Source organism: Nelumbo lutea, chromosome 4, assembly GCF_056320005.1.
Source record: "Nelumbo lutea isolate HS-2025 chromosome 4, American lotus-T2T, whole genome shotgun sequence".
Taxonomy (NCBI): domain Eukaryota; kingdom Viridiplantae; phylum Streptophyta; class Magnoliopsida; order Proteales; family Nelumbonaceae; genus Nelumbo; species Nelumbo lutea.
Window position 1 is genome coordinate 19,014,939 of NC_142687.1, and position 67,090 is coordinate 19,082,028.

General features: G+C 40.7%; 2 protein-coding genes across 3 annotated transcripts in view; one reads left to right on the forward strand and one right to left on the reverse strand.

The window, feature by feature from the left end:
• Nucleotides 1-13,650: 13,650 nt before the first annotated feature.
• Nucleotides 13,651-48,331, reverse strand: LOC148854361 (actin binding protein). Of its 2 annotated transcripts, XM_088985815.1 has the most exons (19): nt 47,782-48,331; nt 46,248-46,948; nt 45,947-46,168; nt 44,740-45,868; nt 43,518-44,652; nt 43,109-43,241; nt 36,829-36,900; nt 36,126-36,224; nt 35,919-35,960; nt 23,407-23,487; nt 23,253-23,303; nt 23,063-23,144; nt 18,957-19,051; nt 17,311-17,382; nt 17,113-17,229; nt 16,558-16,626; nt 16,405-16,471; nt 15,118-15,415; nt 13,651-13,954 (listed from the first exon to the last, which is right to left on the reverse strand). In XM_088985815.1, exons 1-18 carry the CDS (start codon nt 47,852-47,854, stop codon nt 15,264-15,266), a joined length of 4,392 nt encoding a protein of 1,463 aa, XP_088841941.1. In that variant the 5' UTR covers nt 47,855-48,331; the 3' UTR covers nt 13,651-13,954; nt 15,118-15,263. The 2 variants fall into 2 exon arrangements, with proteins under 2 accessions (XP_088841941.1, XP_088841940.1); XM_088985814.1 differs by having other exon boundaries at nt 43,518-45,868.
• An 18,078-nt stretch (nt 48,332-66,409) lies between these two features.
• The window catches only part of LOC148854362 (splicing factor), a 4,573-nt gene continuing 3,892 nt past the window's right edge, over nt 66,410-67,090 (forward strand). Inside the window, exons 1-2 of the mRNA XM_088985199.1 lie at nt 66,410-66,547; nt 66,806-67,090. The exon at nt 66,806-67,090 is cut by the window's right edge and continues 3,892 nt beyond it. Coding sequence (XP_088841325.1) covers nt 66,878-67,090 — 213 coding nt within the window. The 5' untranslated portion in view covers nt 66,410-66,547; nt 66,806-66,877. The remainder of the gene's footprint in view (nt 66,548-66,805) is intronic.

Genomic DNA, 67,090 nt, shown 5'->3' on the forward strand with positions numbered 1-67,090 from the left:
AAATATTGCCATTGATCCAGGGAAGGAATCAAATCCCCAGAACAGGTTGGACTCAACCTCAAATGTCAATGGTTAACTACCAAGGAGAAGAAAGTTGTAACAAATAAAAGAAAGGAACAAAGTCCAAACATTACTATTCATAGTTGAATATTTATAAGTCTTTTTGGGTTTCAATAAGTAAACGCTGATTTGAAGTTTGATAAGCAGTACGACTCTCATTTGTATGACTTGATTTCATGAAATACAGCAAATGCATGGTGAAGCAATCAATTTAACTCTGTGACAGCTGATATTGCACCTGCCATGTGCCTTAAGAATGTTGGTTGGTGTTGAATTGCTTCCGTTCAAATGGATAATGGACAGACTGGTGAGGCTGATGCAAGAAGTATGAATATTCATAACAAGACCTTCACACATCAATGACTATTTTTGGGTGTTTGGAAAGAGAGTTTCCTTTCTAAACAGTTGTATCCATTTTCCTTTATTCAGGAGAATAAACTAGATTTGTTAGAGTACCTAATTAACCCTAGATTGCTCTCTTGTCATATTGAGTTGAAGTGACTAGTGAAGATCAAATCAGATTAAACAGAGTAAAAAGGGCACATGCATTAATTTCAACTGTTAAATTAGCAAATCTAAATTTGTGAATTGTTTAGAACCTTTTATAGATCACAACCTTTCCAATAAAGCTAGATAATTTTCTAAGAAAAAGGGAAAACATAACAAAGATTTCATATTTTACTTGGTTCTTTAGGTTTATTAGTGGTGCAAAGAAGCACACTGATTGTTTATAAAGCACTTCTAATTTTTCTGACATTTGATATCGTTGTTAAACACTAACAGAAAGAAAACGAAATATCAAATTTGCCCTCTATTATTTCTTAAAATTTCAAAACAAAACTGAACTTACGAAAATTTTAAAAAACTATAAGATAGTTGATGGAGCGCAATCCGGCCGGTCTTAGCTATCAACGAATTCGCCTCTAAGCTGGAGCGTCGAGGAGCCTGAAACGGGAAAGATGAGAGAACTCCGGGGGGAACCCGGTATGACAACTCTGAAACTCAAGTCAGTAATCTCTCAAAGGCAAAGTGTAGACCAGATAACGCAAAGTTCACATACCTTGTTTGCTGGGGGCAGGGGGCCTTTTATAACCACTTCGCGCACTCGCTCCAAGGCCCTTGTCAGGTCGGGTATGATTACCCTTGCGTCTGTCAATTCGGCCATCGTCCTTTCTGCTGGGACAGAACCGCCACTGCCTAACCATCTCTCTAACGGGAGATGGCGGTGTCCGGAGGCGGTGGCAGGTGGCCGCTTAGAGTGCGGCCGTCAAGCGTCAGATCCTAAGTCAGTCAGGGGCGGCGCCCTCAGGTACAGACTTCCTCAGTGTCAGGCATAGTACGGTTTGTTTGGTTTTGGTGCCCTAAAGGTGTAGTGGAGTGGTGAGCGAGGCGAAGTCTTGAGTTCGGAGGTATTATAGGGCTGGTTCAGTTCGGCGAGGGGTGTCCCGAGCTGTTACAAGGCAGGCCAGTCTGGCGAAGTGTATTCCGAACTGTTACAAGGCAGGCCAGTTCGGCGAGGTGTATCCCGAACTGTCGCAAGGCGGGCCAGTTCAGCGAAGTATGTCCCGAACTGTTGCAAGGCGGGCCAGTTCGGATTACTTTCTGGTTTGGGGCCAAGGGTGAGTTCGGGCCCCTAGTGGGGAGTTCGGACCACTGGTTTCTCGCCTTGGTCCTCACGCCTTAGGCTTGCTTTTGTGTCGAGCTGTTGCTTTTGCCACGTGTCGCATAACCGTGAGGTCGGTCCAAATCTTCCTTCATCAATTGCCCTCCACTCCTCGCGCCAAGGGTCTTGCCCTGGTGCGGGGAGTTTTGCGAGGTGGTAGGTGGATTTGTCCCGTTCTTTGAATCTTGACTGCACGAGTTGCTTTCGCTAGGGTTCCCCGGTTCCGAGAAGGTGGGAAACGTGCCTACTACTCAACTGTTGACGGTCGTGACAGCGCGCGTTTAAATTTCAAAAATTTGCGCCGCTAGGATGTGACAGCGGGTCATTTAAATTTGAAAAAAGCGCGCCACTGTCGTTCTGAAGGGACGTGCTCTGGCGGTTTTTTCAATTGCAGGGAGACGTGCGGCGTGGTCAGTTTCAGAAAGACGTGCACCGACGCGACATTGGTTTCCAAAAGACGTGCGCTAACGTTTCGTTCTTTTTGGAAAGACGTGCGCCAATCACGTCTCGACCTCAGGGGACGTGCGGTCAGCGCGAATGTGGGTCGTCGGATCGCCTTTGATCTGCGCAGTCGGTTCTTGGTTACTATAGCTATAAATAGTGGGGGACCCCAGTTGATTTGTCACTTCTGTGGTTTGCCTCTTGAGCTCGCGTCCAGGTTTTTCAGCTCGCGTCTAGGCTGGTTACTTAGCCTTCAAAGTTTTTTTTTGGCTTGTTCCCGTCTCCTGAGCCTTCAAAACTTTCCGGTGAGTACCTTCCTGAATCCACCTCTTTTCCTCGATGTCTAGCTTTGATAACTCAGACGACTCTTCAAGTAGGACTGGTGTAGGTTCTACAAACCAAGCCGTATCCCCCGACTGCCTTAGTGATCCCGAGGTGGAACTTGAGGATGACTATGAACCCGTAGGCCGAGCTACTTCGGGCAGTTTGGCGTCTACCTCTCGCCGAGGTCGGATGCTAGACAGGTTTGGTCCCTCGACCATGACGCCCGAGGGGCTCCAATCTATACTCATGTCTTACAATCTGCCTAAGGGGTATACATATTTCATTCCCTCGGGTAGTTTTCCTTGGGAACACGGTCCTGACGAGATCGTGATTTTTCGAGAGCAGCTCGCCACAGGGCTAAGACTGCCTTTCCACCCCCTTTTAGTCGAAGTCATAAACCACTTTGGTGTTACCATTGGCCAGCTTCATCCGAACTCTATTCGGAACCTAGTGGGGACAGTCTCCCTTTTTTGCGAGCAGAATTTCCCTTTAGACTTGGAGATATTCTCCTCCATCTTGATGCTCAAGAGACAAGCGGGTTCTCTTCCTGGGGGAAGACGGGCGTATTACCTTTCTCCTCGCCCGGGCTTTACGCTTCTGCATGATCTTCCTAACAAGGTCCCGGCGTGGAAGCGGGACTACTTCGGCGTGCGAAGTGCGCAAGGATGGGTCCTTTCAGACCGGGTGGGATGAGGTCGCTCCTGATTCTGGTGTCACTCTCGACAAAGAGACGGTGAAGGGCCTCCGGCAATGGGCACGGCAAGGTTTAAAGTGCCATGAGTACTTGACGGAGGCCAAGCTTATTGCGGCCGGCCTGAGTTCGGGTAGGTTTCTAGTTCAGCGGTTTCTTGCTTGCTTTGTTCCTTCATTTTTTCTGATGTCGAACTCGTTTCTACAGTTGTGATGGATGCGGAGAGAACTCGTTGGGGGCGCCTGTTCCAGGGCATGAAGAGGAGGAAGAGGGTCGCCAAGCGAACTCGTACCGAGCTGCCCCCGGATGAGGAGCCTCAAGTTCCAGGCCACACGCCGGAGGATCTGCCCAGGGAGCCCGAGGTGACTCCGCCGATGTATGAAACTACCAGGGCGCCTTACGCTGAGACCACTCATACGGGTGCTCCTGCATACTCCAGTGCTCCTGCTCACTCTGGGTCCGCTCATACGTGAGCTGGGCCCTCGGGCTCGGGAGCTCAAGGGGAGTTCAGGAGCGTGTTGACGCCGAACTACGCTCTTTAGAAGAGTAGGGAGGCTACTTTCCCCGAGGAGATCGCGGCGTGGATCGATCTCCCTTTGAATCAGGTCGCCTGCCGCGCCGTAACACAATCTATGGTGGTAATTCAGGTTTCGTCTGCCTTCATTTTCTATCTCTTTTGTTGTTGTTGCTCACTTGTTTCTTTTGGTATGTGAGTTCTTCAATTCACGCCTTAGCAGCCCAAGTGGAGAGGAGCTCGCGACAGGCGCGAGCTGCTGAGGCTGCCGCCCATGCTACTGAAGAGGCTTTCCGTGCCGCCGAAGCGAATACCCGAGCTGCTGAGGCGGCCGCTTATGCTGTCGAAGAAGCTGCTCGCGTCGCCATGGCCAGGCAGGCGATGTCTCAGCGTGATGCCGAGGCCATTGGGGTAGTCGTCAAACACATGGCGGACTTGAAGTTGGACTTGCAGCATCAAGTCAAATATCTTCAGGAGGACATCAGGGAGAAAACGCAGATTTTTCCAAGGCATTGAAGACGCCAAGAAGAAGGTCGTTGAAGACTAGTTGAGCCGGTGGATGATCCGAAACACGTACCCCGACCTCAATGTTAGTGCCATATCCACTTCGCGTATAACTCAGGAGATGGCCAATGCTGTCGATGGCAAGCCGGATTCTGAAGGAGAGGCAGGGCCTTCGGGTGTTGTTGAAGTGCCTTCTGATGGCGAAGAAGTAGCTCCGGGCATGTAAAGATTTTTTTTTTTTTTGAAGTGCCTTCTGATGGCCAATGTACTCATGTTTCTTGCAACGTAATAAACAATCTTTTTGCCTGTGTTCTTTTTCTTGAACTGATTCTTTGTCGATTTGATAATATGCCTCTCGTCCGGGTTATTGTACTTACGCGACCTATTTCGGCGCTAAGGATTTTGTAGCGAACTGATAATATGCCCGACTTTTCTTTGCTTGCCTACGCCAAGCGGTTTATAGGTAGTATCGCCTTAAGTTCACAATGTTCCACGTTTGAGGTACTTGTTTGCCTTCTAAGGTTTCGAGCTCGTATGCCCCCCCGAGCGCTCTCTTTACTTTATAGGGCCCTTCCCAGTTTGGTCCAAGTTTGCCTACACCGGGTTCGGGCACCATAATCTTACGAAGGACCAGGTCGCCGACCTGGAAGCTTCGCTGCTTTACTCTGCCATTGTAGTAGCGAGCTACCTGCTGTTGATAGGCCGCTGTCCGGATGTGCGCGAGGTCCCTTACCTCGTCCAGTAAGTCAAGGTTGGTCCATAACTCATCCCCGTTTGTCCGATCGTCGTATGTTTGTAGTCGCAATGTTGGTATTTCGATTTCCGCTGGGATCACTGCTTTAGTGCCGTAGGTGAGGTTGAAGGGGGTTTCTCCCGTGGTGGTTTTTTCTGTAGTTCGGTGGGTCCATAAAGCGCTTGGTAGCTCTTTGGCCCACAATCCCTTAGCTCGATCTAGACGTGCTTTTAGTCCGCACAGGATGGCTCTATTCATAACTTCCGTCTGACCGTTTGCTTGCGGGTGCGCGATTGATGTGAAGTTCTTCCGAATTCCCATGTTCTGGCACCACTCTTGGAACTTTATATCCTCGAACTGCTTGCCGTTGTCGGAAATTAGTAGCCGATGTAACCCGAAACGACATACTATGTTCTTCCAAAAGAAGTTTTGTATGTTTCGGGACGTAACTGTTGCTAGAGGTTCGGCTTCTATCCACTTCGTGAAGTAATCCACTACCACAACTATGAATTTTCTCCCTCCTGTTGCTAGCGGGAATGGCCCCAGGAGGTCGAAGCCCCATTGTGCAAAGGGCCACGGGCTGGCGAGGTATTTGAGGTCGGAAGCAGGCTTATGGTGGATATTGGCGTGCTTCTGCCATTTGTTGCATTTTCTTGCGAGCTCGACTGCTTCTGCCTTCATCGTTGGCCAGTAGTATCCTTGTTGAAGTGCTTTTTGGGCAAGTGCTCTGCCACCCAGGTGCCCGCCGCATAGGCCTTCATGTGTGTCGCGGAGTACGAACTCGGCTTTGGCAGGTCACAGGCAACGCAAGTAGGGGAGCGTGTAGGACCGTCGGTACAACCGTTCGTCAATTATGACATATTTGGCTGCCTGGCGCTGCACCCTCTTGGCCGCATTGCATTCTGTAGAGAGGGTTCCATCTATCAAGAAGCTCGCGAGTGGGTCGATCCAGCTCGGATATACTTTGAGGACGGGAGCGACCTCCTCTGCCCCCCCGAGAATACTAGGCCGAGGTAAATTATCTACGTACACGGTTCTCATGTTGTTGTGACTTGTGCTGGCTAGCCGGGATAGAGCGTCGGCCTCAGTGTTCTCTGACCTCGGGATTTGCTTGATGAAGTGTGACTGGAAGTTGAGCAGGGCCTCTTTTACTTTTGCCAAGTATGCGATCATAGAGAGCTCGCGTGCTTCATACTCGCCCGTGACTTGGTTGACCACGAGCTGGGAATCGTTGCAGATAACCAAGTGCTTTGCTCTTACTTTTTGCGCTAAGTTCAGCCCGGCTATCAGTGCTTCGTACTCGGCCTCGTTGTTAGATGTCGCGAACTCAAAGCGTAGTGTGTATTCCAATTTTGTGTCGTCCGGGCCGCATAAGATTATTCCAGCCCCGCTGCCTTGCTGGTTCGAGGAACCATCTACGTGAAGGATCCAGGGCTCCTCATCCCAGTTTGCATTTCGCCTGACCAAGAGAGATGCCACACTAGCTGCTACTTCACGGGGTTCAGACTCTATTGGCTCGGGAGTTCCGAGTTCGCCCAAATTGGGGACCTCGGACTTGACCTGTTGGGCTTCATGGCTGAAAGTGCACTCGGCGATAAAATCTGCCAAAGCTTGGGGTAGTGAACACCTCGCGCATCCTCTTCTGTAAAAAAGGGTGGTTCTTCCTTCTTCGGCCTCTTGGGAGGGTTCTGCTCCTCTTGGGCTGCTTCGCAAACTGACGTCCTTGCCGCCGCCGAAGTGCATCCTGCCACCACCGAACCGCCCACTATCACGTGGATGGTTCCTCAGACTGGCCTTTCTTCTAGGGGAGGTTGCTGCAAGGCTTCGGCCGGTCTATTGCTCGGCTCGGGGACATCCTTCCTGTGTTCCCCTTGCCGGCCTGCTTTATTATTATTGTCACAATGTACAAAATTTCTTAAGTACCCGCGACAGATGAGTCCTTCTATCTCGTCACAGAGATTATTACATTGCTTGGTGCTATGACCGCGATCTTTATGAAAACTACAATATAAATTTTTGTTCCTCTCGTTGGGGTTGCTCTTCAGGAGAGGTGGCCACTTTACGTAAAGGGCGTCCTTGATCGTCATCAGAATCTCGGTCCGCCTTGTGTTCAATGGCGTGTAATCCGTTCGAACTGCTAAGGGAGCTCGGGACGGCTGGCTTGGCTTCGCCTCTCGGTTCTGGCCTCTTCTGTCGCTAGGGTTGGAGGGCTCGCCTTCTCTTTTTCTTTTTTCAACCCCGCCCTCGTTTCTCTGGTTGATCTCTTCCTCTGTTCTCATAAACTTGTCTGCGAGCTTGAGGAAGTCGGCCACAGTTGCTGGCTGGCTGGGCACCATGTGCCACTTGAACTCTTTGTGCGTCACCCCTCTTTTGGCCACGGTGAGCTGTACCGCGGGGTCTAACCGAGGGATCTGCAAACATGCTTCATTGAACCATTTGATGTAGCTCCGGATGGGTTTTCCCTCTCTTTGGATTACCCCGAAAATACATTCATCGGTTCTGGGACACCTTTTGCTGGTAACAAAGTGCACAGTGAAGATCTACACGAACTGGGGCCAACTCCTTATTGACCCGGAAGCTAGGTTCCGGTACCAGGTGCGGACCACCCCTCTGAAGGTGGTGGTGAAGGCCACACACATGCACGACTCGCTTGCCCTAGCGATGTGCATTTGCGACTAGAACGCGTCGATGTGGTCGTTGGGGTCAAAGGACCCATCATACTTGTCCAAAGAAGGGAGTTTGAAATCTTTAGGCAAGGGGACTGCCAAAAGTTCTGCTGAAAGGGGGGAAGGAACTGAGAGAATGGGGATGATTTTTACCTCGCCCGAGCTCGTTTCTTCCTTGCCTCTGAGCTTGGGTAGCACACGGGTAGCAGTTCGGAGACTTCGTCGACGCCTTCTTTGAGTGGGCCTGGTGCTGGCGCTGCTGGCCTCCGTGTTGCCGAGCTCGACGGGCCCAGAATGTTGGCCTACTGCTAAGGCGCTGAAGCGGTTCTCCGTGAGTAGGAACTCGGGCTTGGAGCGCCGGGGTGACTTCGTGGGTGAGGTTCCTGACCCACCCGTGAGCTGCGAGGCGGGGGTGATATTTCTTTGCTTACAGCCCGGGGATGAGGCCTGACTATTAGGGGGGTTCTATGGTCGGGAAGCCTCTCCTTGGTGAGGTCGTCCACTTTGAGGGGAGGCCTTGACCGGCTTTGAAACGGGGCGTCGGGGTGGAAGCAGTGGTTGGTTCAAGGGTAGCTGAGGGAACTGTTGTTGATAATGGTGTTGGGAGAGGTGGTGCAACACCTGGTGTTGCTGGAGTTGGTGCTGCTGAAATTGCTGCATTTGGGCTTGCATTGCCCACATGCATTGCATGAGGTCATCTAGCTGGTTTTGGTGGGCTGCTAGTGGGACAGCAGTTGGTTCCGCGAAGTTCGTTTCGATGGGGAGTGGAAGGGGAATGTTCAGCGAGGGAGTGTTCAGAGGTGCCACCGCCTGTGGCACATCCAGACTTGGGATCCCATCCACTGAAAGGGGGATGGTGAACTGCCCAATGCACACCGCCAGAACATGAAGTTGTTCTCCGATAGTGGCTGTTTCGGTTCCACGTCCGGCACTGCTGGAGGAGGCCATTTCGGTCTGGGTGTTGGAGTTTTTGAAAGAAGGGTAGGTAAAAGAGATTTAGAGGGAGGCTTTTAGAAGCTTTCCCACAGACGGCGCCAATTGATGGAGTGCAATCCGGCCAGTCTTAGCTGTCAACGAATTCGCCTCTGAGCTAGAGCATCGGGGAGCCTGAAACGGGAAAGATGAGAGAACTCCGGGGGGAACCTGGTATGATAACTCCGAAGCTCAAGTCAGTAATCTCTCAAAGGCAAAGTGTAGACCAGATAACGCAAAGTTCACATACCTTGTTTGTTGGGGGCAGGGGGCCTTTTATAACCACTTCGCGCATTCGCTCCGTGGCCCTTGTTAGGTCGGGTATGATTACCCTTGCGTTTGTCAATTCAGCCATCGTCCTTTCCGCTGGGACAGAACCGCCACTGCCTAACCATCTCTCTAATGGGAGATGGCGGTGTCCGGAGGCGGTGGCAGGTGGCCGTTTAGAGTGCAGCCGTCAAGCGTCAGATCTTAAGTCAGTCAGGGGTGGCACCCTCGGGTACGGACTTCCTTAGTGTCAGGCATAGTATGGTTTGTTTGGTTTTGGTGCCCTAAAGGTGTAGTGGAGTGGTGAGCGAGGCAAAGTCTTGAGTTCGGAGGTATGTATAGGGCCGGTTCAGTTCGGCGAGGGGTGTCCCGAGCTGTTACAAGGCAGGCCAGTTCGGCGAAGTGTATTCCGAATTGTTACAAGGCAGGCCAGTTCGGCGAGGTGTATCCCGAACTATCGCAAGGCGGGCCAGTTCGGCGAAGTATGTCCCGAACTGTTGCAAGGCGGGCCAGTTCGGATTACTTTCTGGTTTGGAGCCAAGGGTGAGTTCGGACCGCTGGTTTCTCCCCTTGATACTCACACCTTAGGCTTGCTTTTGTGCCGAGCTGTTGCTTTTACCATGTGTCGCATAACCGTGAGGTAGAGCCAAATCTTCCTTCATCAATATTCAACATAGTCCGAATCCATACAGAGGGTGAAGAGTAACTACTGAAAATGGATTACAGCTGAAACACTTCTCTAGAGTTTTTTATTTTTTTCTTTTTGATAGACCCTGCAAAAGATACCTATAAAGACTGTTGCCCTGCAAACAATACTGTATTCTGATATAGTGGCTAATACACTTGGCCTGTTCCTAGTACAAGACTAGAGAACTGTGGTTGACCCAAGTTGGCACAAGTCCAAGTGATAATATCTTAGCTGGCTCTCGCATATCGCACTATGCCATTCTGAGGAGGGGCTTATATATACCCATTTAGGTTTTTTAGTTAAAGAGTTCCCTCAGATTATGGAGAGCAGTAAGTAAACTTCACTTGGACCTATTGAGCCCGTTGGATCAATGGACAAGTGTCCAACTAGATAGGATTTTAAACCAGAATTTCTCAACTACCTAGCCAAACCTTTGACCATGCCAAGAAGGTTCTCTACTGACATTGCTCAAGCTTGTTTCCAATCGAGGGCCTCTGGCCGCTTACCAACACTTTTCATTTTCTTGCATTTTCATTGTTATTATTGCTAGCCTAGAGAATTGCCTCTCATTAGTCATTTGAACTGTTAAATGACTATCAATTTGTGATCTAGGTCTTGTTTTCGCTCTTGGTTCTTCAATCTAGAGATGGGTAATTTAACTGGGGTTGACTTCGAGCCGGGTGGGTGGAATTTTAGTTTTCCATTCTCTAGGTTCTTGGGAATTCCTGGCTATGCAGATGGAGACGAGAACAGCAAGAGGATTGGCCTGGTGAGGTTCTTGCAAGGAAGAATGGAAGAAATCCATTTCTTGCCGAGGTCTGCGCAAACGATGCAATGCGGAGTTTCGAGGATTGCATAGAGAGAGGGAAAGGAGGAATTTTACCTGTAGAAATATCTGGAGTGAGCTTCATTTGTATCGAGAAGGGGGTCTCGAAGTTTATCATGGAGAATGGGAATGAAAGGTTGTTCGGTTTGAGGTTTGAGGAGGTAGGTCGATTAGCAGAGAGTTTTTGATGACTCGATTCTTGCTGTGAGTTATATAGTTTTCCCAACTGACAAAATTGTTGGAACGTCATCATAGTCAGAAACTATGGTTGATGGGGGCAGTCGCCAATTATGAAACTTAACTGAAGTTACTAACAAAGTTTCCTTCCATAGAGAAGGATTAGGAGCTGTAGCTCCTGCCCATCACTTCTCTTAGACCCTCGTTTGGAGGATTTTACTCACGACTCTAGGTGGATTGGCTATCTATGGGTTTTATCATTCAGGTAGTTTACCTTCACAAATACCAAGTCAGCGACAAGGTGCCGGTGAAGCTGAATTTTCACTTCCGGTTATGTTTGTTGAATAAACGCTGTCACATAGGCACTCTATCAACAAAGGCTTCATTAATTGCATCCATTCTTATTGATGTTTATGCCTCTGTCTCTCTAGTAAGTTTCATTTTGGAGCTTCGTGGAATGGATAAACATTTATAGGTACTTTGTTGATGTGGTGCCTGATGGCGCCTGTGTCATAAATACCCACATTAAATGCCCATAAAACATTTACTCAATAAACATAAATGGAACCAAACACCCTCATGATTTTCCCCTCATATGGTGTTAAGGGCAATGTCAAAAACTTGGGTGAGCTCCAATCGAGAACTCTTCTTATAGGTTTATGATGTACATTAACAAAACTAACATCTCCCTTTGCCTGGAAGGGAAGGAGTTGTAAGATTCTAGGATTATGGCATTTTAGCATTTAGCCTTTCAACTCTCTCTCTCTCCCCCTTGCAATGATGGTTATGATGAAAGGTATTTTAGAAATTTTTAAAAAATAATATCAATGGCATGATGTTACATATGAACACAGTGTGACAGAAAATAAAAATAGAGGTTTTAGACAATTGTCAAAAAATTTAAAGATATTTTAAGACAATATGTAACCAGCAGAAATAGAATTAATCAATTTACTAAACCTCAGGAATACTTTAAGAAATTTGCCTTATTTTTAAATTTCGCTTTTGTCTAAATCTGCTTTATCTAATAGTTGCAAAGAGCTAAAAGTTGATCATGACCATTCATCTAATTCACAACACCCGGCCGCTAATCTTGTCTTTCTCTACTGCATCTCTCTCTAAATAATCAATGACACACGTGTATTAAATACTGGTGTGTTTACTTGTGACTCATTATGGAAACGGCTACATACACAGCGGTTCGAGCAGCAGATCCCAAGTAATTTGAGACAGCTATGCAAAAATTGGGCCCAAACTGCAAAACAAATGGGATCTGCTGGGAACACAATTATGCAAAGCTGTCCCATCTGAAAAGTGTTTCTTTCTATTAAGATAAAGAGGGTGGGGCACCAACCGTCCAACATCACCTAAAATTAGGGTGGCAAACATATTGAAAATCTAATCGGATATAGGTAGATCCAAATTTGATCCATTTACTTTTGGATTGAATCAGATTATCTAGCGGATTCAAATCAAATCCAGATTATAGTCAGATAGTATAAATAAATTAAACTAAAAATGATTACAATATTATATATTGTTTATAAAATAAACTAAAACAACTTTAATATTATATTTTATGAACAAAATGAATTGAAAATTATTTGTATAAAACTTGAACCTATCACAATTTATTGAAAATACAACATTCAGGCCAATTTTAGTGATAAATAAAACATGAATTTTAAGTACATAAGAGCATATATTTAAATGGAATCAAATCAGAATATTGGATCCGATTGAGGTGGATTTGTATTCGATCTAATTATAAATGGATAGAATTCAAATCGGTCTTAATGGGATCGAATTTGAATTTATATTTGGACAATTGGATACCATTTACAGCCTTACCTAAATTTTGGTTGGAGTTGTGTCAAGTCTGGTGGTCTGGTCACCTCTCTCTCTCTCTCCATTGTGTCTACCCGATCTGAAATGATCTATGATGCATGTGTGCCTCCCCCCACCCCACACAAATTGAAGATGAAGTGTAGGAAAAAATCTATGATGTCAGAAAAATATGATTGCAGAAGGGCTTTTACAGTTTGACCAATCAAAAGCTCCCATAAATTTGATAAAACTCTAAAATAACCACCTCATTGGTTACAACTCCTGTGGTGCCGATTAATAGCTCACAAGTTTTTCCGGTATCAAAGTCGAACCTTGAGTTTAAGCTTGAAATTAGTAATAGGGATCAATGAACTTCTATAACAGCTCAGCGAGTCAGCTTGATACTGTCTTAACTCACCCGATTCAGCAAGTGCAATCAAATTAAACAAGATGGGTAGCTTTTGGGGCTTGGATCTGCTACCCACTAGTTCCCACAGGACATAACAGCTGCACATTAGGAATATCTTCATAAGGAGATGTTTCTAATACACGGCAGTGGTGTTCAGTGGGTATAGATATGAGAGCATTTTGTGGGTAGCAGATCTGGAGTGAAGCTTTTGCTGTGCGTGGTCCCACTGACCAACACTAGTGAGTCAGGTTCAGGCTCCATATGGAGATAGGCAGTGACCGCCCGGTCCATCATCTTGGTAAAACCTACTCCTTTTTTGCCCTTTTCAACTTCTGAAACGAAATAACTTCACATTGGCAAAACCTACTCTCGTATTACCACGGTTGTAGTTGTACCAGGGATGATGTGCATTTAAATGGAAAATTATTCTTCTAAGATGAAATGATTTATAAGACGCATCTAACAAGGGATTATACGCAGTATCGTTGAATGAATTAAAGAACAATTTTCAAGGAACAAAAATCAATGTTATCACTACGAGTTTTCATTGACACAAACATGAAGCCTTGCATATCAAATTTCCTTTTTTCAGTTTTTCTTAGGAGTGGAGAAAATTTGAGAAGGGAAACGTAATAATTATACATATTGTTGACGATAAGACAAGGGAATTTTCTTTACCCAAAAAATATAAAAAAAAAAACAAAAAGAAAAACGCAAATTAGACAACAGATGATCAAAATATGATGTTATTAACAACAAATTGACCACCGCTTAAACCTTTATTTTCATTTTTCATTATGTACGAATGAAGTTATCTGGTGATTGTGCATTTCTCCTTATCCAATGTTCAACTCAAAGGACATTCTATAATGGAAACAATGAGGGGGATTCCATGAAAACTCAAATACATTACCTTCGATGAAGTGAGCATATTCTAACTATTGGACAAACCTGGTTATATTACAATTACAGTATAATTGCCTTCCTTTTCTCCTTACATTTCTCAACTTCTATACAACAACTTGATTCTATCCTGCCAAAAATCTCAATAAAAAACAGAAGAACCACCTTCTATGTTACATGAGAAAGAATCAAGTGTGAGTAGGGTCAGAACTCTGTACATGCTTTAAGGATACATTCCCGGATTGTGCTTTACAGTCTCAAAGGAATCTGCACTGGTTGCCAAAAATACCTGCCAAAAGGAATGAGAAACCCACTTAACACTGTTTACACAATCCTAAAACACTGAAAACCTGACTATAAAAGCATGATTTTGTATAAATTGAATAGCAGCAGCAAACCATCACTTTGGACGATCCCATTAGGAAACCATTCCTAGGGACAAAAATACCAACAATGGAGAAACTCTTGTATACCATTCTAACAGCCTGCAGTTGAGAGATACAGGTGTTGATCTCCTTCAATTCTCTCACAGAGCTGGCGGTGATCATTATTGCCACTGAAGGCTATAGTTGCAGCCGCCATAGCTTCATGACCACCAGCATAGGTAAAAAATTGCTGGTTCTTCCAATTTTTTGACAATTTCTATAGATTGTTCCAACGAACTATAGAAAATTATAAAAAATATAAATGATTTTTTTATATATTTTAAATAATTTTATTTGCAAGAAAGAACTATAAATGGATCTATCAATGATATTTTAAACTCATTGATCTAACAATAATTTATGCCAAAAATGTTTTTTTTTCTTAAATTTTAGGAAAATTACAAATAAAAAAATTAATTCATTTTACTTTCAAGGTAAGGAAGAACTATAAGATGGACTTTACATTATCAAAAAAAAAAAATGAACTATAAGATGGACCTACCATTGATCTATCAAACTTGTTGATCCAACAACAATTTTAATGTCTTGTCAAATTTTAGTAGATTTTTTGATGTATTATTAGTGACATTATTGTCTGATATTGTATATGTTCTAGACTCCCAGTATTGTTAATTGTAATGTATCTTTTTATATAAACAATGAAAGTTTGAAATTCTTATGTATTTATAACTCATTGATAGTAATTTCAACCTTAGATTTATTGATATTGATGTATTTGTGAGATTTGTAAGAGTTTCCCCAATGTATCCAAGTGTATCCATTTTTTTTACTGTATCCATGCATATCCAAAGCATATCATGATATACATCCATATCCAAGATAACCGATACGATACATGACACTGACACTTTGAACCTTGGCTGCATGTGGATCTCTTAAGAGGGACTCTGTTTTTTTCCTTATGTGCACAAATAAGTCTTACCAATATCTAGACAGTTTTAATAGCCTATAGACCACCAAACTAGTTCATCTGCTTCATTATCAAACATCATTTTAGAAATCTTACCATTGCAGGATTCATGGGAAGGTAGTCTTTCACCCTGCGCTTGAAGCAGGCTCTAATTTTTTGTCCTCCAACCACAGATGGATTTGCCAGTTGCTGTATGATAGGAGCTTGGGTTCCTGTCTGGGATATGAAGGGAGGAATCCCAGCTACTTCACAGATTTCTTTGTTAGATTAATACCCTTTGCCTTATCCATTTCAGCCTCCTTCTGAGCTTTCTTCCTCTCCAGCTCAGCCTGCTTACAGTTTTCATCATGTGCTTTCCGAAACATCCTCACAAAATTTAAGAGAGTTGTGATAACTGCAGTTTCAGTTCAATATTAGATGTGCCAAAAGAAGTAAACTCCAGTTTTATCACATAAAAAGGAAAGATGATTGAAGATCATATGAACCTGATCCCCCCCCCCTCTCTCTCTCTCTCAGGTGCAAATTAGTGCATAGACTATAGAAATGTATCCAGATGCAAAGACAACCGAACATTAAAAAAAGCTAAATCAATGACCTTGTGCAGTGTCACAGGTGAAATAATGTGATAGCAACATTAAGACTGAGGAGTTGCTTCAGAAGGGGCGGGGGGGATTGTTGATAGGTGGTCATAATATTGACAGTGTGCATCAATAACAGATAAAAATTCTAATGGCTGCCACTTCCTTCAAGGAAAAATCATTCATGTAATACTAATCACTAACAACCATCCATCCTCTACAAATATATTAGAATTAACCATATGGTCTCCCATATTCCATCTTGAGGTGAAAAATGGAAGAACAATCTAAAAAGTTAACAGCTTTGAAGGAAGAGCACCATCTAGTTGATTTACATGATATCCTAGGTTAACCATACTTTGCATTCAATGACCTTTACTGATTGTTACATTAACCATCTATTCCCCTCATTTATAAGCCTTCTTGCTCTTCACCTATGAAAAAAAATCAAATCTGATGTATCTTTTTCTTCTTATCTCATATTTCTTCCTAGATATTACAGAAAAATAATCTCTCATTCAGGTCTCAGCAAATCATAATTAATTTAATTCACAATCCCTCCAATTCTCTTAATTTTAATTTCAACATGCTTCTTACAACTTTATGGTAGTTTCGATATTTATTTTCCTCCCTGATATCCTCTTTTGCCCCAACCTGTTGTTACAAAGTTGAATGGTGACTAGGTTCTTTTGAAATATAAAACTGCGCCATAGCACAAATTCAACATATTCTTTGAGAACTTGTTGGAACTATACATATACTAATATACAAAAGAAAAATAGTAGGAAACTTTGGTGCAAATTACCTTGTTCAAATGGGCAACGAGCAGGGTCTTCTCCAAAATAAAGGGCAAGAGCATCTGCATTTCTTCCCTGTCCATAAAACACATGATACCATGAGAGGAACTAGAAACCATGGATAATAAGCCAAGATGACAGTTAAATGCCTAGTGGCATACCACCGCAGAATACAATGTCGTTAAGGACAATACTTCTGTTTCCGCAACACCAATGAATTCCTTCAAGGTCTAAACAACAAAACTTTGTTAGGATGGTATACAAAATATGTACCTACAAACCACATATCCAAAATCCATCTCAACAAGTGCAAGTAGTTAATCACTTCCAATGAAAAAAAAAAACAAAGAAAAAGCCATAAATGGATGTCTTTTCATCCCTATCAACATTTTGAATTTTGTTGTGAAAAAATTCTAAGGATTATTTTAGCTATGAAGTAAATTAGGACCTTGGAGATTTATCCATCTGACAAAGGACCACTAATGTAACATGACACCTTACTGGGATTGTATTAGATTAACATGAATAAGATTCGCCATAATGTTTTAACAAACAGGTCTACACACGGCATTAAAGATCATTGGACAATCATGAATGGCTAAGCCTAAAATACAAAATAGTAATGTCAATAACTAACCAACAGAAAGCACACCCATAATATAAGCATCTGAGTTTCAGTAACAAAACAAAAACTTCAATATGAAAAGTCACAACACCTTACGAAAAACATCAGATACAGGGCCATCATTTTCAGAAGCAACCAGCTCTTGCTTGACTTTTTCCAGTCCTTTGGTTATGGCCTGCATCTCTTCTGCCAAGGATTTCAATTGTATCTGCATTCAATATAGCTCAAATATTACAACATAACAATTAAAGAATTTTGAAATTAATAATAGAAAAAGAAAGATTGAAACCTTTGATGCAGCATCAAGGCTAACAAGGTCCTGGTGGAAATCCAGAAGTTGGGGTGACCTTGAAGCAAGAACCTGTGAATCATGAAACCCAAGACTCAAGTTCAATGAAAGTTTTAGCACACATAAGCATTTGGTGTCAAGAAATCAGGATATTTAATGACTAATTTGCATAAAACAATTTATGCATGGAGAGACAATAAACATTTTTCAAGGCCAATATCCATTTGATTCATTGTTCTACAATACAAAGAATTGATGCTTATTACTTTTATCCAGAAAACCCCTTGCTGTAAAATTAAAACATAGAAACATCTAACTATAGTTCTTCTGCCTATCACCATGTAGATCTGTGAGCTCTTCATTTCTCATAATCATCTAATTTTTAACTGTAACCCTATTGTATAAAAGTCTTGAAAAGTCTCATAATTCAGTTAATAAATTAGTGGCCAAGGGTAACTTAGGACAATATAAAAAGGTCATTGCCCAATGTTAGTCCCAGCCATCTGGGTCTTGGGAGGGGTAGATTGGATACAGTCCTAACCTTGGCAGTTTTTGCACAAGTGGCCACCCTCAAACACAAACCCACATCCTCATGCTTACCAGCCCAAGATTTTACCATTACACCAAGTAATGGTAAAGAGTAGCCTCAGCTTGCAGTGTTAACACTGCAATATAGCCTTACTTTTTATCATTACCAAAAGAAAACAAGAAAGGTTGATTCCCAAGAGGGACAAATGACCAAGGCCTGAATATTGAATAGCTATAGTATGAGAATATAAATAGAACATAAGGTGAATTATAAAAAGAATGATGTGACAAAAGGAAGAGTCAGCTCCAAATAGCTATAGTATGAGAATCTGTATGGCCTCAAACTGATACTTTTATATAAGTGGAATTATAAAATCCCCAACCTACTAGCTGGTAGCCATGTCTCTATCACCCTTGATAAAATAGTTTTATAGCACCTCAATTTGATAGAGAATGGGGAATCCTCTAAATAATGATTGGGAAACTCATATTCTCACTTCTTTGTTCAGACCACATTTTCCACATTAGTACATCCATCCTTGGGACTCCTTTCTTCATTACTTTTAAGCATACTATCCAAGACTCAGACAGTTTCATGCAGCCTAAAGAGGTCATAGCTTTCATGTCCTTGTCATAGTGGCCTAATGGCAATGTAAAAAAGCATTCTTGTAATATCTTCAGGTTATAACATAATTATTTTTAATTGTCCGTAATAGGTCACTAAAGAGTTTAGAATGGGAACTGAGAGAGAGACTGTATTTAAGAGTTCTACTTAAATATAGATATGGATTCATATGTAGTTTTTCGTGCAATTGATTAAAAAAAAAAAAAAGGTCCCCAAATGGCTACTGCACTTCACTATCCGGCAATGAATGCTAAGAAAACCTGAGCATTAAGAAAGTTTAACAGTTTATCTTCTGTTAACAACTCGTTGAATTCAAAATTGAGAACTTGCTATTTATTCAATAAATAGAAAACATAAAATTATATTTTTACTGCTAGAAAATAGAGAATCTGTTATTGCAACAACATAATACCCATTCAGTTGTCCTCCCTGGCAAAACAAGAAAAGAAAGAGGAAAAAAGAAAAAAACTAACTAAAAAAATGTGTGACATACCTTACAAAGATAGTGCATAAGTGTCATCTTATTGTTAGAAGCACGTGTGTCAGCAAGCTTCAAAAGGCTGTCCAACTTAAATCCAATAGCAGAACCTGCATATACAATATCTAATTAAGTGCATAACAAAAAGAAAGAAGAGTAGGAAGAAATATCTAGTAAAAATGTTAAATTTTAGATGGGCATGTTACAAGTTTTTTTTTTTTTTTTTGCAAAACCACTTTTAAGAGCTAAATCTGGTTATCTCTATCACTAAATACCACATGAAGTTTATAAGAGGTTATCAGATACCAGAAGAACTCAACCCCACCTTCCTTCTAAGTTCTAACAAGGGGAAAATTAGGAAAAAAAAACTGGTGTGCTGATATTTCTGTCTGAGTTCTAAATACAATCCATTAGACAACATTGTTCTTCCTTCAGGCAGTTCACAACAGCAAAAAGTTGCCCATTTAGGTGATCAATGTTCCAATACTTTGAGCCATTTGCATTCAATTTAATCATTCATTTAACTTTATTAAGCACATCGTGCCTTTTCAATGTTGGAGGTTATGGCATGAATTCACTCATATCATGATCAACTATGATGTAAACAGAGAGTTTTGAACTCACAATAGGGCCTAAAAGCATGTTTTCTGCATCAAACACTATAAGCTGAAAAGTTGAGATCAGAATCCATGATTCATCCCATCATAATCCATATGCAAGCCTGTTTTCTATAATTTTCCTTTTGACAGTATACAGGCAACCCATGGAAAGGCACGAGGGTGTGACCTTTCCTTTAAAACTAGCTACAGAATTATAAGTTCAAAATTATAAGTTCAAAAAAAATTACACAGAAGCCCAAAACAAAGTAGCTCTAGAAACCCCCTGTTTTGCAAGTGAACCGGCCATTGAGTTTGCTGATCTGCCTACCCACTGAACTCAGATTGTCATATTCCTTGTTAGCCATTTAACCTTTTTGAGATCACAGAGCCCAGATCCTGCAACCAACCCACTATCACCTAGGAGTCCCCTTCAATAATTAGATGCTCTATTCCTAGCTGGTTTGTGAGCTCGATTCCTTGCACAGCAGCAAGTAATTCGGCTCTAATAGAGTCTCCCATACCCGCAGGACCAGAATACAAAGATATAATGTTAATGTCTTTATTTCTCAGCACTCCTCCTATACCTGAAGGTCCAGGGTTACCTCGGCTACTCCCAATCAAAGTTCAGCTTAATAAACTCCTCCCCAGGTGGCATCCATTCAACCACATACTGTCCTTCCTGGTAGAAGTATTAGCCACTGCTAAGCAGCTTCTCCATAGGTCATCGAAAGAGTATGCATTAAAGAGATTTAGAGTTTTCAGCCACTGAATTGCCATTGTCAAAATACATTCTTTAACTTCCGCAAAACTCCTTTCTTTTTCACAAAAAATTCTGGTGTTCCTTTCTTCCGAAGCAGTCCACAACAAAGATGCTTTTATGCACTTCCACATAATTCTCCCTCTCTTTGTATGCCATTACAAAGGTAGACGGACTAAACAGCAAGCTAGTATCAGATGACAGGTTCCACCTACATTCAAACAACATAAAAATCCAATTCCATAAAGCTGCAGTAAAGGAGTAAGAGATCAGTAAGTGGTGACAGTCCTCATTTTGAGTTTTACATAGAACACACCAACTAGGGGATAAGCATCATTTTGGTCTCCTCTTTTGCAAGTTTTTCAAAGTATTAATCTTACCATAAAAAAACTTCCCAACAAACAACAGCAATCTTTGGGAAATGGGTCTAATCCAGAATTCTTTAACTGGGAAGTTCTGGGGTGCAGAAGTGGAGCAGAGGGAATTGAAGAAAGAAGATCAAGTGAAAAAGCCTTTCTGAAACACAAGCACTTTCATCATCACTTAACCCTCTTCGGAAACCAAAATCCCAGTTTAAGGCCAAAGAAGAAGCAACTGGGGAGGAAATAAAACTAGAAACCGGCTCTTTCTTATAAAGGGAAAAAGAGTAAAGAGAGGGAAAGAGAGAGTAAATAAAACTAGAAACCGTGCATAGCCTTCCAGGGTCTTGCAAGAGTCGCCCATTGAGATATCCCGGCATCCCAACCGTTCTGCGAACAGCCATGAATACTCTTCACCACCTTGTGCTACAACCTCTCTCTCTCTCTCCAACGGACATCTCCAAAGCCACTTCCCAAGAAGAGCTCCATTCTTAAAGGATTTAATAAGATTTTTTAGGTTTCTCACTCTCCCTAAGTCTCCCCCTTCACAAAAAATGATAATATCGTCAACAAACTGAAGATGAGTCACCGAGACATTATTCCTGCTCCTGCCTATCCTCCACTCACTTATCAACCCTTCTCTGTCTACTTTGAAATCATTCTACTGAACACATCTACCACAAGTGTGGACAAGAAAGGTGAAAGGGGGGTCTCCTTGCCTGAGCCGTCTACATGGTGGGAAAAAATCCTTGACCCTTCCATTAACTAGAACTAAAAAAATTGACAAAAGGTTATGCATCCACTCACCCACCTGCACCATCTATCCCAAAATCCACATTTTCTTAACACTTCTAATAGAAAATTCCAATCCACCGAGTCATAGGCCTTCTCAATGTCCAACTTAGCCTTGATTGCCTGATCTCCTCATTTCCTCCACACATTCATTTGCTATAAAGATTTGGTCTAAAATCTGCCTATCTTGTACAAAGGCTCCTTGGGCTTGAGTAATGAGAGAGGGAAAGACCTTTTTAATCCTTAAAGAAAGCACTTTTGCCACAATCTTATAGATGTTGGTCACCAAACTAATCGGCCTGAAATCATTAAGGTGTTTGGCATCTAATCTTTTTGGGACGAGAACTAAGAATGTGGCATTAACTCCACGACTAATTACATGGTTGTTTTCAAACTCCTTAAAACCCACAAACAAATCTTCTTTGATAGTGTCCCAACATTCTTGATAGAAAGCCATAGTAAAACCATCTGGTCCAGGAGCCTTTAACCTGTCCATAGAGAAAATAGCTTGTCTTATCTCCTCCTCTTCAAAGTTCCTTTCTAGCCAACCCGCCTCAACGGCTGATAGACTTGGCCAATCCAGATCATCCACTCTCACCCATCTCAGAATAGTTGTCCTAAAAAAACAGATTCAAAATATTTTATTTTATTTTTTATCAGAAACGATAACTTTCATTAGAGATAAATTAACCTGAAATACAGATCATCCACTCTCACCCTTGCAGTCCCTTGTTTTGCTAGGGCGTCAGCAAAACCATTTGCTGATCTCCTTACCCACTTGAACCAAACACCCACCTCCCTTGTTATGCTAAGAATTTCCCTTACCAGCTGTCTAAATTTCCAAATTCCCAGCTGCCCAAGTGATTGCCCTCATTACTAGATCTTTTCTTTTTATACTCCAAAAAAAGACTTAGAACTACCAATACACTCTTGCCCAAGTGATTGTTGTGGCACATTCTCTCAAGAGAGATGTATTGAATTCAAATAGAGCCAAGTACGCTTCTAAGAGTTGCACACTTAATTTGTCCACTGTTTCACAAGGACAACCTAGATCTACAAGCTAGATTTTCTAGTTTCCTCAGTGGGTCCCCCACACTATACATCTTGATTGTACTAGGTCATGCAGGACCTTGGAAACTACCATCATACTGATATTTTAATGTTGATGTTGATGATCTTACTCTCAAGTACCTTCAAAGCCCTCAATCACTGAAATCTAAATTCACAACTTTGCAAAACTGAAATTTAGGGTACATAACCTTAAAGATTGCTAATGACCCCAAAGTTTCTTACATTAAGATGTAATTCCACATCATTTTCCCTTGTTTCATTCCCTCCATTTTTACAAGGATGCAACAGTCATTTTACGAAATTCCTCCTCTTAACTTTCATCTCTTTTAATAGCTTTTACTTTTCACAAATAGTTATTTTCCTTTTCTTTTTCATCATTCAATGAGCAAATACTTATTATAATCACAAAATCTAGACACAAGAAACACACATGCTCCTTCAAACTAAAAGAGAAATTATATAAGAAAGGATAGTATCATCTTCCATTCCTCCATTACAAAATAAAACTTAATTGAATTTCAAATCATTAATGAGGTCACTTACCCCTTGCAGTTCCTTGGTTTAATGTATTCCCCAAATAAAGAATTTTCTTCATAATTTCCTTTAATTTAATGGAATTCCGAACCTGTTTAGTCATTAAAATAAAAGTTGAGTGCTAAGGTAATATATATATATATATATATATATAGATATATCAAACATATCAAGGATCTCAAAACCATTAAACAAATACCTCATCACATGCAGAATTGACAGTATTTAAACTCTTCCTAAAATCCGAAATCTGCAAATGAGGTAAACATTCAGACAGCCAAGGCAAATAGTAAGCTATGTTATTTTATATTACTTTAAAAAAGTCAGAAGAAATAATTAAAATAGACCCAAACCTGAGAACTAAATTGAATCTTGAAAGAGAATACTCTTAGTTTAGATTCCACCCGTGGGACTTTCATTAGCTCTAGAAAGAACTGCAACATCGAAAGTGAAATCCAAATGATTTTTAATCTTTAATATAATTATAACATAAAGAAAATAAGTTTATTAATCAACACATAGCATACTAGCATAAAGGCATGGTAACATGATACTTAAAAAGGAATAGTAGTCCGCTCTTGCTCTTTTGAAAGCTTAAATTCCTCATTGTGAAAAAACACAAAACCATACATAATCTTTTTTGTTTTTCCCCTTTTGGAGAGCCAAATCCATTATCATATATAGACACAATACATCACTTATTTAAAATATTACTGCAGTATATCACTTTGCCATCCTCCTAAAAAGAAAAGAAAAATGAGAGATTATTCATGACATGTAGGTTTATTTACAATTCATAACCCAAGTAAAGCCAAATTGCTCAAGAGCTTTGGCTGAAATTTGACACCATTTATCAAAAATTTTATGAACTAAAAAACTAGAAGGTGTACAGATCTGGTCCTCCATCCAATAGGTTTAAAAGAATCAGGTATTCAAGCGTCAAATAAATGGTAAAAATGATGACCAAATGAAACCTGAAGAAAAGATGAGGATGAAGAATCAAGAATTATGGTTAGATATCAAGATATCAATCAAATATTGAAGCAAGGAATTAAAGAAACCAAGATCCAACAAAGTAATAGAAACAAATAGAATGAAGACAAAAGAAAGAAGCATAACTAGAAGGAGATAAATTAGAGTCACACCTCTCTCTTAAACAACAGGTAGAATAAATATTTTCTTGAACCAAATCCTTGATATAGCCATACAACTAGGAGGAGGAATAAAAGTAGAGCATGTAGGTTTTACACAGTCACACCATAAAAGAAACAGAAGCCAAAGGCAAAACCTTTGCATAAGATTTCAAATGGTCTTTTGCATCCACATAACTTAGGATCAGTTTGGAAAGAGTACAAACACAAATAGGTAGGGTGCAAAACCTTATATTTTGTATTGTTTTGTATGTATTTGCAGGATAAATATTTGTATTTGTACTCTTTCCAAAATAAGCCTTAATAATCTAGACCTCCCTATAATTTAAAGAACCTCAGAGATGGCTAACTTCAAACTTTAAAATCAAGTCAAGCCAACAAAGCATTTTCTTAACTATATATGATCAGCAACATGGATCCTACTTCACCTTTGGTCTTTTTGTTTTGTTATAAGAAACAACAACTTCCGTATGAATTCCAAAAAATATAAACACTAAGAAAACCAAATTCCTACCAAAAACATATTAAGAATAACAAAATTCTAATTTAAAAACTCAAATATTTAGACAATAAGATCTCACTCATAAATCTGTAGACTTTTTGTACTTATCCATAGAGATGCTAACCTCCACATTCCAGAAGGAGGATAGCACTCTCAAATTTTATTTGGACAAAAGATGCTTCTCATTAAAAAACTGAGAGGGTAGTTTTGTAATTGCATTTTCTTTCTTCATATCTCATTTCTTCCTTGTGTTCTCTAATGGCACAAATAATTGACTAACTCCACCAGGATAGCAAGATAAATTCGCAAATCTTTTTTTATCAATATAAATTCACAAATCATTTTTTAAAAATATAAATTCACAAATCTTTGTATGAGGGGATTAATGATGTGGCCTGTGGGACACATAGGAGTCATCAAATTCCAGATCTGGTGGTAAGCCTTGTGAAGTGAAGAAAGGTGATATGGGTGATTAAAGATGAAGAAAAGAGATGGAAAAGCAAGTCAACAACTTGCTGTCCACCAAAAAATGAGCAAGAGATTAGAAAGAATGAAAAGAACTCTTTCTGTTAAGAGTAAATAGCAAACAGATAGATCACTTAGAAGAAGAAATAAGAGAGGGGGCAAAGAGAGGAAAATACCTGGAAGCAATCAGATTTCACCAAACCAAACTTTATTTCATCAATTTAACTCATCTCTTTTCAATTACAGTTACTCTATTTATAGACTCACCATAAGAACTCGGGTCTGCCTTTATAGACTCCAACTTTTGTTCAATTAACCCAAAACAAAATTGCTTTAAAACTAAGACAAACCCATAGGCAAGTAGGCAACCAATGGGGATAGTCAAATAAGTACTCTAACTCCAAAAACAATTCTAATAATCCAGTATTAATCTTAATAAAACTGAACTGAAGTAATGTAAAGAAGCTAAAAATTATTAAAAATAGTAAATTGCAATTACTATAAATAGTAATCGTGGGAAATACTATAAATAGTAAGTCAAAAGTTACCACAACTAGTAATTTCAGTAAATTACTTAAAAGGCTTAAAAACCCTTATTCCAAATTTCTAAAACACATACAAACTAAAAAAATATATTTAAAAAATCAAAATAACAACATCCCTATCACCAAAATTTTGAAATCGGTGTATGAACTGGAAAATTGATTTATTTGTCCTTGAATTCCTTCCTTGATTTCTGTATCTGCACCAACCAATTAATCTTTGGAACTACAGATTTGGTTAATAAATTTATAGGTATAAAAGCAATAAATTTACAGGGCAAGGGTGGTCTAGACAAGAGAACTTTCCTTAATCTCTCTACAACAGTCCCCCCCCCCAACACCACTAAGAAGTTGCATTGATGCCTGCAAGACTGCAACAATAATCCCCCCAAATAAAAATAAAGGTGTTTTTTTATGCCAAAATCCAATCTCACGGTCTTGATTATGCAAAAATATCTGATTACATATTTTTCTATTTCTTATTTTCTTTGTTGAGAATTCCATTTCTGTTTAAGAACCAAAAAGATCATTGGCTCAGTACCTAAATTTAATCATTCTTGAGTGGTTCAAATATCAGTTAATTGACTGAGAATTGGTTCTTGGTAAAGATCTTTGAAATAAGTCAATGCCAAAAAAAATCAGTTGTCAGCCTACACATGGGCTTCGCATTATGTACATACTATACTCCTTTCTTGAAATAATAAAAGTGAACTGTTACTGATCAAGCAAATGGTTGTCCTCAATATTGAAGAGTAGTTTTTCTTTTCTTTTTTTCTTTTTTATTTTTTATTTTTGTGGTTGGGGGTGAAGCAGAAACTGAAGTTTCCCTGTATTCAGCTATAAGTATATATATATGGAGCCTGGCCTTTTGAGACAAGAAAAATGCATAGAAATTGAACAAGTTTTCTAAAGTTTCAAAAGAAAGCCATTTTTAATGTTCTTGACATAGAACACCTACATCACAATAAATGTGATGGATTTGTAGCATGACTTATCATCTTTAACAGTATCCTTTCTGCTGTGCAACATTTTCCTTTTGTCTTTCCCAGTTGGATTTGGCGCTAAGACCAGCAGTTTGAACTCTTGGAAGTGTTCCTTGGCTTTGAAGGAGGGTTTTGGTCCAAGAGGGGAAAGGTCTGAACTGGTAGGTCAAACCAGGGAGGTGGCTTCTTTAATTGTCCACGTGAGGTCCCAGCGTGTTTCGGATGGGCCTAATTTATCAGCTGGGCCCAAGGGGACCATTGCTAAAGAATTGGAAGCAAGCCCATTTTCGGATGGGCTGATCTCATCTGACCCAAGTGGATTAAAAGAACTTGCACGTGACCCATTAAAAAATCACGTGGGTGGGGAGGGCCAACTACCAGATGATAAGAAAGATCTATCATCATCATCTTTTTCTTCTTTGAAGCTTCCTTGTCATTTGGCTGAAGACTCAAGCCACAATCAAAGTAGGAACTCTCTTCAATGGGTTCCAGCTTCAAGTCTGTGTTGTATATCACAGGAGAGACAAAACCCAAGAAGATAGTGCTTTGGAAAGAATAGGGATGGCGGACTGGAAAGAGTAGGGACAGATGAAACCCAAGATGCTAGTGATTCAGACATTGAAGATACAGAAGTATTGGTACTGTCGACCTACAAACTTCAAAGAACTTCACTGATGTTGAAGATAGCTTCTTTGCTGAGTTGCTATGCTTGGAGGAAGATGGGACATCTCCTGAGCTTTGTGAGGCGGAGAAAAGTCTGAAACAGAGGGTAGACATTATGAAAGTTGCACAGGGGACCTCTTGCCCGATGAAGATTATCACTCCTGAGATGTAGTAGCCTCAGGATAGTTTTGTAGTGGGTAGGCGGAGAAAAGTCCAATGAAATTGGCATTATTTGGCTTGGCTGGCAAAGGGCATAATCCTCCTGAAACTCAACCTTTGCAAAAGCAGAGTGCGGGTGGGTCTCCTGACCCTGTTCTTGGTTTTAAGCCTCAACCCCTGTTTTCAGTCTGTCCAATACACCCCAGGTAAATCTGTCCTTTCAGATTTTGATACTAATGGGTATGTTGTGCCTGTTTCAGAGACTCCAGCTTCCCAGTTGAAAACAGCAGAGGAAAGGGAGGTGTTTACAAGTTGTGATAAGGAGGAGGTTAGAATTCTTAAAAAGAAACAAGCGGAGCTTGAATACATTTGGGAGCATATTTGTGCTCTTTTAGAAGAGTATAAAAAGGAGGAAACCTGTCAGTCTGCAGATTGGGAACAGAAAAAGGTGTAGAATTAGGTACCACCGTACCACTTTGTCTGACCTCACCCCAATTAGACCCCTATGGAGCTGTCCCAACTCTGAGGAAGTAGTAGTTAGCGGAACTTTTAAGAAGAGTGGGGGGGAAAAAGAAGGAAAGAAAGAGAAAAAAAATCAAAGTGGAAAGATTAATCTCTGATATTGAAGGAGATCTTGAATTCAGTGCAAGCGGGGAAAAGGAAGAAAGCTCTCAAGTAGGGCTGGGACGATAAATATGGGTCACTGATTTGACTGTTAATAATAAAAATTATCAGTTGAATGTGAGGGGCCTAGGTATTGCTAGGAAGAGAAGGATTATAAAGGATTTGCTCAGGAGGGAGAGGCCAGATATAGTGTGCTGCCGTAAACCAACCTAGCTGAGTTAGATGGGAGTTGGGTAAGAAGTGTGTGGAGAGCCAGAGGAGTGAACTAGACTTTGGCCCCCTCTTGGGGTGTTTTTGGGGGGTTGGCTATGCTTTGGAGGGATGATGTGAACCAGTGGAGAGCTGATAGGTAGCTTCTCAGTTTCCTTAAAATTCAAAAACCGTGATGATGGATTCCCTTGGGTTCTAACTAATGTGTATGGACCTAACTAATGTGTATGGACCTAATAAGTATAGAGAAAGGAATGAGATTTTGTAACTAACGTGTATGGACCTAATAGGTATAGAGAAAGGAATGAGAGAAGGAAAGTTTGGAATCCAAGGCTTGTTGGAGGGGCGTTTGGAGGGGTTTTAATGTGATTAGATTTTGTAATGAGTCAAATAACCCCAATCAATCCACAACAACCAGCATGAGGAGACTCAATGAATTCATCATTACTTGCCAATTAAAGGAACTTCCCTTATTGCAGGCCATGCTCACTTGGTCTAACTTTCAAGAACCAATTAGTTTGAAGTTGGATAGGTTCCTCTTCACTGAAGGTTAGGAAACTCATTGGAGGGATTTGGCTACTAAAGCTTTGCTTAGAGTTACCTCTGATCATTGCCCAATTAAGTTTGGCCCGGAACCCCTAAGTAGTGGACCTAGACCCTTTAGATTTGAGAATATGTGGTTGACTCACCCAGATTTTGTGCTTAAAGTTGAAAAGTGATGGAATGAGGAGCTAAGAAGTGTTAAGTGGAAAGGAGTCAAGTTTCGTAAAAAACAGAAAAGACTCATATCCAAAATTAAAGAGTGGAATAGGATCCATTTCAAGTAATTAGAGGAGCAAAAGTCTTCTCTATTAACCTGGATTGAGGCCTTGGATGAAAAAGAGTCTCTAAAGATCATTAATGAACAAGACAGGGAGCTGAGATGGAAACTGAAGAAGGGGCTAGAAGAGGTTCTCTTTAGAGAGGAAATTTCTTGGAGACAAAAGTCAAGGTATAAATGGATTAAGGAGGGTGATGGAAATATCAAATTCTTTCATGTTGTAGCAAATGAGAGAAGAAGGAAAAATGTTGTGGCCAAATTAGATATTAATGGGTTGGACTCTTCTCTAGGATGAGATAGCTAGGACTTTTGTGGAGCATTTGAAGTCACTTTTTAGAAGACCCATGAGTACTAGGTTGAGGTTGGAAGGTGTGGATTGCCCACGGCTAACTCAAGATAATCTACTTTGGTTAGAAAGGAATTTTTTTTTTTTAATAAATGCAGTTAGAAAGGAATTTTGAAGAAGAGGAAATAAATATGTGGTTTTCGTAATGGACAGATCAAAGGCCCTAGGTCCAGATGGTTTTACTATGGCTTTTTATTAGGACTGTTGGGATGTAATTAAAGATCTTTTTGAGATTTTTTAAGAGTTTGAGGACAAGCACAAAATCAGCCATGGAGTCAATGCAACTTTTTTAGCCCTACTTCCTAAAAATCTGGAGCTTGTCAACCGGGGGACTTCAAACCTATTAGGCTGGTGACTAGTCAAGCTCCTTCTCTCATTAGTCAAGTTCAAAGAGTATTTGTGAAGGGTAAATAAATAATTGACAAAATCTTATTAGTACGAATGTGTAGACGAAATGGGGAGGTCTGAATCACTGTAGGGCATGGGAATCGCGCACCAAACTAAGTTGTCATATCCTATTTAAAAGAAAACTCTAACTCTAATCCTACTTATGCAATGACTCTGAAATTTTAAATATAAACAAACTATAACTATAAAAATTAAACCCTATCAATGGACCCCACAGAAAATTGCAAAATGACAAAAATACCCCCTACTGTCCAAAAAAAAAAGTCGCTCTCGAGTTTTGAAGAACTTGAGGATGAGAAGTTGATATGCCCCAAATCCAATTACAAAAGGAGTAGGACTTCCCACAGCTACATGCTTGGACTGTAGAGTAGGGCCACACACAGAATTAGAAAAGGATCTTGAAAGAAACGCATTTCTAAAACACTACCTTCCATAACCATCTTTGTTAAATCATCAATAACATTAGTTTCTTGAACACTTAATTCATCAACCAGCCTTTGTGATGAATCTTCTTCCCCTTGCTTATCCAAATTCTCGCCTACAACATTTGGAACTTTTCCTTCAACATCTAGCTTAGGAATGACCATCTCTGTGTTTTTCTATTGCTGGTTCTTCAACAAACTCTGGGACTCCTTCCATTGTTGATGTTGGTGGAACTTCTGCTTTGTCAAATTGTAATTCTTGAATTAGTTCTAGTTGAACTTGTAATGCGAAGTCACTTACTTCCATACTAGGATCTACTACAATCAGCATATTTGTATCTTGCACTCGAATTTCTTCAACTTGCTCCACTTCTATTTCTTCTTGGCCATTAACGTCAAGCTGATCATGGGTGTTAGAAACTCCAATAATTTCTGCTTTTTCTTGGACTGCACCCTCTTGATTTTTAATATCTACAACTTCTTTAGCCTCATCCCCAACTTCAACTCTAGGATAGGCATCAACATGCAAGGAATCATCTACTTTCTTTTCAACTTTGTACCTTTTTCCAATTGACTCCAAGCTCCTTGTTGTAACCTGTTGCTTCTTTTGCTCAAAATTAGTCAACTCCATGTGTATCATCATGGAAGTCTAGTGGGATGTGCTTTTCTTGCAAACGCCTCTTCATCTCTACCCATGTACCAATTGGATCATCGCCTCTATTTTCTAGTCATTGCTCAAGTGTATCCACCATACTTTAGCATGACACATCAGCTTCATGCGCGCAAATCTAATCCTTTGTTTGTCAACCATATCATGCCAATCAAAATACTCTTCTAGTTCAGCAACCCAATCAAAGAATGCTTGTGGACCATCATCTCCTTCGAAATCTGGTATTTCCCTTTCTCTTCTAACATGTTTGAAAACCTTACTCCTGTAGCCAACATTATTAGATCTGTTTTCTTCCACCATCATCTCAAATAAGTCAACCAAAGGCCCTTTATATGGTTCAAAAACCCAATCATCATTGGTTCTAGACCTGTAAGACTGTTTAGCATATACCTAGTGCCACAAGTGTTCTCTTCACCGCGCCATCATGCCTACAGCCACCACTCCAGTGTCCAAGTGTGTGTCATGGGTGGGCTATGCATGTACTTTTGTATGGGTGGATTGCCAATGGCATTCTTGTAATTATTTAGTATGATTTTTCATCCTTTTGATGTATCTTTATGTCACTCCCCCAAAAGCTTAGCGTACTCTTTGAGGGGAGGTAGATAGTCGAGTGAATCAAGAGCATGTAAAGGTTAAAGCATGAGATCCCCTTGACACTAAACTGTGTGCTTATGCTTGCCATCCATTAATGCAATACAATTTGCCTTTTGTCTAATTTGTGTGCCATCTTTGTTGCCTTTTCTTGTGTTGTTGCTTGTTGCTTAGGCTTACTCGTCGCATTCGAGTGTCACACGGGGCCACAACGACTAGCCCCGTGACAATTGGTATCAGAGCAGGAGCTCCTACACGCACATTGGACCCTATCAACCGCCCCTAATTCAACACAATGAAGAGCAACCGCGACATTGCCGATGACACACTACACAGACCACACCAAGCCCATAACACCAATGAGGCTCCATTCGACGAACACGCCAGGACACAAGCCCCGAAGAGCCGCACAACTAAAGCTAGCAAGCATGACAAATCGATCGACCAGCTAGCTAGCATGGACATGCGCATCCTATGTTGTGAGGCAACAGTAGGTGAGACTAGAGATCAGGTCGACGAACTCCATCTCAACATGGAGACTGTAGAGAATTGTTGTGGTGGAGCTGGAGAGCCGCTTCAGTGGAGCCCTCCGAGATGTCCACAACACCTTGCAACAATCACAAACCAGCTCTTCCCAAAGCAGCCTTCAAGGCATGATGGACAACTTCCAAGCGCAATTGGATGAGATGAGGGCTGAGTTGACAATCATGAAAAGAGCTATGGCCAATTCCACCGGCTCTTCATCTGCTCCATCCACCCATATCAAGGTGCACCAACCAACTCCATACGCCGATGATCGTGATGCTCAGGAGCTTGAAAACTTCTTGTGGCAACTTGATCAGTACTTCTCTACGACTGGCATCCATGATGACCAAACTCAGGTACATACAACCGCCATGTATTTAAATGATATTGCAATGTTATGGTGGCGTAGATGTTGCCAGGACATTGAACGTGGCACTCGGACCCTCAACACCTAGGCCGATTTCAAGAGAGAGATCAAGCTGACAGTTCTTCCCCGAAAATGTTGAATACTTGGCACGAAGAAAGTTGAAGAACTTGAAGCACCAAGACTCATTGCATGACTATGCCCAAGAGTTCTCAGCCTTGACCCTTGAGATCTCCGACATGTCTGACAAAGACCTTTTGTTCAACTTCACGGATGGTCTCAAACCATGAGAGGAGCTCAAACTACAACGGCGTGGGGTGAAGGACTTAGCGACAGCCATGGCGGTGGCCGAGCAACTAGTTGATCTAAGGAAGTCAGAAGAGGAAGACCACTAACCATATAGCCCACATAACAAAAGCTTGAGTGGGGGAGATCAGAAATCAACCTCTACACAGGAGAAACCAGTGCCCACTAACAAGCCCAACAATTACCAATAAGGGAAGAAGACACAAGGAGCCCAAAGCTATCAGGGCCACCGGTTCACTAGGAGACCAACTGCTCCTCCTGTGCCTTGTTACCTTTGCAATGGGAATCATTAGACGAGTGACTATCCAACAGGGAAGAAACTCAATGCCCTCATTGCCAAACTCAGCGACAGTGAAGAGAGTGATGAGGAGAAACCCACAACGGCGCCAAGAGTAGGCGCCCTCCAACTCATCAATGCCATGGTTAAGAAAGGGGCCACATCCAAGCAGCCCACCAAAGCCCACAAGGGGCTGAAATATGTAGAGATCACCCTCGACGGGAGGCCGACCCAAGCCTTTGTGGACACTGGGACCACCCACAACTTCATCTCGCTTGCGGAGGCAAAGTGACTCGGCTTGACCACCACCAAACAGACAGGTGGATCAAGGTTGTCAACTCAGGGGCCAAAGCAGTAGAAGGCATGGCTCGTGGAGTAGAGCTCCAAGTTGGGTCATGGAAAGGACCCATCAATCTATTTGTAGTACCTTTGGATGATTTTCAAGTTGTCTTGGAAATGGAGTTTCTCGCACAGACGCAAGCAACTCTCATGCCACACATAGACAGTCTGTCCATCTTGGACGAGTGTTCTCCTTCCATGGTTCCAGTGACAACAACCTTGAAGGTACATGGGAAGCAACTTTCGGCCCATACTATCAGGAAGTAGATATCCACAAAACCAGCGTCGTGTCTACAAGGAAGACCCCGTCTCAATCATCTCACATTAGCACTAGGACGGGTTGGGAAGTCATCACCAAGAAGAAGTCTCCCCCAAAGCCGTTCCAACATCAACGCCAACATCGACATTAGCAGCAGCGCCAGTACCAATGTCAGCAACAGCACTAGCGCCAGCATCAACATCAACAACGGCACCAACGTTAGCGCCACAAGCCGACAACACAAAAGACTCCTGGAAGACCCAAGGCCATCTCCAGCCACAACCAGTTCCACTATGATAATCAACGAGGAGAGCGAGTACCACCAATTCCACTTAGGTACCCTATCTGCCACCACATTGATCAAGCCAAGCCTCATAGGAGCCTTGTAAGGAGCAACCCTTGGGGGAAAAATCATCAGGGGGAACAATACCCAAAAAATCCAAACCTTCATTTTGACCTAGCCCTGGCCACAAACTTTCCTACCACCAAAGCAGAACATCCAAAATCCTACCTTGAAGCATCCAGGCAAGGACTTAATGTAGGGACTAAGCCATAGGTTTTCCCACCATCAAGAACACCCTAAAGACTTCCACCCAACCTCATGCCCAGGCCTTGGAAGAGACTAAGTTCGCGGAGTAGCTTAAGAACCCTCCTTCATCAACAATAGATCTGAGCCTCAAGCAAAAGCCAGTCTTCGAGGACGAAGACTGAATTGAGTGGGGGAGACTGTCACAAGTGTTCTCTTCGCCGCGCCATCAACTACCATCCATCGTGCCTACAGCCGCCACTCCAGTGTCCAAGTGTGTGTCATGGGTGGGTTATGCATGTACTTTTGTATGGGGGGATTGCCAATGGCATTCTTGTAATTACTTAGTATGATTTTTCATCCTTTTGATGTATCTTTATGTCACTCCCCCAAAAGATTAACATACTCCTTGAGGGGAGGTAGGTAGTCGAGTGAATCAAGAGCATGTAAAGGTTAAGCATGAAATCCCCTCGACACTAAATTGTGTGCTTATGCTTGCCATCCATTAATGCAATACAATTTGCCTTTTGTCTAATTTGTGCACCATCTTTGTTGCCTTTTCTTGTGTTGTTGCTTGTTGCTTAGGCTTACTTGTCGCATTCGAGTGTCGCACGGGGTCCCAATGACTATCCCCATGACACTAGGCCTAAGAATCAGTCACTTTGTGAGAACATAGTGAATATACCATTAGCTCTGATACCAACTGATGTAGGACCAGCTCAGTTCTTGTCCTTAGAGAATGTTGAATGATCTTCTTGGATTAGAATTTTATGGCTGTAATGACTTCTTGAAGGAGTAAGAGAGAAGAAAATAGGGAGAGAAAGAAGAGAGAAAAAACCTGCAATCACTCACAGGGTGCCTAGAATCACTCTATGGCATGGGAATCACTCACCATAGCTAGCATAAGCTGAAGAAAACTCAATAAACTTCATTGACTTTGTGTAAAACGTCCATACATATTTATAGACTCTAAACTCATAATAATCCTATGAGCCAAACTGTTAGACTCATAATAGTCTTATGAGTCAAACTATTAGACTCAATAATCCTAGTAGGAGTGTAGGACTCAAACTAAGTTGTCATATTCTATTTCAATTCGAAGAAGACTCAATAACTCTAATCCTACTTATGCAATGACTCTGAAGTTTTAAATATAAACAAACTATAACTATAAAAAATTAAACCCTGTCAATGGACCCCACAGAAAATTGCAAAATGACAAAAATACCCCCCACTGTCCAAAAGTACATAAATACATAAAATTCCAATTTGACTCTTCAGCTCCTACATTCTCTTTGTAGCTGCGTTGTAATTCCTTTTCTTTGAGATTTTTGGGCTCAAGGGTGGTAGAATCTCACGTCCCTCCAAGGAAGCTTGTAACTGCTTTGATCTTTTGCTAATAAATTATTTCATTTGTCAAAAAAAAAAAATTACACCTTCCCCTGACCTTGTATAATATTCTTCTTTCATGTGAAATATTCTTGTGAACTACACATGCATTAAATGTTGAAAATCATGTGGTCAACACAATAAATCCAAACATAGTGTTAAGGACTTCAAAATGACCCAATAATTTCACAACTCATTAACCTTTTGCTGCAGGTGCAGGCCTTAGTGTCCAGGAAATTGAATTCAACCATTAGTAACCGTACAAGAAATGCATCATTAACAAAGGTATAACATCATGTAGCCAAGAAAGTAGGTTCTGCATACCTGTTCACACTTCCCCAAGTTTTCCTTGTCACCATTGTAGCCCTGAAAAAAAAAAGAAGAAAAAGTTCACAACAAAGACAAAAATGCCAAACTGTACTATTTAAATAACAAGTAGGTGAGAGAACTGACATTTTAAAAGAATAATGACAAATAGTAAGGAGAAAAAAGAAGCTGTGAAGATAATCATGATTGATCAAGTATCCTCACCTTCAGAAGTTCCATCTCCTCTTTTGTAGGACAGAATTTAATGAGATTTTCCACCTGATCAACATCTAAAATCGAATCATCCAATGCTAATGCTGCACTCTGTAAAAATCCAAGGTCAGTTAACAGAGCCAACTTCAACAATGTGCTGTATAGATGAAAGGATTATGTTATGTCACTGCAGGACCTGCAGTAATTGAGGTCTCTAACACAAGGTTTAATAGAGGTCTCCCTCCCTCCCTCATCTACATGTCAGAACACGATGTTATATGTGTATCTTTTATTTCTTTCTTGGCCTAGAGCATATCTGTATTCTGTACTTGTACATGCAGAGCATCACTTTAATAAACAAAACATTTTTTTTCTGGTTGGGGGTAGACTATTCTAGACATCCCTTTAGTTTCTTGCTACTTCTCATGTGAAGGTTTAGATGTGAACCCTCAAGGAGTCTTGATCCCTATGGTTATCAAATATTATAACATGTTGGAATATGAGCAAAATCCATACAATATTCTAGAAATAAAGTTTTAGATATTGTAAAGCATGTTCAGGTCTCCAATAAGATGTTAAGAAGCATTTCCTATATCTGTCTGTATATCCTTCCTCCAGAAGGAACTGGATACTAAACCACAACCATTTTCTAAATTGTCACTTCATGAAATAGAAACTTTACACACATAAAAATTTAGCACCAAATGAAGCTTACCATCATATCAGAAAGAGGCATCTTAACTTTTGTGAGCATAATTTCACAGTTATTTGCCCGCCTTAGCTCAATCTGCAGAGAATAATGTTTGTGTTTGTCGATCAATGTGAGACAATACAGGGAAATTACAGGAATAACTTAAACAGATAACAGCAATGCAGAATAGCTTTGTTCAATTTTTAGTGTAATAAATCACTACATGGAAAGTACAAGTGAAACATAGAACAAGATCAACCTACAAGAGAAAACTTATAAAGGAGGAGAACAAGGACTGAAATTAGATAAACAGTTTAGACTGAAGCATTTAGAGGGTGAACTGGTGAAGGGGATCCAAAGTTGGTCATATCTTGGATGAGATGCAGTGGAGCAGGTGCATGGCTATATAGGCAAGTCTAAGAGAAACAGTCAAGCTAGCAAACGAGTTGGATACCTTCATACGGAAGAGAAAGAAACAATGGAAGAAGAAGGAAGAAAAGGGAAGAAGGAATATCGTAGTTCAAACCTCTCTCCTGTCCCCCAAAGTTATCTTTTATTCTTTAATTGTAATATGAGCACAATTACATGAATACCCTTAATAGGGTAGCCAGCACTAAAAACAATAATAAAAAAGAAGAAAACAGGCCCATAACTAAGGCCCACTACTCATAAACATAAAACATAAAACATAACTAAGTAAAAGAAATAAACTAAGGCCCATTCGGCCCATCATCTCTACAAAGGCCCAAACCCTAAAGCAATGCTCAACCAATGCCTAGATTCTAAGTTGCACCTGCATGAACCTAAAAATGATAGTCCATAAATTTGAAAGGATCTCCAACCTTAAGATTAATTGAGGAAAGAGTTGTGTGGCAGGAGTAAATTTAGGGAGTGAAGAGGTGATTCAGATAGCTGGCCTGCTGGGGTGTTAAGGGATTGGCCATTACAATAACTGGGACTACCATTGGGAGGAAATCCTAATATAGATAGTTTCTGGTATCCAGTGATTGAGAGATTTACAAAGAGACTTGCGAATTGGAAGAGAAACTACATTTCTTTGGGAGGTAGGATAACCCTAATAAAGTCAACTTTGGCTAACTTACCAGTGTACTTCCTATCTACCTTTAGGATACTGATGAAAGTAGCAAATCAGCTAGAAAAGATTACGAGGAACTTCCTTTGGAAACCAGGAGACACCAAAAAAGACCACCTAGTGAAGTGGGAGGTGGTTTCTAGAAGTAGAGATGAAGGGGGCCTAGTAATAGGAAATATTAGGCTAAGAAACACAGCATTATTGGGGAAATGGTTATAGAGACTGCCGTTGTAACAGGACAGGCTTTGGCATAGAGTGATTATTAGCATTCATGGAATGGCAGACAATGGTTGGGATGCAAGAATTGACCCTAAGGCTTCTCAATGCTTTCCCTGAAAATCTATTCGTGGTATTTTACCTTCATCCTTCCTTACTTCAAATTTGATGCTTGTGCAGGAAATAAAGTGTTGTTTTGGGAAGATATTTGGGTTAGAGACATGTCCCTTACTGAAAGGTTCCCTTCTATTTATTCACTGTTAGAAAATAAAAGAAAAGTGATCTCTTCAATTTTTACTGATAATTCTTGGGACCTAGGTCTGAGGAGAGGTCCTAAGGGAGTCACAAATGGCAATGGTGGATGAATTAATTAACCTTCTAGGGTCAACCTACCTGGACCAATCTTGTTTCTTTATCGATAACAATAAGCTTCATTAATTAATAAGATTTGTGAAACTTTAATTACAGAAAGGGGAGGTAAGCAATCTTAACTCCCCAACAACAAAAGGACAAAGAAAGAAGCTAAAAATTAGCCCAAAACAGAGATTCCTTAACCACCCCTTGCTTAACTAACCCATCAGCCATTGAGTTAGCACTTCTCTTCACCCAGTTGTACTTCACTTCAATATCCTTACTCAGCCATTTAAATTTTTTCTTTTCATTGTTGTAGCTCCACAAACCATTGTTGTCTCCTTTCAGCCACCTAATCACCACCTCCAAGTCCCCTTCAATAACTAAGCATCTGATGTTTAATTCTCTTGCTCTTTGGATTCCTTCAAGAACTGCTAGAATCTCAGCCCTAAGAGAGTCACCATCTCCAATTGGGCCTGAGAACATGACAGTAATGATACCATCCTCCTTCCTGAAAACACCCCCAATCCCAGAATGCCCTGGATTCCTTAAGCTAGTTCCATCGAAATTCAGTTTTATGAATCCAGCGGGAGGGGGGGACCAAGAGGGCCTAGAGGTCCTCTTACGATAGGCAAAGGTTAGCTACCTCTTTCCACTTTCTCAATAAGTCAGCCATGGAAAATTCTGAGAATAGCTCCATAGATTTCAGCCAGTGACCTGCCCTTAAGTGTATCAGTTCTAGTAAGTTTTCCGTGGTTCTTTCCTTGTCTGAAAATATTAGTGTGTTTCTCTCTTCCCATACAGACCAGCACACTACCGCCCTAATGCTTCTCCACATAACCTTCCCTTTTAGGCCATGTAAAGAACAAAGGAGAGAACAAGCTTTGCACACTCACGAGGGGATTCCAAGTACAGCCAAAAAGGGAGAAACACCCACTCCAAAACAGTTTTGGTAACCGGATAAGTAACCATAATGTGGTAACCCGTTTCCCCAGCAGCTTTGCAAAGATTACACATATTGGGAAGTAAACAATAATTGGGCCTCTTTCTCTGAAGCAAGTCATTTGTGTTAATCCTTTCTAAGAAAGTTTTCCAACAAAAACTACCAACCCGAGGAGGAATTGGTTTGCTCCAAATCTCTTTAACAGGGAAGGACAACCCAAGAGGGAATAGTAGGCTGAACTAAGGTCTCAAAAAACGAAGCATAAGAAAATGAGCCACTCTAGTGTCTACCTTACTAGGGTTCAAGAAAACATTTTCAAGGATGGCTAGTAGAGATGAAATACAGCCCAATTATGTATCCTTAATTGCCCTTCTCGGGCCTAGGTTCCACCCAAAACTAGAAGTAGAATCAGAAGGAACTAAGAAAGAGGAGATGGGTTTATTTTTCAAACCTGACAAAGCATACAAAGAGGGAAATTGGTCCCTCATGGGTAAGTCCCCAACCCAAGGTTGCTCCCAAAATTTTATTCGATTACTAGAGTTCAAATCATACATGATCCAAGGGGAGAAAACTAGAAGCAAATCATGAATGGCTTTCCAAGGGGAAGCAACTATAGCCCTTGTCAAAATTCCTGGATCCCAGTCGTTCTCATCTAGCCCATGTATGCCACTCACTATCTTTGTCCACAATTTGTCCCTTTCCAGTGGAAACCTCCACAACCATTTCCCCATCAACGCCATGTTTTTTTTCCTAATATTCCCAATCCCAAGCCCCCTAGCTTCTTGCTACTAGTTACCACCTCCCAACTCACCCTATCGTCTTTCTTCTCCACTCCTGGTTCCCATAAAAAAATCCTCATTAATTTTTCCACCCTGTTAGAGACCTTTGTGGAAATCTTAAACACTGACAAGAAGTAAACAGGAAGGTTAGCTAGGGTAAACTTAATCAAAGTGATTCTCCCCCCTAAAGAGAGATGATTTTTCCTCCAAGAAGCAAGCCTTTTCTCAAATCTCTCTAATACTTGGACCAATCTTGTTTGGACAGTAGAATTTGGAAACCTTCCCCATCTGGCGTGTTCACTTGCTTCTCCTTTGATGTCCTCACTCAATCATCAAACCCTACAAGGAGCTTTCCTTCAAAGGAGATTTGGTGTCAGCCTATACACACAAAAATTCGGGCTTATTGTTGGGAGGTGGTTCTCCAAAAATCAATACTCTAGATATGTTGCAAAGAAAAAGGCCAAATTTATGCCTATCACCCCATGTTTGTAGCCTTTGCTTAGGCTCTGGTGAGACAATCATACACCTATTAATTTCTTGTCCATTTCTATGCTTTATTTGGGCATGGTTCTCTTCTATCTTTGGTTGCAAGTGAACACCTTCCTCGGACATGGCAAACCTTTTTTACCCAAGCTTTGTCAAGCAACCGAAGAGATGTGGAAGATTAATGTGGAGAGCCAAAAGAGCAGTTATCTTATGGTCAATTTAGCCATTTGGGAAGAAATGAACAATAGGATCTTTAAAAGGAGTGGAGAAATCCAATAAGGAAATTGTGGAAAGGATAATCATCATGACTATTCAATGGTTGAAAACTTTGGATTTGTTTAAAGACTTCTCAGCTGAAGACATTTATAGGAATTGGGAAGTGGTGGCATCTACAACTTCCATAAAACCTACTATGCAGGAATTGTGGTCCCCACCAACACAACAAAGAGTGAAACTGAACTTTGACAGGAGTTCTAGAGGTAACCCCACCAATAGGAGTGGGGGGGCTCATTGAGAGCAAAGGTGATAGCCTTGCTTCAAGGTGTAAGATATGACAAACAGTTTGGGTTATACCAAATTGAGATAGCTGGAGACTCTATATATATATATATATATATATTTTTTTTTTTTTTTTGATAAATAAGAAGGATAAATTTCATTAATAAAAACTAATGCAGTTACAAGCTTCCCGTGGAGAGGCACGAACTGTGTCCTCTCCTACAGTAGGAAGAAAGACAAAAGATAGAAAACAGATTCAGTCTACATTTGAGCCCAATACAAACTTTCCCTATTTACCCCTTGCTTTGCAAGATCATCAACCATAGAGTTTGTTGATCTCCCCACCCATTGTACTCTCACTGTCAAGCTTCTTGTTAGGCAGTTGAAATCTTTTATTTCATTCTTAAAACACCACATTATAGAGTCCGGATTTTGTAGCCAGCCCACTACCACCTTGGAGTCCCCTTCTATTATCTCCCTGGATAGTGGTGGCAGCAAGTTCCGCCCTAGTAGAGTTTCCAACTCCTATGGGTCCTAAGGAAATAAGAACCACATTCCCACACTCATTCCTCAGTACCCCTCCCACCCCCGACGGACCTGGATTACCAAGACTACTTCCGCCGAAATTCAGCTTCAAGAATCTTTCAGGAGGGGGTTCCCAAGCCATACTCACTTTAGTCTTTATGGATGAACAATTAGCCACTGCTAACCAATTCCTCCAAATATCATTAAATGAGAATTGATGGAATAGGTCCAGTGATTTTAGCCACAAGATTTGTTTAGAATGCAGTCCTTCATCTCTTCTGGGCTTCTCTCCTTCTCTTGGAAAATTCTGGTATTCCTTTCTTCCCACACGAACCAGATCAGCACTGCTCTTGCACACTTCCACATAATTCTTCCTCTTCTGTGACGCCAAGGGAAGAAAGCAGGATCAAAAATCAAACTTGCATCTGCTGGCCTAACCAACCTGCACCCAAACAATGAGAAGAGCCACTCCCATAACTCTAAATTGTTGATTGAGTGGTTGCAATCTGGTAAGTTTGGGAGCCTGGAATTATAGACAGCCCATAAGGGAAATCCTCAACACAACAAGGGAGACCGGTGTGTGCTTCAAATGGACAAGGAGATCAGCTAATGGTTCAGCTGACACATTGGCTAAACAAGGGACTGTGAGGGAGAGAATATTCTAGGCAGTTTTGTAAGAAGGATTACTAGGGGCTCAACACCTGTTTAGGGGTTGACAGTTGTACTTAACTCTAGAAAGTTATTCTTAAGTTGTATTAATGAAATTACCGTTTCTAATCAAAAAAAGAAAAGTTGCACCTGCATGCAAGCAATTGAAAAATTACTAGAACTCTTCCTAGTCATAGCAATTAGCAAAATCTTCATACACCAGATATACAACTCAACTAAAAAAAGCCTTATCCAAACTATTTTGAGTCGGTTACACAAATCCTATTTTGTCATTCCAATTCATCAAGGACGAAGGACCATATCCATGGTTAATTTCATGCACCAGATATTTTAAATCAAGTGCATGTCACACTACTTGGTTATTTGCTCAGTCCATGGCAGCTCTATAATCCACCATTAACTGGAACTTTCTCAAATGATGTTAACTTGTCAATTAGTTTTCTTCGCTTCAAAAGATGCCCAGAAAATGACCAATTTGGCCACAGGACAAGGAATTTTGAGCTGAAACTTGCCCCATGAATGAAGGATGAAAGGTAAACATATTTATCCCTTTCAATCCACCCTATGAAAATTCAGTCAAGACATATTTGAAATCACAAAAGTATGGAATATTATCCAAACATTAAAAAGATGGATTATAAGGAGGTCACTTCAAGAAATTTGAAGAAATTAACAACATTATCCCCTACAAAGTATAAGAAAAGAGCCATGAAATTATGTATAATGCCAAATTTTGTGAATTACCAGGTGAACTTTATCGGGTTTAGATCCAAGAGACTTGCGTCGTCCTCCAGATTTACCTCCTGAGCCATCAACCATATTTGGAACTGTGGCAGAGAAAAGGCTCTCAAGTTCTGACACATCAAATTCTGATGCACTGGCATACAAAGGTGACAATGTTGTAAATATGAGAACAAAAAAGAAATAGTTAAACTATGATGCAAACTGCAGTAGTCATAGAACAAAATTAGGAACCAATGCCATCATGCAAATCTGACGGTATTAAATATAACCAAATAAATATGCTAGATTCCCATGAAAACTTTTCAGAATCAAGGTTTAAGAAATGAAAATCAATATGGGCAACAAGAATCTAGAAAAAAATCGTCATGGCAAAGAAGCAAATCCAAGTAGAAAGAGATAATCATAATACATTTGAGGCTCTTCATATCTCTGCAGTTCTGCCCATAAGCTTCCTTGCACTGCTCTTGTTACCTTCACCCAGTGCAGTGGCTTCAATGTAGATCGCCGAGGTGCTGAAGCAGAAGACCCCTGATAACCTGTAGCTGTAGGACGTGAAAGTCCACGGCCTCTTCCAGCAGATAAACTTTTTGCATCAGATAGAGAACCAATTGCATTTGGTCCTTTCGCCCCAAAGGGTGGAGGTGGAGGAGGTGCACCACCTGGAGGTCTAGGTGGAGCAGGAGGACCAGGTGCTCGAGCTCCAAGAGGTGGAGGTGGAGGTGGAGCTCCACGTGTGGGGGGAGGTGGAGGAGGTGGAGCTCCACGCATGGGGGGAGGTGGGGGAGGTGGAGCTCCGGGCATGGGGGGAGGTGGGGGAGGTGGGGCTCCACGCATAGGAGGAGGTGGCGGAGGTGGAGCACCACGCATGGGAGGAGGTGGTGGAGGTGGAGCCCCCCGTGTAGGAGGTGGTGGTGGTGGAGGTGGAGCCCCCCGTGTAGGAGGTGGTGGTGGTGGCGGCATTGGAGCTCCGGGCATGGGGGGAGGTGGGGGAGGTGGAGCTCCATGCATAGGAGGAGGTGGCGGAGGTGGAGCACCACGCATGGGGGGAGGTGGTGGAGGTGGAGCCCCCCGTGTAGGGGGTGGTGGTGGTGTAGGTGGAGCCCCCCGTGTAGGAGGTGGTGGTGGTGGTGGCGGCGGCGGCGGTGGTGGTGGCGGTGGCGGTGGAATTCCACGCAAAGGAGGTGGTAGTGGTGGAAGTGGCGATAGTGGAGCTCCACGCAAAGGAGGTAGTGGTGGCGGTGGCGGTGGAGTTCCACGCAAAGGAGGTGGTGGTGGTGGAGGTGGCGATGGAGATGGAACTCCACATAAAGAAGGAGGAGGAGGAGGAGGTGGTGGTGGTGGAGATGGAACTACACGTAGTGGAGGAGGAGGAGGTGGCGATAGAGATGGAACTCCACGTAAAGGGGGAGGAGGAGGAGGAGGTGGTGGTGGTGGTGGAGATGGAACTACACATAATGAAGGAGGAGGAGGAGGAGGAGGTGGTGGTTGTGGTGGAGATGGAACTACACGTAATGGAGGAGGAGGAGGAGGAGGTGGTGGTGGTGGTGGTGGTGGTGGTGGCGGTGGAGCTCCACGCATAGGAGGTGGTAGTGGTGGAAATGGAACTACATGTAAAGGGGGAGGAGGAGGAGGTGGTGGTGGTGGTGGCGGAGGAGGAGGAGGACCTGAAAGCTGAGAAGTTGCCTCGTGGCAGATAGTTGGAGGTGGAGGTGGTGGAGGAGAACGGACCAGAAATGTAGATCCTACATGAATAGGTGGTGGTGGGGGGGGTGGTGGTGGGGGGGGTGGTGGAGGTGGGGAAACATTTGGAGGAGATAATAAAAATGGTGGAGAGGGACTTGGTGCATCATCTGTGGACTCTGAATGGATAACGGAATCAACTTCATGAAATTCATCAGCTGATTCAGGTAAATCATCAGAAGGAACCATAATCCCAACACGAGCAGCAACAGATGGATGAGCCCCGGTTTCACCTGCACCACAATCATTTGAAAGTGCAGTAATCTCTATAGCAGCTGGTGCACTGTTATATCTTGATGGAGGATGAGATGTTACATGAATGGAATTAGTAAAAGAGTCTTTGCTTGGTTGGATCCATCGAGGTACTGTGTTTGGTTTTGTCTGTTTCACATGGATTCCCTCGGGCTCTTGTTGTTTCTTCTTTTGCTTAGCTGCAGTTGGATCTGAAGGTTGTTTTGTGTTTGAAGTAAGCTGCTTCTTTGGGGTGGGTGGCAGTACATTTTCAGGCTTTTGTCTACGGATATCAGAATCCCGCTTTGACTGTGGAGCTTTGAAATCTGCCTTATTCTGGGTACCATTGTTCTCTGCATTCTCCTTTTTGTCCATATCTTCCTCTCTGTGAAGCACAACAGAAGTAGCTGCTTTGGTTTCTAATTTGCCATGAATATCAGTAATTACTGCTTTGGCTTCTAATTTGCTGCCTACAGTAGCAGGCCCTGTCATGGCCTTGTCATGACACTTCTTTTCTTGCTTGCAATTCATGGAATCCAATGTGCTCTCTTCAGTAATTTGAAGAGTAAATTCTGCCTTCCCATCCTGTTTGTGACTGACATCATCCAATATGCTTTCTTGAGTTGCATGCATGTAAAAATCTCCTTTCCCATCCTGCCCATCAGTGCTGCTGAAAATCTCTTCCACCTCAAAAAATTCCTCTGCAGTTCCTTCTGTATCATTCCCATCTTCTATTACCACTTCTGTTGTGATATTAGACCCAACAGCATCAGAGTCCGAAAAGACAACCTGATTCAGAAATAATCATGGATTCAACACCTACATTTCAAGAAAGGGCAACCCCATGGAAGAAAAACAATCACCTACCTCTGCCTTGAAGTCCTTAGGAAATTGATCCTTAGCATCCCACAAAACATCAACTTCATCACGGTTGAGATTCAAAATATTTGATTTGATAAATGCTGTGTTGAACATAATCCTAAACATCATCTCCTCCCGTACTGGATCATCTTCCAAATGGATGCACTCAAGAACAACATCCCCTTGAACACGACAATGAATGTCTATTTTCACAAGTGTACACTCTGCCTGCAGATGCATACCAAAATGTTTAAAACATCAAGTAGATCCCTCATTCTGGTATCAGATACACAAATAACAAAATTACCTGTTGGTAGTGGCAAATGTGTTTCTTTGTCTCCGAAGATGATAACAATTTTGAACTTCTGTTGGTGACATCTGAAGAGTCTTGACCATAAACACGAACTACTGGTCTGCAACCCCTTTCCCCATTGAACAGGGGAAGAACTCTAAGAATAAGACAATCCAAAGTCAAAGGTGTATCTGGTGGAGGCCAATCTGAACCAAGGCTTCTTCTGGATATGTACTGGAGATATCTCAGCTGTGAAGGTTGTGGATTTAAGGGAGACAAGAGATGGAGGAGTTCCTTAGGAGCTTGTTTGTAGACCATTTCAAGAGTCTTCTGCTCTCCAGTGTACTGTTTTCTGTATAATAGAAGACCTGCAAGCATAAAGGCTAGCACAGGCCATCCCCCTCTCTCACAGTGCATCAGCAGCACATTCTGTTGCCCTTCCAATGATAACCAACTTTCACTAGAACACAAGAAATGGTGGATCATCTCGAATGGTAACAGAGGACATCCCTCATATTGACGAGGGTAATCCATAACAGTCATGTCATACTGAGACAATATGTCTGAAATTTGGCTCCTCCTTTCTCCTTCCCTGAAGTTAAATACCATGAAAGAGGCATCAGGGAAGTAGTCCTGCAGCTGTGCCACGATCCCGCTCATATAAACCTTGTACTCATCCTCTTCCAGAACATCCGTGGAGAAGCAACAGTCGAATACTGTAGCACAAAAAGTACCAAAAGCCACAATTAGATAAATATTATAGCTAAAGACCTTCAGTATCTATAGCAACTAACAGAAAAGTATGCTCAGAAATAAAAATAGATGTAAATATTAAAAAGCATTGCAGTCCTCGTCACCGTTTATAAAGAAGAAAAAAATAGAAGAAAGAGAATGGGAAAAACTTTAAAAATGCATCTTGAAGGAGAGTAAATATTCTTCTTTTTTTTTGTTCTTTTATAATGTGAACGTGAATCCAATGAACTTGCAAACCTTGAGAAATTTTTCTAGGAAATTAAGGTTGTGAAATAAAATCAACATTCAGTTCCTACACTTTAAATGCTAACCTTAACTCCTATGACACTGAAATTCTCCTTGGTTTCATAATTGTCCCAAAAGACCACAGTAATTCTTTAGGTATTACAAATTTCAAAAAAAAAATTGCAACTCAAATATGAACTGAAGAAGAAGCCGAAATACAACAAAAAATGGCAAAAACTTGGACTTTCTAAAAATTACATTGGGAATATTAAAAGAGGAAAAAAAGAAGCAGATGCAAAACACAAACAAATTGCAATGATGCTTCTATGGTACTCAAAATACTCAGACAACACTTCAACATTTTCTTAATGCAAAAGTTTTTTACTCGTTTTCTGCCCAAAAATATCAAAAACAAGCAAGTGAATCCGAAAACAAAATACGAATAAAAAGGAGCACATGACAAAATGCAATTGCACATTTCAAAGGAAAGCGGAGAAAATTCTTCAACTCAGCAGTAATTAACAGCACTTTCTTTCTAGAAGCAAATAGAAGCAAAGAACAAAAGCCATACCATAAACTCTCTCAGAGATCTCGAGAAGCCGATCCGGCGGCTTCCGATAAAACAACCTTCTGAACAGCGCCATTTTCCGGCGCTGCTGCTGCCTGGATCGGATCCAAACCGATAATTTACTGAAACTCCTCCAAGATCAAACCAATTACAAGCCAAACAGATCCCGGCCAAAAATAATCGAGTTACTGCAGCTGCTGTCAAAATGATCCAAGCAAGACCAAGAACAAGTCCAATCGAGTTCTTGTGAGAGCTGAAGCACAGAAATCGACGAGAAGAAAAGCAGTACAAGAAGCAAAAGAAGAGATCGTTGCTAGAATTGAATAGTCGTGTTGCAGATACTGGATAAACACATGAGAGATAGATCATTTCTCTCTTTTTCCTTCACATGGAGAGAGAAAGAGGGAAGGAGTGGACTGAAATAATAGAATGTCTGCGACCTGCAACTTGATTGGCTCGATCTCACGACGGAAGATAACACGTGGCAACCATGACAAAGAGAGAGAGAAAGGAGGAGAGAGAGTTGTTGCAGGTTAGGAGAGGCGGAAACCGCATGGGCTCTGTTCAGGAACTTCTTATATTTGCCGTGAGAGAGAGAGAGAGAGAGAGAGAGAGAGAGAGAGGGTGGGAGACGGAGAGGCCGAAAGATGACGAAAGACGGGAACCGTCTCTGTTAATTTACCAACTTGATGACGCTGTGCCGCCGTGGTCCCTCATTAGAGAGAGAGAGAGAGAGAGAGAGGGAGAAAGCATGTTTAGTTTAACGGTGTTTTAGCGGGTGAAATAATTGACTAGAGTTGCTGGTTGAAACCCGAACCCTCACCTTTCATATCTCGGCCGTTACTTCCTACATATTAGCCATTGCCCGGAACCCCAAAGTGCTGTTGCGGCTGTTTTTTGGGGGGTGACTTGTAACTAGTAACTTGAAAGCAGGTGAAATGTCCGAAAATCGAAAATCAACGAAACGTCTTTTTATTTTAGAGATGGGAGATCTAAAGTGCGCCTGTGTGGCAAGTGAGCCACCTGCCTTGCTCCTTCTTGGCTCCAGGCTCCAGGTTGGCATGCAAAATAGGAATAATATTCAGAATGCCTTTGACTAGACTCTTTTCACCGGTGCCTTTGACTATAATCTTTTCACCATAATAAAATCATGGGAAATGTTCCGATTAATAATGGACTTAGTGACACTTTTGTCTCCAAATTTTAAAGGGATTTTTGGACTGTAATCCCCCTCATAATCTAATTTGCAGTTTACTCCTAGTCTATTAGGCATCAGTCCATAGCCAGGATTCAGTCCATTCCTAATCTACTAGTAGCTCCACCTAGGGGTGGATTGAACCCTAAAAAACCCAATTTTAAAATATGATAATTCAGTATCCAAATTTTTAAAATATGGCAATCTATTACCTGTGGTTAACCAACCGTTAATCAGTCGTTAAGTGACATTTGAAAAAAACACAAATGTCCTTCAAGTGTTATTTAATTTTCTTTATCAACTATCTAAACGTTTACAAAAAATTAGTAGTCTCAAATCTTTGCCTTTTCCAGTCAAGAAAGTTTGGGTCATGTTTGAGTAAGCATTCTGGTGACCCTAACTTTCTTGAATAGAATAGGCAATGATTTGAGACTGCTAATTTTTTGTCAATGTTTGGATGGTTGATAAAGAAAATTAGATGACATTGTAAGGACATTTGTGTCTTTCTCAAACGTCGCTTTACGACTGGTTAACAACTAGTTAACAGTATAGTTGTGAAGGTGACGCATAGGTGACAAGGCACCCTTTGAGGCTCACCTCGCCTAATCGCCAAGCACTTTTTTACTCTCTATTATAATTTTTTTTGTTCATTCTTTTTTGAGATCATAATTATAAAATAGACATTAGTAAACTAAAATAATAATTTCGTGAGTTTATATTCTAATTTATTTTTATTATTTTCTTGTTTATTAGGGTTTAATCAACACAAACATTGCTAAATGTTGTATTGAACCCTCAAAGACTTCAAAACCTGAACCAATAATAAGGAAGAACTTAAATTTTTATTTAATCAACACATTTTCTTCTTCCATATATTCTTCTTCTTCTTCTTCTTCTTCTATTACCAATACTTTTTCTTTTCTTCTTTTCCTATAACAAAAATAAGGGTTCAGCCCCTATATTTTTTGAGTTTTATTTTCCTTATTCTTTTTCTTCTCATGAATATGTTGATTTTCCATACTTTAATATGAACTTTATACTTTTCTTTTGAAAATTATGAATAATTATTAAGGAAATATGGTTATGGTACCTAGGGAACTACCTTAGGATCTATGTTTTTAACATAAAAAATCCATCGCCTAGGCAACTAGATGACAAGGCGCCTGATGAGGTCAGATTTGGCCCTCCACTAACATCATGACACATGGCATCATCTCATAACAAGTAGATGACACCTAGGCAATTACTTGCCTTAGCCAAAATGATAGAGTCCCACTTGGCGATCTGCCTCCGTCATCAACCTGGTGACTTGCCTTTGCTGACTTGGTGACCTACCTCTGACAACCTGGTGGAAACCTAGCTTCTCGTCCACGACTCAAGGCGGCTAGCAACACCTCGTCCAGGACCACCCTGTGGTACCTCGCCAATATCAGCCGAAGTGACCTCGACGTGATGAGTGACCTCCCTCGAGTGCATGCCGACCTGATTGAGGTCCAAGTGGCGACCTGTGAGACGTGCTCGTCAACCAATTCTACATGCATCCCGTCACTCCCGGGTCTCTCAAAAGTTGGCACCCACACCGAATGTTCCGGAGGAAACTGAATAAGGTGTAAAGACTGGTCAACGTGCATAACTAGCTCCGAGGACTTCAAATAGGTTGGGCACGTCTTCCCGAAGATCTCGGATGTGATGAGTGAAGCCCACGCCAAATAATGCCTATATAAGGGCCTTACCTCCAACCCCAAAAAGGTATGCACAATTTATCTCTTGCAGCTCTCTAGCTCTCTAACATTTTAGCTCTCTCAAAAATCTCCAGTTCGTTGACTTAAGCATTGGAGTGCCCACCCCGGGTAAATCAACCCAAGCACTTTGATATTGTTTCCTTGCAGGTCGCCCCAGTAAACGATACAGCTCTTCATTGTTTAGCTAGGCGTCCGAGCCACCTTCCATCTAGGAATTGTTCAATTAGGCATCCCAAGTCACCTACCAACCGGGAGCTGTTAAAACGTGCAACATCAATTGGTGTTGTTTGTGGGAACTGTTACACATAATCAAAATGATTAGCCCAGATAAGTTCTCGCAATCTTGCTCGGACAAAATCTCCCTAACTGTGAAGCCACCCCCATAGGTCAAGCCCTACATGCTCTCTGTAAGAGTTGATGGCCAATAGAATGTGAGGCCACCCCCGTAGGTTGAGCCCTCTATGGTCCCAGTGGGAGTTGATAGCCAACAAACTGTGAGGTCGCCCCACATGTCGAGCCCTACATGCTCTACATGGGAGTTGATTAGATTCGAGCCAAGCCGAGTTAAATAGTACCAGGCTCGAGCTCGGCTCGATCTCGAGCCAGAACCTTGAGCTCGAGCTCGGCTCGGCTTGTTTTATATTTTATACAAATATTTAGAAAAAGTATTTTATAAAAATAAAAATTATATAAAAATTCTTTTATATTTAAAAATTAATAATTAGAATATATCTATTATATATATTATTTTCTATAATTATATATTTGAGCTGGCTCGCTAGCCTCACGAGCCGCGCTCTAGTAGGCTCGAGCTCGACTGAAACTGAGCTGAGCCGAACTCTTCATGAGCCGAGCTCGAGTAGCTCGTGAAAAGCTCGGCTCATTGCCACCCCTAATTGCTAGCAAGTTGTGGAGCCGCCCTCGTAGGTCAGCCCTGCCGAGGTGTTGAGAGCAAACAGGACTATCAAAATTAATCCCAGATGAGCCTCGTCAGCCCTATTCATGATGTCGCCCCTATAGGTCGAGACCTTCATGGCTCTCGTGGGAGTCGATGGCCAACGAACTGCAGTTGCCCTTGTGGGTCGAACCTTTCAAGGCTCTCGTGCAAGTCGGCAACTTGCAGTTAGTAGAGATGCCCCTGTAGGTTGAGCTCCATGTGGCTTATCGTAGGAGTAGATGACTAGCACCTCCAAGGACTGATGCAGTGCAACCGTGGCACTGACCTACTATTCAAATGCCAACAGCAACACATGTATCACAAGGGGAAGCCAAACCACTTTCAGCCTCAAGGCCCCCTAAGCCAACCTCAAAATGTGTTAGTAATAGGTAGACCTCAAAATGTGCAAGTTGGCCCCCATCCATCCAGCTCGGCATCACTTTGACAACTGAAATTATAACCACTTTGGTCACTTGGGCCGATGCTTATGAGATCATCAAACTAGTCACTTAGAGCCAAAGGACCTACAAGCTACTCCCTTCGTTGAGCTGACCTCAGCTCGGGAGTGGGGGGCAATTGATGATAACAAATTTGGCCCTCCACTAACATCATGACACATGGCATCTTATGACAACTAGATGACACCCCGACACCACGTAGGCGATGACTTGCCTTAGCTAAAATGATGGAGTCCTACCTGGCGACTTATCTCCAGAGACTTGCCTCCGCCGCCGACCTGGCGACTTACCTCCACTGACCTAGAGACCTACCTTCGCCGACTTGGAAACCTATCACCGTCGACTTGGCGATTTGCCTCTGCCAACCTACCTCCACTAACCTGGTGGAAACCTAACTGTCGACCTCGTCCACAACTTAGGGTGGATAGCAGCACCTTGTATAGGGCCGACTTGTGGTACCTCATCAGTATCGACCAAAGTGACATTGATGTGAGGAGCGACATCCCTCGAGGGCTTGCCGACCTGACTGAGGTCCAGGTGGTGACCTGTGAGACGTGCTCATCGAGCAATTTTGCATGCATCCCATCACTCTTGGATCTCTCGAGAGTTGGTTCCCACACCGAATGTTTCGGACATAACCGAATAAGGCACAAAGATCGGTCTATATGCACGACTACCTTCAAGGATTTCAGACTGGTTAGGCACGTCTTCCCAAATATCTCAGACGTGGTGCGTGAAGCCTACACCAAATAATGCCTATATAAGGGCCCTACCTCCAACCTAAGAAGGTATGCACAATTTATCTATTTTAGCTCTCTCAAAAATATATAGCTCGCTAACTTAAGCATCGGAGTGCCCACCCCAGGTAAAGCAACCCGAGCACTTTGACATTTTTTCCTTGCAGGTTGTCCCAGTAAACGATACAACTCGTCATTGTTCAAATAGGTGTCTGAGCTACCTTCCAGCTAAGAAATGTTCAACTAGACATCCGAATCACCTGCCAACCGGGAACTATCAAAACGCGCATCATCAGCACCCCCCTTCACCTGGCCTCGCATTGGCGCCTTGAAAACTATGGTTAATAGCAGGTACTGGATTGTCATATTTTAAAAGTTCGGGTGTTAAATTGTAGCATTTTAAAGAAAATTGTCCTTAGCAACGGGTTTATTGATACGGGTGTTGGAATCACCCATCCCAGAGAATAACGTGCAAGAATTGCTAGCCACTTGGATGATTGGACCTTGAACAAGTGTGGCTAGAATTATTCTTTGATGACTAATGGATCTATCATTAATGGGATGCAAAATTGCAAATACATCCTACCGAGTCCATGTACAGTTTCTTGGTATCCATTTGGCTGTGACCGGTGAAATTGATCGTATGTCAAAATACTTGTCCATGTTGATTGTCGGAGATATTATTATTATTATTATTAGGGTAAATTGCTAAAATCTCTCCCTCAAGTTTAAGTTTTTGAGTGTTGTTGAAACTTTTTTTCATGAGGTGATTGCAATCACCTCGCCTGAAATTTTTTACGCAATTGCAAGTAGAATTCTCATAAAGTAGTAATGGCAACGGGTCATAGTTTTCGTCCCAATCCCAATTTTGAAATAAATTCATGTCCCCAATTACAACTAGCAAAGGAGATAAAAGTTAGGGATTTTTGAGCTGTAATCTCTTTCATAAATCTAATTTGCGGCCCCCTATAAATCACAACCTGCCTGTAAATTTGACATCAATCCACAGGCAAGATTCAAACCACTCTTAGTCTATTAGTAGCTCCACCTAGGGGTGGATTAAATAGTAAAACCCCTAAAAGTTATCCTCCGTCCCTAATCCCAATAAAGGTGGATTTCTCGTGAGGATTCAAATCCTCAAAACTCATTAAATAATAGTATTTTAAAACTAACTTTATTTAAAATAAATGAAAATTTTAAAATACGAATAATGTTTTAAATATATTTTGATATAAATAATAGCATATATATTTAGTATAAATAATATTATATATATTATTGGGATCAGGGCAGGGTGGAGACTTCATTCCCCATCCCTTACCATGACCCTAGTCAGGGATCCCTATTAGTTCCCATCCCTGTCCTTAATCCCCATTAAGGATGGAGAAAATTGCCATCCCTACTAACAATAAACATGAAAATGTCCAAAATACCCATGTAATTATTATTGAGTTTGGATTTCACAAGAAAAAAAACTACAAGCTTTATGAACAACAAAAGGAATAGAGTTTAAAGTTGTAGATTTACCTTTGAGCGATTGATATGAAGGGCAATTTCAAAAAATAAATAAAATTTGAAAAAAAAAAGAAGATTGAAGGGTCTAGATTAACAATTGATATTAAGAGAAAATTTATAAAATAAATGTTTTGTTCAAAAGTAAAATACATGGGTATTTTGGACATTTTCATGCTTCTTTTTAGATTATTCTAATCGATGAGGTCTACTTGCAAGTTTGTTAGAAAGTTTAGGACAAATGATTACAATTACCAAATTTTAAGAGAGGTTTCACTAGCACGCCAAAAAATTCAATGGAGGTTTCAACAATTTACCCTTATTATCATGCAACCCTCCAAAAAGATCATGTTTTAAAGACCTTTTTATGAAATTAAAGAGGACAATTTGAGCCTTTAAATAATCTAAATTTTAATAATGATTTAATCTATTGAAAGCAAAAAACTCTGTGAGAACATGAATTCCAACCGCACAAATAGGAATATCTTCTGAACATGTATCTTAATTCTTAAATTCATGAAAGTATGTTATCAATCAATGGTTGGATGTCCATATTTGCAAGCAAGGTTCTAAATATTGATATGCCCGATACGCTGGTAGGGGTGTATCGGGCAGTATCAGTACTGTTTTATTTATTTTATTTTTTTTTAAATCTAGTTCAAGGGGACTGGTTTAAGGTTCCTCCACCCCTGAACCGGTCAAAATCCCAATATGCCCTCTATATAGATGCTCCCGATACGATACGTATCAACCAATCATAACGATTTTTTGAACCTTGCTTACAAGGATTTATAGGGCTTTTGCTTTTAGGAGATCCCGTCACATTTTGAACCATACCACAATTTAATTAATTATGAAACCCCATTGGTCATTATCGTTTTTGCTATTTATCCTCAAACGGTGGGCCTAGTAGGTAACATGTTCCATGTTCATTTCTTCATTCATAAAGGGACTTTATAAGATGATAGCTAAAGCAGCTGAACCGAATAACTTATATAGTTTTGTCTTAGGATTCGTTTGGGAGGGTTAGGTTGAACATTCAATTAAGTTGATTCAGCTGTTTTGAGGTGCTCCAGATATGTTAAGAGACACTGAGACGGGTGATAAAAAAAAAATGATTGATTGACGTCAACGTGATTCATCAAATATAGCTCATGTGATTCAGCACTCCCGAACGGGCACTTAGGTTGTAAGTTTCTTACATGTGAAACTGAAGGGCTTGATTTATTATTGAAACCCAAGTATTTAATTAATTACATGACTATTTTATATAATAAAGTACAAAATAAAATAAACCTTTCAGTCACTTCAGCCTTCTATCAAACAGCCCTTTCCCGAGTCCCATTACGCGTGGAGCAATAGATTATGGGGATTGCTCAATTACAAAAACACCCTCTTCCCTCCGGGGCTCCGAATAGACCCGATTCAACATAGGAAGTTGCTCATTTTTGGCTCCATGCCCTTAAAACGAATATATTCTTACCAGCCAAAACTAGAGAAGATGTCTAATGTCTTTTCTTTCGTTCTTTATTGCTTTTATAGATAGATTTGTCTGTTTTATCTTAGTATACATTATATTGTGACCGGTGAACCGACCCGTTAATCCTATTCTTCCCTGACCTAAGCATTAAGATTAGTTGTTGCTCATTTTACTGAGTTTTGAACCAATTAATCCTAATAAATTACACGGAAAGGTCAGTATGATCAGGCAACGAAACGTTTTTCTTACTTGGGGAAGAGGGCAACCAGTTGTAAGCTACGGTCCGTTCTGACTTCTGACCGACTCCATCCACCATTCCACCCAGAAGGCTGACAACTCACGAAACTATTTGACCCTACGCAGCTCCCATCCCATGTTACCCAGACGGGCCAGGCCTTTAAACTATAAATCTAAAATAACGTAATTTGGGTCTCAAACCATTAGATTTATTGGCTTCTCATTTATCCAACGGCAAGGATCCAAGCTTTAACTTGACACAAAGTTCAATACAGGAATTTAACTCTTCTCTCGTCTGATTTACTTCTTTAACAAGCTTGTGTGAGTGTGACCTTATTTATTTCTCTCCCTCTAGCCAGGGACGCTTTGATTAATTATAGAAGAAGACAAAGAATGCCAACACATAAGCTTAGCAGTTTGGCATTTATAATCATCCAATAATCCATATGGCATGGACCATGACGGTGGTTGAAAGAGAATCTGAAATTCTCTTGATAGATAGATGGATAGCTCGATCGCCAGACCGACACCGAACCCGAGTTATGGTCAACGTGACGTACATGCAGGATGCACCTCTGCGGGGCCGGGGATGGGGATTTGGGTCGGGTTTAGTGGATGATATGTGGTTGGGGTCCTTCATTCGTTTGATCTCAGCTGGTCTGCTTGTCTCCCATGTCTGTAGCTTGTAGGTGGATTTCGGGTGATCTTTTTATTAGTGCGTCACAGTTGGCCCTATTCTAATTCAACTCAATATAGGGTACGTCCATGATCGGGTCAGGCTTAGGGTTGAGAAAGGCAAACCTGATATAGGGTTAATTCTTTTAGGGTGGATTGAACAGTAAGATTTCTAAGAGTGGATTGGGCATCCGGATCTAAGGGTTGTTTATATTGGCACTAGGCATTAAAAATTTCCTCAAACTTATACCAACAGAGATTTTGACTTTTGAGTATTCATTTATATATTTAATTATATGTATGTGAAAGAGCATTGGAGTCGATATTGACCCGTATTCAATAATACATTATATATATACATAACTAAACTAAGAAGAATTTATTTTTTCAATAATTAAATTATTCTCAAAGACCAACTTTAATACCTATGATAAGGGTTATAGTATAAGGATGAGCTTATGGGGGCATGCCTTATGCATAATATATGTAAACAAGGTTTTTAAAACTGAATCGGTTACGGGTCTGATTTTTGGGTCAAATGGTTTGATTGTTCAAATCGAATGGATAATTCGTTTTGACAAAAAATTAATAAATAAAAAAAGGCCAAATTATTGAACAGTTCAAATGGTTTGACCATCTGCGTCAACGGTTTACTAACTAAATCAATGATTTTTGATAAAATAACAGTTCTATGATAAAGTGAAACTGATCACCTAACTAATTCCCAGTTTTTTCGATCTAATCATCCGATCCGATTCGATTTTAAAAATCATGTATATAAATATATTGTAGGCCAAATCTAAACTAAAGTATTGAGCCCAAAATTTTATAGGATCGGCTGATACACAAAACCTAATCCAAGCGGCCAAGCTTATAAATTTCTAGGACGGACTACAAATGATCACCTGTAATTAAGACCGAATGTCATCGTGCTCAACACCTAAACCTTGTCCCAACTGTGAGAGTAACGGGGTTGGATACATGAATCCTATTTCACCATTCTTCTTCGATGTCATATACATCGTTAAACTATGGACATTTAAATTATTTGTCATTATTTCCACCAAGTTCTTTTTTGAGTGTTTATATTTCTAATATATTTATTAATTTTTTAGATATGCTTCCGTGCAATATAATTGACCTTACAACTGTTTTATGAAAAATTCCTTTTACTCAAATTGATATTTCCTCTCAAGTAAGATTATAGATGCATTCATTTAATTTGGTCGTCTTGCTTTAATTCTATGAGTGACATCTTCATCAATCTCTCTCTTGTTATGAATCATTAAAGCCAAAGTAATGAAAAGAGGTACATAGGGGTTGCAAATGGATTTGATCATGATATGATCTGATCCAAATCTGATCATAGTTTTATCAAATATTGATAACCCTTTTGTCGGATTTTCAGATCGGACAATCAGATCCGATTGGTGATCCGGATCACCCCTTATCCAATTTGAAAGGATTTTATCCAATTTGATCGGATCTTTATATAAACTTTTTATGTTTTTTCTTTTAATACTTTATTAAATTTTTCATAATTCAAATTGGATCGGGTCATATTCAGATATCCAACATCCTTAACGAATTCATATTCAAATAACTATTTGTAAGATTCGATTGGATCTCAAATTCTGCCATTGGATCGGATTGAGATATATCTTGATTAAAATCCAATTCAATCCGTTTACATCCTTATAGGCACATCAAGTAATTTCTTGGTCTCGAGTCCTAAGTATGTTATAGTTTACACTCCTATTATTATTAAATTTACAATGCATATATTATGTTGTAGTCTTATTTATTTTAAAACCTCTTATTTCTAACATAGCTGTCAATAAACCTAACTTTTGCATTGTGCTTTTGCTAGTTTTATCAATTAATACCATCATCATCAAACATATAGCATCATGGGACCTCCTCTTGAATATGTTTAGTTAATTCATCTACTATTAATGAAAATCAAGGAATAAGTGCTTCCCAATTAGGATTGACCAAAATACCTTCAAGTTGGTAAAATTTTCCAACTAAACTAAACTTGTCTTCACCCATTAGATGGCCACTCTAAACTAGTGATATATACTATATATGGTATTCCTTAGGAAACGATGCAATGCTATGTTACTCCGTAAACACCAAGTTCAAATCAGCACCTCATAGAGCATGCTTGTAATTGAGGGTTGCTCCCAATGCATGGTTGGAATGTGTTGTGGGTGTGTGTGTGCACTTAGTGGGCAGCCAATCTGAGTTTTTCAATACCATGTTTGTAGTAAAGAATATGGGGCCAAGTGTTTGGAGATAGGCTTGTACTCGGATCAGATGTACATATATTCGAGTTCTATTTGATAATGAAAGCCTCCCATCTGAGTTCGATCTGAACTCGGATCGAGTGCATAGGAAATCAATCTGAATTTGAAAATTGGATGTATTAGATATTGGATTCCACACAAATTCAATATAATCAAATAGAGAGAAGAAGAAGAAGACGAAGAAGAAGAAGAAAAAACAACCAAAATCAAACACCTGGAACACAAAACAAAAAATAGAAATTCAAAACCCTATTGAGAGATGAAACAGAGAAGAGAGGTTGTAAGAGATGATCTCTTGGGATTAGGTTTCCATCTAAAATGTTAAAGGAAATGGGGAAAGCGTCTTCCCTCCCTGAAAATAGACCGACTTCCATCAGGGCAAACCTGTGCCCACACCATTCTAACAGCCTTTCCTAACCTTGCAATGGGAATACCTCCCCATGAAATAAAACACATAAATATGGAAATATTCTCAATGCAAGAAAGTAAACACTGCTCGAATGGAGCTCTCTTCAGTGACTGAAGCCAAACTCCCCTGAAAATGGAGCTCTCTTCAGTGACTATGATAGAAAGCAACAAGAGGACCATGAAGAAAGGAATTATTAGGGATCTTGTATTCTTGTTTCAGTAGGAGTATTCAAGTGGCGTAAGATGGTAGGTTGGTGAATCCTCACCCAGTTCAGCAGCCAATATTGTTGATTTCTGACATGCTTGGTTTATTGAAATTGAGAGCGGGACAGACAACAGGCTTTAAAGCCAAGAATAGAGAAAGAGAACTCAAGAAAATGGAATTCTCCAAATGTGCTTACAATCGATGGTTTCTAGGGGGCATTCTTTTTTTGGATTTTGAGAGGGGGGAAAGTTGGTCAATGGGATTTTGATTCCCATTGACCAAGAAACACACGTTCATTTTTCAGATTTTGTAGAATAAAATTGCCAATGCTTGGATGGGACAAAAATATCCATTTTAATAATAGAACTTTTATGGTTAAGATGGTTATTGCCTTATTTACATAGGAAATAAAAAAACATGGGTAAGTGCACTAAGTGGTTTACTGAAAAACAAACCGAGCATTAGATCCTAACGTCAGATTGTCTTGTCATTTATTATTTTGACTAATGAGTAATTATAGGTTGATTGTTGCAATAATACATGTTAAAACTAGTAGCTTAACAAAACAACAAAAAAAAAAAAGGAGTCATATTTTTATTGGATCAAATACAGCTCTATCTGAATTCGATCCCAATTTTTAATCAAATTCTGCTCATTCCATCCGAGTTCAATCCGATAATGAATATCGCTCATCCGACTCTAGGATAATTAAATTGGATGTCAGATTGGTCTACGGAATTTCGGGTCTTATTGATGGACCTATAGAGGCAGAGATGTGAGTGCATTGGTTAAGTGGAAAACCCACCCTTTACCTCTCTTTTCATAGAATCAGTAGGAGCTGCACAATATGGGGGTAGCTCTGCCCCAAAAATCACTCCAACAAATTACAACTAACAAACAAGGAAGATCAACATTACAAAAGGAAAGAGGAGAAAGAGGAGAGGAAAGAGTCTCTTCAGCTGCCCAATCTGCCGTCTGATTAGCTTCATGGAAGATATGATGGTACGTCACCCCATAGTCCAACCGCTCACCCAATCTCCAGCACTCCTCAATAATAGTATGTAGTATCTATGAAACTTCGGATTTCTTCTTGAAACACGATATGATCAGAAGAGAATTCCCTTCAATAGAAATTGGATGATCCCTGTAATTAAGAACAACATTATGGACATCCCATGTAGCCCAAGATTCAGCTAGAGTGATGGAAGTAGAACCAATGGAGTAGGCTTTGACTTCTAAAACTTCCCCAAACTTGTTTCTAGCGGTGCAACATATGGCAGCCTTCAAAGGATGTGAAACATCAAAGTTGATTATAATCTCTTTACTTATTGGGTGTTTCCAATAAACCAGATTCCATATTTTTGCCTCTCATCATCTCTCCATCAAGATTGAGACTTTTTTGAGTATCCAAATACAAATTGAGAGCAAGATCAAGAATGACTGGGTGTGGAACAATTTTGTCATTCTATTTTCCTAGATAAATCAAAAGATGAAAATACATTTTTCTCTTATCTAGCATCAATTTTATCATCGTCCAAACTATCCCACTAGTCTCTAACACTATTATCTAAATCACTAGGGTCGGTCAAACCATTGTTAACATTCAACCAGACTTGTTTAGTAAATGAACACTTCTTAAAAATGTTATCCACATCTCATTATCACCACAAAAATCGGATTCTCGGATGGGGTTTGGTTGAGATTGACCCATGTCAGGCGCTAACTCATTGTGATATTAGCGTATCTCGATAAACATGTAATAGCATTGAAACATTTGTAAATATTTCCTTCAGGGGCACCACATAATGGAATGATATTGGATGAGAGAGAGAGAGAGAGAGAGAGGTAGGTCAAGTTGAGTTAGAGTTGGAGTGGCATCTGGTTGAATAAAGAAATCAATCTTAGATTAGGTTTTTCCATTGCGACCTAGGTGATCAGAATTCAAATATTGGAATAACCTTTCTGTATGTGCAAGGATAAGGCTGTGTGCATCTTAGTTATCATCTCTCCAACACTAGAGGTGAGGGTTTGACATCCCCCCAAAGTTGGAGGGGAGGGATCAAACCCCTCACAACCACATATTCAATGTGGCATGGGTGTATGGCCAATGGGCCTAACATGTATCACTTTGTCCTTACTCTGATTCCCTTGAAATGTAAACTATGTATTACCAAAAAACCCAACAAAACCCAATGGCTCCCCACAGAACGAGCTCCACTCTTACACCCCCTGCATTTGAAACATCTGCCAGGAACTCGGGGTGGAGAGGGGTAAGAGATTTTGGGGCAGTTTGATCATTCATACTAAGCAATGGTTGGTTTTCAGGTCGTTAGATTTTTAGAGCATTGCTCATCAATGTCCAACTTAACAATACCTATCCCACAATGATTGGTTAGTATAGAAAATGTAAAACTAAAAAAGAAAAGAAAAAAAAAAAAAAAAGAAAATGGATGGTAAGTGCTTGTGATGGTCCAGGTTGGATCAATTGAATCATCACCTCTGTCCTATCTACTAGGCTGGCTTTATTTATGTCACTTGGCAATGACAAATTTATTATCTCAAAACTCGTGGAGTATTTAAAATCATGAACGCTTGACATTCTTCATGGGCCTTTGGCTATCATCCTGTGGGAATTGAGAAGTATCTAGAATGGCTCTTTACCAAACAGGGACTTGCTCTTGCTGAAAACTGTTGCAATAAAATCTAGGGGAACTCGACCAATACATGTGTTATTTAGATTCTAATCCGACAAAACACATAGCACCTTCACAAACGTGTTCTATCATTATTTTAAATGAGTTGCTTTTCATTTTACTTTTGGGCTTGGGCCCACTTCGCCCTGTATGGTGGTGACACAAAGGCCCACAGGTCCCTTTTCCTCTCGGTGAATATGTACGTGATGATGATAACATAGTGCCATATCCTTTTGATCTATCTTCTACAGCCATGAGCTATCATCTTGGGCATCACCTTTTAGTTCTTACTGCATTGATTTACGACAGTTACGCCAAAGAAGCAGCTTAAGAGCGCGACAAAGCGTGCCGTGGTTGGTTCGAATGGTTAGTGGTTGTTATCAATGGCCTAAACTCTAAAGCAAGCGGTCAAAGCGATTACAGGCAGCGCGTCTCAAAGCGTGTCACTCTTCGATTAAAAAAAAAACACAAAGCGACTTGTGTGGGAAGAATGGAAATAATTGCTACATCTCTCTGGTAAAAAGGCGAACACTTGAACATGGGTATGTATTACTTGCATTGTTGACGAGGCACAGTGGCAGTTTCAGACCATAACTTAGAGGAATTAGGACCACAGTCGAATGGACCGGGTTTGGATTGGACCTGTCCGAATCAACACTAACCCGAATGGATTGGATCGTCCAATAAGTCATTGACTTGGACCTGTTAAAGTATTTATTGGTTTGGGTTGGATTAGATTCCATTCATATGTAATGGATTTATATCGGACCGTATCGGGTTGGATCAATATTTAATTTATTGGCAGAAGATAAGAGTAAAAGTGTCATTGGACCAGGTTTAGTTTTCAACACAATATGAATTAAAACCAATTTAAGCAGTTTGGATGGTCTAATAACACATCGAATTAGATATGTCTAATAAAAAATGTTTATCGGATTAGATTGGATCTGATCCATATATATTTGATTTATATTGAATTGGCCCATTAACAAGCCTGTACGTGAGGTCCACTGACCTTACCACGGATAGCCTGCGATAATACGGATTTGATCCCATGCCTCCACTTTGGGAGGGATGCTCAGTGATCATCTCAACTATTCTTTGGATGTGCAGCATGTGACAAGTTATGAGGTTCCCTCTGCCAGTAAAACAACTTTACATTTCAGGTAGAATTAGTTGGTATGTTTTGCCGACATGGTAGTTGTTTTTTGCTTCGGAAAGAAAAAAACAAAACTAACGAAATAAAACCGTACACATTGCCTAACACCCCCTTACCCGATCCATCATCCATGCCAAAAAGGTATGGTACCTAACAAATTGATAAACCAATCAACCAAACGTAAAAGTTAAAAATCAATGTGCATATGAAAGATCTAGCAAAGATACAATTGTAAATGGGCCTGGTTTGTCCGCTTAGTTTTAAGATCCATGCTCCTTAGGGAAGTCTTGGGCTTTAAACATATAACAACTTTGAGCCCAATTATTAATAAGGGTTGGTATGGGTTCAAGGGCAACCAAGGTCCAAGTGTAGAAAGAAATATTTTGCCGCTACAAGAACAAATCGAGAAGATGTTTTAATATGAAGGTGGGATAAAGATACCTTGAAAACTCGCAAGATGAAAGTGTCACTTGGCTAAAAGTTGACATATGGAAGTAGTAAGGTTAGGATGAATCATTTTATGTATATCATCAGTTGTTTCCTGAGCTGGGGAAAGGTAAGATCCACCCATTTACAAATAGTCCTAATATAGTAAAAGACTTCAAGTCAAGGTGAGCTTAGTTGGACCATGCTAGGCTTCTTCAGCATCAGCCCAACTCGGTCTTAATGTGATCCGTAGTGGAAAGATCCAAGCAATGCATGGGCTCAAGGATGTAGTTTCAAATATGGTCAGCCCACCTGATACCATATATTGAACTGGGGCCAGTGCAGCCCAACGTTAGGTAACAGGCTGGAATTCACATGTGCACGCCTCACAGCATATTCCAACAGTGTATTGGAAACATCTACCACTGACAAATTTGGGAGATATTCCCAATGCATGCTGAGACATGCACGTGGGGCGCCCTCTGTGAGGTGCAGATGTAAATTTAGTGCTGAGAGCAAGAAAATAGCTAAAGCCACCTGTATAACTAAGGGTGTCAATGGACCGGTCAAAATTAATTTGGATGGGTTGGAAGGACCAAAAAGACATAATGGATTGGATCAGTCTGGTCCAAAATTTTATTAGATTGGATTGAACCTGGTCCATTCGTAATAAATTTATATTGGATTTGGTTGGATTAACCCGATATCCGATCTATTGACATAAGATAAGAATATAATGGAGCATATCTGAGTTGAAGCCAATCTAAATTTAAATGAATTTGAACAAATTAGATTATCCAAACATTGAATTGGACCAGTCCAAATTATTCATTGGATTGGATTGGACCTGGTCTATTTGTAATAGACTCATTTTGGACTGGATCGGATTGAACCAAATCCAGTCCAATCGACACCACTATGTATAACCACTCCGGACCTTCTGCAATTAGGCGTGTAAATGGACTACAAGATATCAAGTTATCCACATGTAAGGGCAAAATAGCCGACAAGACAATAAAGTTTGTCAAACCAATTCCCAGTTCATGGATATTTCAAGAAAGTTTGCTTGAGTAACATGGATTAGGCTGCATTTGGCATTCTTTAAGGATTTATTTCTTTTTTATAATTAAAATGCCCTTATGAATATTGAATTTTTTTAGTATAAAAATGAGATAAGTCCTTAACCAAAGGAATGCCAAATGCAGCCTTAAACTCGTAGCCCCAGCTGTATTTCAAAGTTCATATTTCAAACACTTGATCCTATAGAGCCCTAGCTTTAAAAGGTTTGTTCTGGTTGGATGTTGCCTCAACCTATTTGGGCAAACTGAAAGCTGTGATATTAGTAAAAATTAAGGTGTTTAGTTCCACTGCACTTTTTTCGAACCATGGTATTGTGTGTATGTTTTTTTTTTGGTGATTTTTGAGAAAATGTTTATGCATGGTTCTGTTTGGCTCCATTGACATTTTCCGAGAAAACGGTGTCAAAAGGAGGCACATCATCCACCATGCCAGGAAATGCTTTGAGAAAAGAAAAAAAAAAAAAACCCGTAAAAAAGACATTTTTTGAGATGGACATCTTTTTTTTCTTTTTTTTGAAAAAACAGCAAAATATTCTTTTTTTTGCCGTTTTGAGAAAAACAGCTAACCAAACAGAATATGCTGACGTGTTTTTTTTTTCTATTTCATTAAAATCTGATGTGACTCCCACATGGCGCTGTTTTCTAAAAAAATGGCAATGGAATCAAATACTACCTAAACTCTGTGGGGATGCAAAGCACTCTAGGCTGCTTGGAGCTGATCTGGCCCATTAGGCCCGATAATTCTTTTTTTGGGCCTGCAGATTGGATCCCTTTGGCTACTACTTTTTTTTTTTGGCCAAGTTCAAATTCTCCTTGCTTAGAGTAGAGAAATGCAATTTTCACATTCTTGATAAGAAAGTCTGTTTGAGTTGAGTTGCTTTGTAAAACATTGAAACATAGAGAAGGAAAATAAAAGAGGAAGAACAAATGGGTGAATGAGTAGTGAAAATCTTTTATTTCAACACTTTCACTTATTAGCTATTATCATAACGCATGTATATGTATCATGGGCCAGATTGGATTTTATGGGCGCTTTTACCGGGCCTCTCTCACATGATATTTGGGCTTAATGCGGTTCTGGGCCAAACCGGACTTACATGGAAAAGTTTTGTCAAGCACGAGCAGTCGACGCCCGAAAATTTCCAAACTGGACCGGCCGGGCGAAAACGGCCGCCTAGGCCTATCATCCTTATGTCGGTTTCCACTTTATATTAGGTTGAATTGCAGTGCGAGTCAGATGACATTCATACAATCTAGCCGCATATTAAAAATATTATCGGTATATATGATAAATTCAAGGGAGGATGTCCCGTCTCTGGTCATTTGTGGTATATTAAATATCGGAAATGCCCTTACAAGCCTACAAGGTCGGTAATTAACAGTACATAAACCGGCGGTTCAGCCTAAGCTATATATATCATCAAACCGTGTAGTCAAGTTCCTCGTTACCTCTCATTCGCGCACTCTCGCAGATAGAGGGAGAGGGAAAGAGAACGGCGGGCTTACGATCTTCACAGGTTGGTAATTAGTGTTCTCTTACTCGGATCCATTTTCAAACCCTAATTTTATCTTTTCTTCTTCTCAATGTTTCTATCTTTCTTTATTTTGCTCTTTTAGTTTCAGAGATCTAGGGTTTCAATTTGATCTTTTATACTACTACAGACATCAAATTGAGCTTTCTTCCATTGTTCCTTACTGAGGTTTAATGCTTTGTATTCCGAATTTTTGTTGCTGTCTTTGTTATGGTTTTCTTACAATTTTTATGTTTTCTGCAGAGTTCGTTAAAGAAATTGAAGATTTAGGGTTTTCTTCTTTTTTGGGTGTGGCTGAAGAGGGGAGAGGAAAACATGGCATCAATAGATGCTGAGATAGGTAGGACCCAAGAAGAGAGGAAGAAGATGGAGCAACAGCTCGCATCCCTTACTTCGGTTACGTACGATGTTGATCTCTACGGTGGTGAAAACCGGTTTGAGGGGTATGAGCGCTCTATTCCTGTGAATGAAGATGAGGAGAATCAAGATTCCATGGATTCAGAAGTTGCTAGGAGGCTAGCTTCTTTT

What these genes read in the sequence shown, in the direction of transcription:
- LOC148854361 (XM_088985814.1), bottom strand. Translation starts at nt 47,854, where the DNA reads ATGGCGCTGTTCAGAAGGTTGTTTTATCGGAAGCCGCCGGATCGGCTT. An exon ending in AACCCGATAAAGTTCACCTG is followed by an intron (nt 36,901 to 43,108) that starts GTAATTCACAAA and finishes TATTCTCTGCAG; the next exon opens with ATTGAGCTAAGGCGGGCAAA. An exon ending in AGATTCAATTTAGTTCTCAG is followed by an intron (nt 23,304 to 23,406) that starts GTTTGGGTCTAT and finishes CCTCATTTGCAG; the next exon opens with ATTTCGGATTTTAGGAAGAG.